Source organism: Mesoplodon bidens (assembly GCF_964165515.1).
Source record: "Mesoplodon bidens genome assembly, chromosome: 19".
NCBI lineage: Eukaryota > Metazoa > Chordata > Mammalia > Artiodactyla > Ziphiidae > Mesoplodon > Mesoplodon bidens.
The window spans coordinates 2,591,371-2,663,459 of record NC_138179.1 but is presented as its reverse complement, the minus strand read 5'-3'; the positions used below and the strand labels follow the sequence as shown (position 1 = coordinate 2,663,459).

At 40.6% G+C, this 72,089-nt stretch overlaps 1 protein-coding gene and 1 pseudogene across 2 annotated transcripts; both read left to right on the top strand.

Annotated features, from left to right (window-relative positions):
- Positions 1 to 44,015: 44,015 nt before the first annotated feature.
- On the top strand, positions 44,016 to 49,988 carry LOC308607676 (growth hormone-inducible transmembrane protein-like; annotated as a pseudogene). The gene is made up of 3 exons: positions 44,016 to 44,098; positions 48,930 to 49,543; positions 49,733 to 49,988. The product of its transcript is annotated as a growth hormone-inducible transmembrane protein-like (transcript).
- Positions 49,989 to 62,387: 12,399 nt separating this feature from the next.
- SMIM36 (small integral membrane protein 36) lies at positions 62,388 to 62,669 on the top strand (the record flags this gene model as incomplete). Its single annotated transcript, XM_081219319.1, has 1 exon — positions 62,388 to 62,669. One exon carries the CDS (start codon positions 62,388 to 62,390, stop codon positions 62,667 to 62,669), a length of 282 nt encoding a protein of 93 aa, XP_081075445.1.
- Between the last annotated feature and the right edge of the window lie 9,420 nt (positions 62,670 to 72,089).

Here is a 72,089-nt window from a genome sequence, read left to right as displayed (position 1 = left end):
TTGTGTCCCCAGGGTCATGACCTAAAGCTGAGATAGGGACTTGGGGACCAGAGAGAAAAAGCCCATTTTCCCAGGGATCAAGGTGGTTGAAAATAGAACTGAAACAGTACAAATACGTTTTCAAGAAAGAATAATAATCTTAAAATTATTTAGTTGAACAACCTTCCTGGTTCTCCCAAACAAGAGAAGACCAATAATAAACCAAAGAATGGTTTAATCTTAAACCAATATATTGATCACTGTGAGACTCCAAACAACACTCCCTTAGGCCACTTCATAGAAGACGTGGGATGACCTTCTGTTAGCTACCTGTGCTCTCAGACTTATTTCCGTAAAGGACTATCCACCCTATCCCAGCTAGACTATCTATTAAGACATGTGGATCTGTAATGGGAAACATTAATTAGCTACATTCTAAGCTCCTCCTGGGGTTTACAATCTTGGGGTAGGCAATCTTGGGGAGCACACTGTTGCCAAATGTCTACCAAAAGCCTGCCTGAGTGAAGCAATATTTGAGAATGCTTTTTAGAAAGGAAAATGAATCTTTAAATTAATCTGATTATAAAAATAATATATGTTTAGTGGAGAAGATGCAAATATAGAAAGTATAAAGAAGGAAGTAAAAGCTGCTTGAGAGTCAATCACCCAGAAAGGACAATTGTTAACATTTTAGTGCACTTTCATCACCTACATGTGAAAACACATACATACACACAATCCAGGTGCCAACTGGGCTTTTCCGTACTTTAAGACTGAAAGATGGTTATGAACCCCTTGTCTTTGCCTGGAGGGAGAATCCATTACCTCCCGCATTTCTATGAAATACTCCAGTGCTAACAAGCCCATGATTGCCTCTGTCTCTGATGTCAGCCCATGTTCCCTGAATTTTGGTTCTCTGCTGTGTCTTACAGCTATTCCTCTAACTCCAGACGGGTGTTGACCCAAACGAAGAAATCAGTCACATTCGTCTCACACAATTCCTTTGCTTGTGAAACAAACTATAACAAATGGGACTTATATGGCAAAAAGGCAAACAACAAAATCTACCATTACTCAGTTACTCTGGTTTCTCCTTTTTCTTGCTCCCTCTCTTCTCTTCTCTACTCTCCTTCCATCCCCCAAGTCTCTGTGCATTTCTAAGGCACAGTGATTCAGTCGTCTCCCTTGTGACTTTGTATCTTGCTAATCCAAGTCCTTGGGACCTCACCTTCTCCAAGTAGCTTAGAAAGGTATTTTACTAAACAAATATAATACTTTTTTAATAAAGGGAATCAAATGTCTACTGGTAGGATATTTTTAACCTCACTTTATCACCATTCTAATAAATATACATGTGCCCTGTTAACTTCTAAGAAAGGAATCACATGCAGCTATTTGCAAATATATTTGACATTTTGTTCCCCAGAGTGTCTTTCAGGCCCAGTGTGCCACAGAACACACTTTAGAAAATATTGGGTAAAATTCTGTTAGAAAGAATAAAAATAAAAAAGAATTGTTAAAAGCAAACAGCTGGGCTTCCCTGGTGGCGCAGTGGTTCGGAGTCTGCCTGCCAATGCAGGGGACACGGGTTCGAGCCCTGGTCTGGGAAGATCCCACATGCCGCGGAGCAACTAAGCCCGTGTGCCACAACTACTGAGCCTGCGCGTCTGGAGCCTGTGCTCCGCAACAGGAGAGGCCGTGACAGTGAGAGGCCCGCGCACCGCGATGAAGAGTGGCCCCCGCTCGCCGCAACTGGAGAAAGCCCTCGCACAGAAACGAAGACTCAACACAGCCAAAAATAAATAAATAAATTTATAAAAAAAAAAAAGCAAACAGCTTTGTGACAATGGCACACTATACCTGATAACCAATCCCTTAGACAATAGGAGGTTTGCTCACACTCAGTAGTGTGACACTGAGAAAAATCCAAGGTACTGTAGCCCTCAAAAGTGGGATACTTAGAAAGGAAATACAGTCATTTAAAGCACTTAAAAGTGAAATTCTTGAAGCCACACTACTATGAGGATGATCTAGGTAAAATAGCCTCTTATTACTGGTCTTATTAACACTTATTCTTAAAATTCCAGAAAAGTAACTTCCTTTTATGAAGCCATGATAGAATTCTCCACTTTAGAAATGTTAGATGTCCCCATTCCTCACTGCCACATGCTCATGTACCTTATTGTTTATGAAACTGGCATGGTGCTAAACTCTTTGCAGTGTCACTATCTGTGATGGTTAATTTTATGTTTCAAAATGGCTGGGCCATGGTGCCCAGATGTTTGGTCAAACATTATTCTGGATGTTTCTGTGAAGATTTTTTTGATTGAGATCAACATTTAAATCAGTGAGTAAAGCAGATTACCCTCCATAATGGATGGATTATGATTGGATAGGAGGGCCACATCCAGTTAGCTAAAGGCCTTAATAGAACAAAAACTGGCTTCCCCAGAGCCAGAAGGGTTTCTATCAGCAGTCTGCCTTAGGACTTGGACTGCAATTATTCCCTGGGTCTCCAGCCTGACTGCCCACCCAGCAGACTTTTGATTGCCAAGCTTTCACAATTACATGAGGCAATTTCTCAAACTCAATCTCTCTCTATGTCTCTTTCTCCCTTCCTCTCTCTCTCTCTCTCTCTCTGTCTCTCTCTCTCTCACCATATATATATATATATATATATATATATACACACACACACACAGACACACACATATGTATGCAGATGTGTATACACACAAACATATATAGATATTATACATATATATTTATGTATATATTTTATATATACACATCCTGTTGGTTCTGTTTCTCTCGAGAGCCTTGAAGAATTCACTATCTGTTCCTTGTCTGCTTCCCTAGCTAAATGGAAACTTCCTTGAAGGGAAGGAGCATGGCTATGTACCTCTCTTACTCAGGGTCTAACTCTCCACTTGGCATAAAGTAAGTACTTTTAAAATGACATAAATGAAATTGAAATTATTAATGTTATAAATTTTTTAGTTTAATGGAAGTATAAAAATTACTTTTACAATAAGAAAAATAAAAACTTTTAGTGACCTAGAAATCTCTACATCTTTTTAGTTTTCCCTAAAAGTCCAATAAGCTTTTTTAAAGAATTTAAAAATTCAGCAACTAATTTTTTTAACCTGCAAAGTATAGGATAAAGAAAACATTCCAAGTGGACCTAAAAAGATGAACTTTCAAACATTCCACTATTAGCTAAAGGAACTAAGTTTAGCAATAGATCAAGTGAAAAACAAGAACAAGAAAGAGAAATTGGAAATGCTAAATTGTACAACTTTTAATTATTTCAAGGACTAATTATGTTAAGTGCATATAAATGCCACAAGGTATAAGTTTAGTAGACTAATAAAAGTTGCACAGACATATTGAAGAAAAGATTAATAATTAACATATAACAAACACAACCAATAGTATATATTTTGGTTGTTTAGGGAAGGTAAACTTTTTGCATATTTCCAGAAAATATTTAGATTACACAAACTGAAATATTTAAGACTAAAAAAAAAAAATGATGAGGGCTTCCCTGGTGGCGCAGTGGTTGAGAGTCTGCCTGCCGATGCAGGGGACACGGATTCGCGCCCCGGTCCTGGAGGATCCCGCATGCCGTGGAGCGGCTGGGCCCCTGAGCCATGGCCGCTGAGCCTGCTTGTCCGGAGCCTGTGCTCCGCAATGGGGGAGGCCACGATGGTGAGAGACCCGTGTACCGCAAAAAAAAAAAAAAAAAAAAAAAGATGAGACAATGGTTCAAAGAATAAATGAATAGAGGGATAAGATTATGAAAAGAATTTTGCATAAAAATTAATAATAGTCACATTATCAAGAATCAAACAATTCCCAAATTATTAAAATGCCTACATTAAAAATGGAAAGAGGGAAAAACCCATAACATTCACAATTAAAGAAAAGAAGATCACTTACTTAAAATATATGGGAAAATCTCAACTCTCCATACTTGTTGGAGATGCAAATCACTAATTTGTAGCCAGAACTTTCAAAATTGATGGGTGGAGCAATGAAATAGCAATAAGTAGTTTAATGTAGCTGTTTTACAGGGACAGAGTGGCAGGAAATGGGACTAATACTTTCTGTTTTTCCTCTCTTCCTAAGCTTCCTGGCTGACGTCTTATCTGTGCATGATTTTCTACATCATCATGTAGATGGAACCAGATTGCAGATGTCCTTAAATGCCATAAAAAGGGGTTTAGATTTCATTCTAAGAAGGCAATGCGAGTCCATTCAGAGACTGTGAAGTGGAAGAATAGCATGATCAAATCTGTCTGGTTGGTGGACTGAAGCAAAACAAATATGATATCTGAGGGTATATTAATGAAATTCAATAAATGGCCATTCTATCCTTATTTATTGAGCAAGGCTCCATGTTAAGAAATAAATCTAAAGAAAACAGATAAAATCCAACCCTTGTGGATGTTGTTGTCCAGTGGGGACATTTCCATAGTCCATGGAAAAGCTTAATTAAATCAGATGAGAAACTCAGTCTAAGAATATTTGACCTAATCAGAGCATCAGCAATTACTTGGTGCAGTCCTCTCATATTTACAGAAAATAAAGGTGAGGCTAAAAAAGAACCAGAGTTCTGATTTGAGTTTGGCAGTCATATATTCTATATGGACCACAATGCTAGATTTTGGAATCTGTGTTTCTGAACTCTAAGCATGAACTTTAAGGAATGTATCCATTATGGATCATAGTTGCTCAGTTTGTATTTATCTTAACAGAATTTCTTATCTTAAACATAGATATAAGGATGGATGTTGATTTAAAGGGTAGCATGATGATGTAGAAGCCCATGCACAGGAAGTTTAGAAAGAGAGGGAAAAGAGAAAGTGAGAGCATAGGGACATCAATAATACATAGCATTGCAACATATCAATAGATTGACAAAAGCTGACACTGAGTGCCAGAAAAAATGTACTCTGAGGTCTTTAAGTTCCAAGTGAATTTTAAAATTGTACCTAAATTTAACAATTTTAACCCGTATAAATGACCCATCATTGAAAATTAATCCAAGTGTAATTTGCATGTTCTAGACAACCACTTATGAGTAAGTTCTCCCATAAAATTTCAGGACCACTTTTGCAGTGATAATTGCATTGGTACTAAGTGAAGTCCAAATGACCCCACAGAGCACTGTTTAAATGAAGGTTTATAGATGTGCAAATAGAAAAGGTGATGAGGGAATTCAGACATCTTTTGGAAGTCAGGGGAGAAGGTAACATAGGCATCCCAAATGCAAAACTCCCTAAGTTGTGTCTGCCAATACTAAATTCAGGTTGTGAGTGAATGGATACTGTGACATCCATGACAACTCAGTTCAAGTGAGAGTAGTAAACACACATGAAGAAATGTCACTCATTTTTTTAGACTGCAATGCCCAATAAAATAATGATAATTAAAAAATTATTACATCTGAGGCTTCCCTGGTGGCGCAGTGGTTGGGAGTCCGCCTGCCGATGCAGGGGACACGGGTTCGTGCCCCGGTCCGGGAGGATCCCACATGCTGCTGGGAGCGGCTGGGCCCGTGAGCCATGGCCACTGAGCCTGCGCGTCTGGAGCCTGTGCTCCGCAACGGGAGAAGCCACAATGGTGAGAGGTCCGCATACTGCAAAAAAAATAATAATAAATTATTACATCATTGAAACAGAAAAGCAGTGATTCAATTGAAGCAAAGTGACTCTCTAAATGTCTTCTTAACCATTCAGTGTTGATACGTTTGTCCTTTATAATCGTTTGTTCATAGAATGATTTTTTTCATTGGACATAAACTCCTATAAAGCAAGAATAGTGCCTTTAACAGCTTTACTGAGATCTAGTTCACATACCATGCAATTCACCCATTTAAAGTGTATGATTCATATATACACTACCAAACGTAAAATAGATAGCTAGTGGGAAGCAGCCGCATAGCACAGGGAGATCAGCCCAGTGCTTTGTGACCACCTAAAGGGGTGGGATAGGGAGGGTAGGAGGGAGGGAGATGCAAGAGGGAACAGATATGGGGACATATGTATATGTATAACTGATTCAGTTTGTTATAAAGCAGAAACTGACACACCATTGTAAAGCAATTATACTCTAATAAAGATGTTAAAATAAATAAATAAAATAAAGTGTATGATTCAATGGTTAGGGTATAATACATTATTAATTTTTTAAATTGTGGTTAAATGTATATAAGTAAAATTCGCCATTTTATCCATTTTTCCCCATATATATATTTATTTATTTACTTACTTTTGGCTGCGTTAGGTCTTCGCTGCTGCACGTGGGCTTTCTCTAGTTGCTGCAAGCGGGGGCCACTCCTCATTGCAGTGCGCAGGCTTCTCATTGCAGTGGCTTCTCTTGTTGCGGAGCATGGGCTCTAAGCACACAGGCATCTGACTAATATTTATCATTTTGTTGAGTTCTCCCAACAGCCAAGAGATATTTTTATTCCTATTTTAAAGATGAGGACACTGAACCCCACAGGGGTTAATCAACTTGTCAGTTATACATACAAAGTGAAGAGGTGAAACCAAACCCAGATCTTTAAGGCCCGCACTTTCTCCCACTAGAGTGGACATTTCAGTCACAGTTTCAAAGCAGCAAATCAGAACTCAGGAAGTTATAGATAGATGCCCAAAGAACAAAAATAGAATATTAAAACCACAATTTACCCATGCAGGAGAATAAAGGAAAACAATACAAATACAACAGTAGAATTCAAAATAGTCGGAGACCATTTAACAGAGGGGCAAACAGCAACAAACAGGCACATGTACCTGATGAAATCTACCCTCTTCTTATAATGGTGTAATTAGGTTGGAATCAGCCCTGAGTCACCAAGCAAAATTTAAGTTTTGTCTCTTATTTTTAGGGTACCAATAAAAATTATAAGGAATTAAGGGAAGATTTCTAATAGGTACTTAATATAAAAGGTTTGGTCCTGGAGTAGATGTATTCATTCAACAGAATTTCATTGAATATCTAATATGTGCAGTATACTTAGGCAGTATTCCAGGCATTGGTGATGCAACAGGAAATAAAACAGAGAAAAATCCCTGACCTAGAGAGATTACATTTTAATGGATATTGAATTGTGTATAAAATTTCTTAAGTGTCAGATAAACAGATTACTTTGTACCGTTCTTTCACTATTAATTTGCAGTCATCTCTATCATCTTGTAAGTCTGAGCTAAACTCTTTGTAAACCAGGCAACGTGTCCTTCCTCTCCTGTTAGGCCACAAGTCATGTCTTTAGTTCCTACAACAGCCATCACAGCACTCAGCTCCTCTTAGGGCCACACACACAATCTGAATTCAATCATTGTTGTTCTGCTGGGCTTTACAACAATTACAAGAAAAGGAGAGACTGTGTTCCACCAAGTTGCATCCAGGACTCGGAAACCCAGAGCCCATTTGGATCAAGAGAGGGAAGCTCATGGAGGGACCAGTGCCCAGATTCATCTTCAGCTAACACGTGGGAAAGTTACATAACTGCCCTTTCTTATTCATCACCCCAACTAGGCTTTTGTTGAAATGTCAGATGTTCATCCTTGTCGTTGCATAGTTATCTCTGCTTTGGAATTGCCCCTGTGCTACTTCCAGTAGTAAATGAAGACCCTGGGATAACACTGGGCCTATTCCTCCAGGTCCACTGAGCTGTCAGCTTGGAATCAAGGTCCCGCTTTCTTCTTAGAGACCTGCCCCCTCCCTTGTCCAGCTGCCAAAGAAACAGACTGCTCCTGCCAAGGTTTCAGAAACTGCAGTCTTTGAATGGTGCAAGAAAGGCTGTGTTTTGGTACAAGTTCAAGAAAGCTCTCGGGATCCTGCTTAGGAGGAAATCAGCCAAAACAAAGGGTTAGGAGGGAGTGATGGGGGAAGCTGTTTGATCCAATATCAAATCTCACCACTGACTCCTTTGAACAAAGGCTATCGGATGAAGTCCTCTCCCTGTGAGCTGTGTGAACTGGATTCCACTTACCTTCTGCCTCTTGGAATTAGACAGGCCCTCCACTCAGCAAAGGAGTGAATGACAAGGGTGTGGGCAGTCCTTTCTGAGCTGGATGATTTAGTGAAGCATCTGGGGGATAGAGATGAGGTGAGGGGGATTTGGAAGGAGGAGGGGACTGAGCAAGAGGACTTTCCATCCCTCTGTTTGTAGAGCTGATAGGACCACATTGGTTCGGAGGTGGAGGAAGGAGGGCTCACTGTTCCCAAGGTTTGTACTCTGCCATAGAGTTGGTTGGGAGCCTTTGAAGAAAGATTGCCCCAACCCATTCCCCACCCAAGGCCCAGGGAAGGACTTGAGTTGAATCAATGATCTGGAAACAGTCAAAATCCAGTTACTGTTTGGCTCTCCACTTCCAGGGAAATGTGAGCCGTCTGTTTTTAATTACTTTGCTCTTATCACATCAGGCTGTTCTTTATTAGAGGCAGTTTCATTTCCAAGAAACCTGTTTTGCTTCTCCTCCCTTGCAGTCTTCTGGGGCCCTGCCTCCTCCCTGTCCCCACCCCCTGCCTCACCATTTCACCCCTCACCCCATCTACTACTGCATCAACTCCTTGCTTGTCCAGGAAATAAGCTGCTACATGACCCTAGCTAATACCAGACCTAGAAAAAAAAAAAGATTAAATTTCAGTCAGTGGCTGCAGCCGATGGCAAGATATCACTCCCCTGCCTTTGCCTTTTCTAGGTTACTACCTTCTGCCTATGTTGTTAATGGGACAACGGACCTCAGTCCATTTTGTGGTCAAAAGTCAGCAACTTGGTGGAAGTAGCCACTGTGTTTGCAAGTAGGACTCCTTGTGAGAGTCCTGGTGGCCCATAGTTTGAAAGGCAGGATAAAGCAAGACATCTGGATGTGGACTTCCCTGGTGGCACAGTGGTTAAGAATCCACCTGCAAATGCAGGGGACACGAGTTCGAGCCCTGGTCCGGGAATATCCCACATGCCGCAGAGCAACTAAGCCTGTGTGCCACAACTACTGAGCCTGGGCTCTAGAGCCCACAAGCCACAACTACTGAAACCCATGTGTCACAACTACGGAAGCCTGCATGCCTAGAGCGCATGCTCCACAACAAGAGAAGCCACAGCAAAGAGTAGCCCGTGCTTGCCACAACTAAAGAAAAGCCCATGCACAGCAATGAAGACTCAACGCAGGCAAAAATTAATTAATTAAGTTTTTAAAAAGACATCTGAATGAGCCGAGCAGACTCGCCCCAGTGTCTTTTCCCTCTGAACTCACCAATGTTCACAAACGCTGAGCATCTTCTACTGATCCACGTGCTCCACCAGGACCCGAGGCTGTTCTCAGCCACTGAGAATTGACTGAGTGGCCTGTTTCTTGCCCAGGTATCACTCAGTGAGACCCTGGGAACTCCTTGTGCCTCCCTGCAAGTTCCTCTTACATTCATTTTCTTCTATTTGTATTCCTTCTTTCCGTCTCCCTCACATTTCCTCTCCCTCCACACTGTTCCAATTTCCCCCATCTTTTCTTAGAGTCTCACTCATGGTGACTATGGTTGAAGGGCTTACTAATTTCTCCCTCACTAGTGTGAGAACTATCACCTAGAGTCCTCTGAGGTCTTCCTGCCCTTAAGATTTAGAGAAGACCGCCACAACTCCATTCCCTCTTATGCCTTCCCTGTAGAATTCCAAAGTCCACCTCCAATTTTCTGTGCATTCTCAAGAGGTAGATTCTTCAAAAATCAACCTGGTTCTCAAATCCTGCTTTCACCAAGCAACAACCATGTGGACATTAATCCTGCTCTTGCCATGTTATTTATTTCTATACCAAAGTCACCCAGATAAGAACCTGGAACCTTCCTTGGTTTAAAAAAACAACAGGTCTCACCAGTTGCATGTGTGTAAGTAGACAGAGATGTTTATATTAGGACAACACACACAACTTCATATTACATATGGAGATCACTTCACATGAAATAGTCAAACCATACTTGAAGATTTTTCATAGACTTGCTGGCCCCAGCCTCATCCCCTCTCACTGTCCCCTCTTCCTCCATCTCTCCTCTCATCACCACCTTGCTGTTCAGTCTTTGTTATTGCAAAAGGGCCATCCATTTTTAAAGACCCACCTTCCTTAGGCAAAAGACCTGTACACTGAAAACAGTAAGATGATGATGAAAGAAATGGAAGATGACACAAACAGATGGAAAGACATACCATGTTCTTGGATTGGAAGAACCAATATTGTCAAAATGACTGTACTACCCAAGGTGATCTACAGATTCAAGGCAATCCCTATCAAATTACCAATGACTTTTTTTACAGAACTAAAACAAAAAATCTTAAAATTTGTATGGAGACAATAAAGACCCGAAATAGCTAAAGCAATCCTGAGAAAGATAAATGGAGCTGGAGGAATCAGGTTCCCTGGCTTCAGACTATACTACAAAGCTGCAGTCATCAAAACAGTATGGTACTGGCACAAAACAGAAATATAGATCAATGGAACAGGATAGAAAGCCCAGAAATAAACCCATATACCTATCATCAATTAATCTATGAAAAAGGAGACAAGACTATACAATGGAGAAAAGAAATTCTCTTCTATAGACAGCTACGTGTAAAAGAATGAAATTAGAACATTCTTTAACACCATACACAAAAATAAACTCAAAATAGATTAAAGACCTAAATGTAAGATCGGATAGTATAAAACTCTTAGAGGAAAATATAGGCAGAACACGCTTTGACATAAATCACAGCAAAATCTTTTTTGAACCATCTAGAGTAATGGAAATAAAAACAAAAATAAACAAATGGGACCTAATGAAACTTAAAAGCTTTTGCACAACAAAGGAAACCATAAATAAGATGAAAAGACAACCCTCAGAATGGGAAAAAATATTTACAAATGAAGCAACTGACAGAGGATTAATCTCCAAAATTTACAAGAAGCTCATGCAGTTCAATATCATAAAAAACAAACAACCCAATCCAAAAATAGGCAGAAGACCTAAATAGACATTTCTCCAAAGAAGATATACAGAAGGCCAACAAACACATGAAAGGATGCTCAACATCACTAATCATTAGAGAAATGCAAGTCAAAACTACAACGACATATCACCTCACACCAGTCAGAATGGCCATCATCAAAAAATCTAGAAACAATAAATGCTGGAGAGGGTGTGGAGAAAAGGGAACACTCTTGCACTGTTGGTGGGAATGTAAATTGATACAGCCACTATGGAGAACAGTATGGAGGTTCCTTAAAAAACTAAAAATAGAACTACCATACAACCCAGCAATCCCACTACTGGGCATCTACCCTGAGAAAACCATAATTCAAAAAGAGTCATGTACCACAATGTTCATTGCAGCTCTATTTACAATAGCCAGGACATGGAAACAACCTAAGTGTCCATCAACAGATGAGTGGATAAAGAAGATGTGGCACATATACACAATGGAATATTACTCAGCCATAAAAAGAAACAAAATTGAGTTATTTGTAGTGAGGTGGATGGACATAGAGACTGTCATACAGAGTGAAGTAAGTCAGAAGGAGAACAACAAATACAATATGCTAACACAGATATATATGGAATCTAAAAAAAAAATAGTTCTAAAGAACCTAGGGGCAAAACAGGAATAAAGATGCAGACACAGAGAATGGACTTGAGGGCACGAGGAAGGGGAAGGGTAAGCTGGGACAAAGTGAGAGAGTGGCATGGACTTATATATACTACCAAATGTAAAATAGATGGCTAGTGGGAAGCAGCCACATAGCACAGGGAGATCAGCTCGGTGCTTTGTGACTACCTAGAGGGGTGGGATAAGGAGGGTGGGAGGGAGACGCAAGAGGGAGGAGATATGGGGATTATATGTATATGTATAGCTGATTCACTTTGCTATAAAGCAGAAACTAACACACCACTGTTGGTGGGAATGTAAATTGGTACAGCCACTATGGAGAACAGTATGGTGGTTCCTTAAAAAACTAAGAATAGAGTTACCATATGATCTAGCAATTCCACTCCTAGGTAAAACTGAGGTTCAAGAGGATACATGCACCCCGATGTTCATTGCAGTGCTGTTTACAGTAGCCAGGACATGGAAGCAACCTAAATGTCCAGTGACAGATGAATGGATAAAGACGATGTAGTACATATATACAATGGCATATTACTCGGCCTTTGAAAAGAATGAAATAATGCCATTTGCAGCAACATGGATGGACCTAGAGATTATCATACTAAGTGAAGTAAGTCAGAGAAAGACAAGTATCATATGCTATCACTTATATGTGGAATCTAAAAGAAAATGATACAAATTAACTTATTTACAAAACAGAAACACTCACAGACTTAGAGAACAAAGTTATGGCTGCCTGGAGGAAGGGGTGGGGGACAGGGATAGACTGGGAGTTTGGCATTGACAATGTACACATGGCTATATTTAAAATAGATAAACAACAAGGACCTACTGTATAGCACAGGCGGAGAAAGAGTTTAAAATTTAATCATTAAATTTTTCTTCTGGATTGTTTTAAAAGAAGAGAGAAAGAAAGAAGGAAATCTTCTGTTCAGAAGGGGAGAACAAGGAAAAAACAAAGACCCATCTTCCTTAAACAGCAGTCATAGGATTATTTTTTAATGTTTAATTATAAAACATTTGGAACATTTAGAAAGTACAGAAAATAATACCACTGATAAGATTTTTAGATTTAGATGTTGAAATGTTGCCATTTTTGTTTCAGCCTGCTCCCTCTCTCGCTCTCTCTCTGAAATAAAATGCTTCCCAATGCAGCTAAAAGCCCAGGCCCATCCCTTTCCTTCCCTCCCACCCTCCCTAAAGTTAACCGATATTCAAGAGTTGTTGCATCATTCTCCTGCATATTTTTGTATTTTTATTGTATACAAATGTTTCTACAAACAATATAGAGTATTGTCTGTGTGTGTAAAAATATTTGCTTAAGTGGTGTATTGTACTGGATGGTGAGAATGAGCTTTGTGAGAAAGAACAACACTACAACGTTATCTTACTCTGGTTTCTATTTTCCCCAATCTCAGCCCTGAGCCCAGTGGCCCAACGTCTTGTACTCAACAAATGTGAATGAATAATGAGAAAATAATCTCCTCAAAATCATCAATAACTAAAATATGCCAAGTTAAGTGGTAAACCAAGATAGATGATATTTATACACTTTTTAATTTTTAGTAGAAAACTTCAAGAAGTACAAATAACTCTTGCAACATAGGTATGTAGAGGAAGGGGGTTTCATGATGCCTCATTAAGGAGCCTCCTGACCTCAGAGCATAATTTGTGTCTCCCTGCTCATGACTCACAATGACAGATTTCAGTGGGATCTCCTGAGACTGAAGTTCTCAGCCCATATCCTCCCATTCCCAAAACTGGTGACCTCATGGATGAGTATATCCTCTCCTCTTACCTCACCCTGAGTTCATCCCCTCAAATGCCAGGAAGAGCACCTGACATCATTGTCTGTGGAGCAGCCAAGGACACCATCAGTCATTTGGCTTCATGGCTAGGGTCTGCATCCCTAAGGCATTATTCATTCTGCCAGATTGTGAAGGAGCAGAATTGGAGGTTCCTGGTCTACACTCCCACTTGCAACTCTATGTAAGACTGAAACCTCACCCAAAGTGACAGTGTGGGGAGCTGTTCCAACCTCCTTAGTTACCCTGAACTTCAGTAGAGTGGCCATATAAGTTATATATATGGATGTCTAGTTACCCTAAGTCAGTAACCCTGAATAAAGCCAACATGGAAGGCATCTCAAGTGATATATTATCCAGAGCCTCAGAGAATGATGCCCTTGATCCCCCTTCCAGTGTAAGTGTAAGGATGAATGAGTCCATTCTCTTACACCTGAATGTGAAGACCTAACTTCTTACAGTTTAGTTTGGGTAACAGAGACAACTTTTCAGCAGAGAGTAAGCCCATCCACTCTTCATTTCTTTAGTCTTTCTACACTGGGATGAAAGTAGGGCCAACTCCTCCCTCACAGTCTTCTGAAAGTTTGCAGCAAATGACAACTTATATCAGACCAACATAAATCAGGGGAGAAGAAAAATGATCCCAGTGGCTTAAAACTGTGGCTCTGAAGTAGAGCCCATCTGATGTCAATAGTGGCATTTGCCAGGTGACCATAAAGTTCCATGAATAACAACATGGGGATTTTAATATTAGATAAATTTGGGTTTGAGTCTCAGCTTCATCACTACTCTCCATGTGACCTTAGACAAATGACTTGTCTAAACCTCACTTCATCCATCTGTAATGGCAGGTAAGGATAACATCAATCTCAAAGTTTAGTTAGAAGCTTTCAGCGAGGTAATGAATTTAAAGCCCCAAGGACAGGACTTGGCACATTTTAAGTGCCTGACAAATATTAGTTGTAATTATTACTCATACCATTTAAATCTTCACTGTATTTTGTCAGCATCCTCTCTCTCTACTTCCACACATATACTCTCTGTCCAATCAAACTGGCTACTTAACTTTTTTTTTTTTTTCTTTTTGCCGTACGCGGGCCTCTCACTGCTGTGGCCTCTCCCGTTGCGGAGCACAGGCTCCAGACGCGCAGGCTCAGCAGCCATGGCTCACAGGCCCAGTCACTCCACGTCATGTGGGATCTTCCCGGACCAGGGCACGAACCTGTGTCCCCTGCATCGGCAGGCAGACTCTCAACCACTGCGCCACAAGGGAAGCCCTTCCTCTATATTTTTGCTCCTGTTCTGCCTGCCAGCTTGTCTCTTTCCTCTCTATCCATACACTCTTGGCTCAAGTATGGCCACAACTTACCCATTTTCCAAGGCCCACTTCCACTGTTACACCCATCCGAGAGTCTTCTAACAGGTGAGTTCTCATCCCTAAGTCCATCATCTACCATGCATTATAGGGGATTAGTATTTTCCTGGTAAACTATAAAGTCTTCAGGGGCGTATGCTATGTCTGATTAAGACTTCTCTTACCCACAGTGTTTAGCATATTACCTTGCAATATGCTCAATAAATATGTCTTGACTATAGTAAATCTTAGAACACAGTGCTTAACAGCTGCAGCCAGACATGGGGCTCAATCATAACTTATTAACTGTGTGAGCTAAAGCAAATTATTTAACTTATTCAAATCTTGATGCTCTCCTATGAAAAACAGGCATGGCACTGCACAGGCAGGGTTGAGGATTCTTGCTCTAGACTTGAGCCACTGGTGAACCTTCAGGAAATTAGTCTTCTGTTGGATTTAATAGTGCTGCAATTAAGTTTAGTTATCTTTAGTAATACACTTTCGGAATGAGGTATATCTGGTCTCACTGTGTTTTTAAGTCTTCTATTTTATGTTATTTAAATCACTTTTTTTTTTTTTTGCACCACACAGCATGCAGGATCTTAGTTCTCAAACCAGCGATCGACCAGTGGCCCCTGTGGTGGAAGCGTGGAGTCTTAACCACTGGATCTCCAGGGAAGTCCCTCAAATCACTTTTAGGAAACACCAGAGATCTATGTAAAAAGACCTACTCTATATCCTCCACTCAGGATGAAGTCTAACTTCCCACAAGCTGTCCATACCACCTCACAAGCTCTCACCTTGGTACACCAGGACTGCATAAGACTTCAGCCCTTCTTGCTCCTTCAAGATCCCTTGCCAGAAATTGAAGCAGAGAAGAGAGTTGCTTTCACCCACTGAGGAGGGAAGTGACTCCAGGGTAGGCTTTTGGAGGGACTCTCTGTACACACCTTTGGCTACTTCACTTTGGAATTCTAAGCAAGCCCATCCCTTGCTATTGCATCCACACAATCAGGAAGACTGACTTTGCTCTAGACACCAGACCTCAAATCTCAAATAGACCACTTTCGGCACTGTACTCTCTCGATCTGCCCTCAAATATTATCCCTGAACCATTCCCTGCCAGCCACACAAAGGCTGCAGCAGCTCAATGACCCCGTCATTCTCAGCCCAGGAGCCTATAGCCAATCTCATTGAAAGTTCCCGTCCTATGGGAATTCCCTCATATTCCCATCAGCAAATCTACAGACATAACTGCATCCTCATCTCCTGCCAGTTACCACCCGGATATCCCACCTCATTTCAAAGGCCAATTTCTCAACAAGTGCACTGGGTCTCATCCTCTCAAAGACTTTGATCATATGGTCTTTTCCTCTCTCTCTGGGATCATAAGTCACTCTCTTTATATTGGATTTTTCCTTCGATTCATACAAAACAAGATCTAGCATTTCCCATTAAAAAAAAAAATCACTGCCTTGCTACTGAGTCTGCACTCTAGAGCCCACTAGCCACAACTACTGAAGTCCGTGCACCTAGAACCCATGCTTCACAACAAAGAGAAGCCACCACAATGAGAAGCCTGCGCACCACAACAAAGAGTAGCCCCAGCTCTTGCAACTAGAGAAAGCCTGTACTCAGCAACAAAGACCCAACACAGCCAAAAATAAATAAATAAATAAATTTATTTTTAAAAAATAATCACTCCCTGAAACTCTCATAACCTTCCAGCTGCTGCTCCCTTTTCCTGTACCTTTGCATTTGCTTAAGGGTTGTCTACAAATATTGTGCTCATTTATGTATTTTTGACTTACTGTTTACAATCTGAGTTTCTTCTACAGCACTAGACAGCAAAATGTTCTCGTCTAGGTCACCAGTCATCTCCATGTTGTCAAATCCAATGAACCCATTTTGTTCGCATCTCAGTTGACTTCAGAGTATCATTTTAATAGTCATCCATCCTTACCTTATTGGAATGTCCTTCTATATGGGCTTGTGTGACACTCTGCAGTCCTGATTTTTATTATATCCCATTGATTATTCCTTGCCTGTGTCATTTGCTCACTTCGCTCCTCTCTACCCAAACCCTAAACACTGGTACTCCTCAAACTCCAGCTGCCTCACTCTCATCTTCTTTCTTTATCCTCTCTCCATATTTAAGCCGGGGGTTCTTAGTAAGGATTGATTTTGCCCACTACGGTATAATTGTCAATTATGAAAGATATTCTTTTTTTTAAAAATTTTTTTGTGGTACGCGGGCCTCTCACTGTTGTGGCCTCTCCTGTTGCAGAGCACAGGCTCTGGACACGCAGGCTCAGCGGCCATGGCTCACAGGCCCAGTCACTCCGTGGCATGTGGGATCTTCCCAGTCCAGGGCACAAACCCATGTCCCCTGCATCGGCAGGCGGACTCTCAACCACTGCGCCACCAGGGAAGCCCTGAAAGACATTTTTGATTGTTACATCTGGGAGGATGTCACTGGCTTCTAGAGGGTAGAGGATGGTGATGCTGCTAAACACTGATGGTTAATACATAATCCTACAATACATAGCCTCCCACAACAAAGGATTATTGGTCCAAACTGTCAATAGTACCAGCATTGAGAAACCCTGTATAGCCAGTCCCTTGACCTCATATACTATCTGTGTGGTAGAAAAAAATGTGTCATCTTCTGGTATCTATTTTTCTTTTCTTTTTAGTAGTGGAATTGACACCTCATCATGTGGCCAGTTTAGAGAATGTATGTTACAGCCTCTCTTGCAACTAAGCAATATATAAAAGTTCTGTGTCACTTCCTTAAAAAGAAGATGCTGTCTTTTCTCGTTTTTCTGAATGATGGAATGTGGTCCTGGTGTTAGTGAGCCAATGTCAATCATTCAAAGAAAAATAATATTCAAGGGGATGACGAATCAATAAGATAAAGGTAAACTGGATCCTTGAATGACCTTGTGGAGTGGAGCTGTCTACCTAACCCAGACCACCCACCTCCTCTGAACCATTACGGGAGTGAGAAATAAACTTGATCCACAGTATTTAGGGCCCTGATTTTTTTTTTAATTTTATTGAAGCATAGTTGATTTAGAATGTTGTGTTAATTTCCACTGTACAGCAAAGTGACTCAGTTATACATATACATATATTATTTTTCATATTCTTTTCCATTATAGTTTACCACAGGGTATTGAATATAATTACTTGTGCTATACAGTAGGACCTTGTTGTTTATCCATCTTATGTATACTAGAACAAACACTCATATTTTAAAACCGCCACATTTCCTAGGAATTTCTATGAATATTTTTAAACATCTTTATTGGAATATAATTGCTTTAAAATGTTGTGTTAGTTTCTGCTGTATAACAAAGTGAATCACCTATACATATATATGTATCCCCATATCCCCTCCCTCTTTCATCTCTCTCCCACCCTCCCTATCCCACCCCTCTAGGTGGTCACCAAACACTGAACTGATCTCCCTGCTCTATGCGGCTGCTACCCACTAGCTATCTATTTTACATTTCGTAGTGTATATATGTCAGTGCCACTCTCTCACTTTGTCGTCCCAGCTTACCCTTCCCCCTCCCCGCGTCCTCAACATCTGCGTCTTTATTCCTGTCCTGCTAGGGTCCTGATTTTTTAAGTCTTTGTTGACGTCACAACTGACATACCATCTACATACTGATGAAGCTGTAGTTTGTAATCATAGCCTTGAGCTTTCCTCTAAACTCCAAAATTATAGAATTAAGTACTTATTTGATTTGTACTCTTGGATTTCTCCTTGACATCTCAAACTTAACATTTTCAAACTGAGCTCTTCATTTAACCACCAAACCACTTCTCTCCCAGCCTTTCCTTTTCTCAATAGGTGACTAGAAATTGTAAGCCATCCTTGATTACTTCCTCTCGACCCCAGATTCATTCTTTCAATTCTTCTTCCAAAATAAGCATGATGTACACCCACTTTTTTGCTTGCTCTAGCTACCATCCTGGTTCAAGCCACAGGCATCTCTCCCTTGATCACAGTGACAGCCTCCATACTGGGCTTCCTGATTTCTCCCCTGATCCTCCAATCTACATTCCACAGATAAACCAGAGTAAATCTTTCTAAAATAAAAATCAGATAATTTCATGTCTTTTCACAAATACTCTCAGTGTCTTCCCAGTGCACGCAAAATAGAACTCATACTTCTTACGCAGAGCCCACAGATCTAGTCCCTGGTCCTCACTACCTGACTACTTCATCTTGGATCACTCTTTCCCTTTATGCTTGATGCCAAGCCACACTGATCTCCTTCCAATTCCTCACACAAATAAAGCTCTCTCCTGTCTCAGGACCCTCATTCATGCTATTCCCTGTTTCTGAATGCATGTCCCTATGCTCTTTCCATGGCTGACCTATCTTATCCTGCAAATTCATATCTTCAGAGATGCTTCCAGGCTCATGCTAAATAAGCTTCTTCTTTCTCTCCTTGTTTTTCTCTATTAATGTGTCCTGTTTATTTCCTTTATGGGACTTATTACCATTTGTTGTTATTATACATGTACTTGTATGTGTGTTTTTATCTCCCCCATGACTGCAGGGATTCTGATTGTTTTATTCACTGATGTGTACTTACTATCAATATTGCCAGGCACATAGTAGTCACTCAAGATTATGTGAGTATGAATGCTCACATAATGAGCATTATGTGAGTATATGTGTTCTTTATTTAAACTTAATTGAGTGAAAGAATGTCTCAACAAAACAAAGTTTACCCTGTGTATCTCCCCATTAATTCTTACCAGCTGAAAGTAGGTTACAGTGAACATTAAGGACAGCCTCAAAAGGGAAAGAGGTTACACTCAGGCAATGTGAAACATAACAAGAGACTTAATGAGAGATGATTGGACACAGTGAAGGGTGTGTGTTGTAGGGAGGAACATGATGCTGGCTTGGGAACATGGATCTCTGCTCAAACCATCACTCAGTTCTAGTAATAGGAAAATATAAAACAGGTGCAACTCTTAGAGTCTAATTGTTTAAGATGTAAGTTAAGAAGAAAGGAAACAGGGAAGAAGAAAGGAAGGAAGGAAGGGAGGAAAACAAGGTACAAAATGTTCCTGACATTTTTATTCCTATGCAGTCAAGAGCAAAACTCACCAGGGAAGAGAGAAATCTAATGAAATACTTGGAAAACTTTATTACTGGAACCAAAGTGATTGGTGCTGGTCTTTGAAAAAGATCTTGTTGAATAGTTGGCCTCCAATCCCAGTCCCTGATGACAGGCTATCTGTGCATAAATTATTCATGTCTTTTCCAGCAAGAACTGGTCACACCACTTTCTCCTCCTTCTCCTGATGCTGCCTCTAGGAGTCTGTACCTACCCACGGTCTCCCCAACACTGTGCAGGATGTCTCATATCTGAGACTGATTTCACAGCTTGTCAACATTGGCCCTGGGGATGCCAGTGCTTGATGTGTTTCCCTGATTTTCTTCCAAAGAGCAAAAGCACCTTGAGGATGAAGATCACAAGAAACCAACATTATTCCCAGGTCTGTTATGTACCAGGTATTTTACATGAGTTAAAAGTCAATTCTTCAGAAAACCCAGTGTGAAAAGTGTTATTATCCCAATTTTACACATGAGGAAAATAAGGCTAAGAGATTTATGTACTTTTTCTCTGTCACACAGCTAATAAGAGGCTGTGTCTGGTTCAGTTAACTGCAAAGCATGTGATCTCTGTATATATGGGACCTCAGCTATAAGTCAGGAGAACTTGTGAGATAAACAAAACTACCTCGCTAGAGCCTGAGTGATATTTTTAAAAACATAGACCTAATCATGTCACTCTCCTGCTAAAAACACTTCTTGAAATAGTTCCTTCCCACCTGGAGGTTGCACACACACACACACACACACACACACACACACTATTCAGAGTTTCATTTACATGATTACTTCTCTTCAACCTTTTCTATACCCCAAACCAGTAGTTCTCCAAGTTCAGGGTGTGTATAAATTATATGGGAAAATTGTTAAAATTTTTAATTGCCCAGCCTCACCATCAGAAATTCAACATCAGTGGATCTGGGGAGGGGATCAAAATGTGCATGTTAAATAATCACCTGAAATGTTTCTTTTCTTTTCTTCTTCTTTTTTTTTTTTTTTTGTTGGCCGTGCCATGCAGCATGCAGGATCTTTTTTCCCTGACCAGGAATCGAACCTGTGCCCCCTGCAGTGGAAGCACAGTGTCCTAACCACTGGACCACCAGGGATTTCTGTCACCTGAAATGTTTCTGATGCAGGTGTTTCCAAGGACTACATCCTGAGAGGAATTCCAGGTTGTAAAATTTCATTATATTTTTGCCTTCCTCTCTGTAGCTCTTTCATTAAACACTCATTTATTAACAAACATTTGTTAAGCATTCACTATACTCCAGACATTTTTCTGGGCTTTGGGAACACAGCAGTTACAAAGAAATCCACAGGGATTCTTGCTCTCATGGAGCTTGCAGTCTTACTAGAGTAAAACCAAAAAATTTAAAAATACACATATGGTATATCAGGTGACAAAGAGTATTATGAAGAAAAATAAGAAGATGGCAGAGTAGAAGGACATGCTCTTCCTCCCAGAATCAAAACTAACTGCTGAACAATCATTGATGGGAAACACTGGAACTCACCAAAAAAGATACCCCACATCCAAAGACAAAGGAGAAGCCACAATGAGATGGTAGGAGGGGTGCAATCACAGTAAAATTAAATCCCATAACTGCTGGGTGGGTGACTCACAAATTGGAGAACACGTATACCACAGAAGTCCACCCCCTGGAATGAAGGTTCTGAGCTCCATGTCAGGCTTACAAACCTGGGGGTCCAGCAATAGGAGGAGGAATTCCTAGAGAATCAGACTTTGAAGGTTAGCGGGATTTGATTGCAGGATGTCGACAAGACTGGGGGAAACAGACACTCCACTCTTGGAGTGCACACAAAAAGTGGTATGTGAATCAGGGCCCAGGGGAAGGAGCAGTGACCACATAGGAGACTGAACCAGACCTACCTGCTAGTGTTGGAGGGTCTCCTGCAGAGGCATAGGGTAGCTGTGTCTCACCGTGAGGACAAGGACACTGGCAGCAGAAGTTCTGGGAAGTACTCCTTGTCATGAGCTCTCCCATAGTCCACCATTAGACCCACAAAAGAGCTGGGTATGCTCCAGTGTTGGGTCACCTCAGGCCAAACAACCAACAGGGAGGAAACCCAGGACCACCCATCAGCAGACAAGCAGATTAAACTTTTACTGGGCTCTGCCCACCAGAGCAACACCAAGCTCTAGCCACCACCAGTCCCTCCCATCAGGAAACTTGCACAAGCCGCATAAATAGCCTCATTCACCAGACAGCAGAAGCAAGAACTACAATGCTGCAACCTGTGGAACAAAAACCACATTTGCAGAAAGATAGACAAGATGAAAAGGCAGAGGGCTTATGTATGAAATGAAGGAACAAGATAAAACCACAGAAAAAAAACTAAATGAAGTGGAGATAAGAAACCTTCCAGAAAAACAATTCAGAATAATGCTAGTGAAGATGATCCAGGACCTCGGAAAAAGAATAGAGGCAAAGATTGAGAAGACACAAGAATTGTTTAACAGAGACCTAGAAGAATTAAAGAACAAACAAACAGAGATGAACAGCACAATAACTGAGATGAAAAATACACTAGAAGGAATCAGTAGCAGAATAACTGAAGCAGAAGAACAGATAAGTGACCTGAAAGACAGAATGGTGGAATTCACTGCTGTGGAACAGAATAAAGAAAAAAGAATGAAAAGAAATGAAGACAGCATAAGAGACCTCTGGGACAACATTAAACACAAAAACATTCACATTATAGGGGTCCCAGAAGGAGAAGAACGAGAGAAAGGACCTGAGAAAATATTTGAAGACATTATAGTCAAAAATTTCCCTAAAATGGGAAAGGAAATAGCCACCCAAGTCCAGGAAGTGCAGAGAGTCGCAGGCAGGAAAAACCCAAGGAGAAACATGCTGAGACACATAGTAATCAAACTGACAAAAATTAAAGACAAAGAAAAATTATTGAAAGCAACAAGGGAAGAATGACAAATAACATACAAGGGAACTCCCATAAGGTTAACAGCTGATTTCTCAGCAGAAACTCTGCAAGCCAGAAGGGAGTGGCATGATATATTTAAAGTGATGAAAGGGAAGAACCTACAACCAAGATTACTCTACCTGGCAAGGATCTCATTCAGATTCGATGGAGAAATCAAAAGCTTTACAGACAAGCAAAAGCTAAGAGAATTCAGCACCACCAAACCAGCTCTACAACAAATGCTAAAGGAACTTCTCTAAGTGGGAAACAAAGAGAAGAAAAGGAACTACAAAAACAAGCCCCAAAACAATTAAGAAAATGGTAATAGGAACATAAATATCGATAATTACCTTAAACGTGAATGGATTAAATGCTCCAACCAAAAGACGCAGGCTCGCTGAATGGATACAAAAACAAGACCCATATATATGCTGTCTACAAGAGACCCACTTCAGACCTGGGGACACATACAGACTGAAAGTGAGGGGATGGAAAAAGATATTCCATGCAAATGGAAATCAAAAGAAAACTGGAGTAGCAATAGTCATATCAGATAAAATAGACTTTAAAATAAAGAATGTTACAAGAGACAAGGAAGGACACTACATAATGATCAAGGGATCAATCCAAGAAGAAGATATAACAATTATAAATATATATGCACCCAACATTGAAGCACCTCAATATATAAGGCAACTGCTAACAGCTATAAAAGAGGAAATCGACAGTAACACAGTAATAGTGGGGGACTTTAACACCTCACTTACACCAACGGACAGATCATCCAAACAGAAAATTAATAAGGAAACATAAGCTTTAAATGACACAATAGACCAGATAGATTTAATTGATATTTATAGAACATTCCATCCAAAAACAGCAGATTACACTTTCTTCTCAACGGCACATGGAACATTCTCCAGGACAGATCACATCTTGGGTCATAAATCAAGTGTCAGTAAATTTAAGAAAATTGAAATCATATCAAGCATCTTTTCTGACCACAACGTTATGAGATAAGAAATCAATTACAGGGAAAAAAACGTAAAAAGCACAAACACATGGAGGCTAAACAGTACGTTACTAAATAACCAAGATATCACTGAGGAAATCAAAGAGGAGATCAAAAAATACCTAGAGACAAATTACAACGAAAAATGATGATCCAAAACCTATGGGATGCAGAAAAAGCAGTTCTAAGAGGGAAGCTTATACCAATACAAGCCTACCTCAAGAAACAAGAAAAATCTCAAATAAAAAATTTAACCTTACACCTCGGAACTAGAGGAAGAAGAACAAACAAAACTCAAAGTTAGTAGAAGGAAGAAATCATGAAGATCAGATCAGAAATAAATGAAATAGAAACAAAGAAAACAGTAGCAAACATCAACAAAACTAAAAGCTGGTTCTTTGAGAAGATAAACAACATTAATAAACCATAAGCCAGATTCATCAAGAAAAAGAGGGAGAGGACTCAAATCAATAAAATTAGAAATGAAAAAGAAGAAGTTACAACAGCCACTGCAGAAATATAAAGCATCCTAAGAGACTACTACAAGCAACTCTATGCCAATAAAATGGACAACCTGGAAGAAATGGACAACCTAGAAGAAATGGACAAATTCTTAGAAAGGTATAACCTTCCAAGACTGAACCAGGAAGAAATAGAAAATATGAACAGACCAATCACAAGTACTGAAATTGAAACTGTGATTGAAAATCTTCCAACAAACAAAAGTTCAGGACCAGATGCCTTTACAAGAGAATTCTATCAAATATTTAGGGAAGAACTAACACCTAGCTTACTCAAATTCTTCCAAAATATATCAGAGAGAGGAACACTACCAAACTCATTCTATGAGGCCACCATCACCCTGATACCAAAATCAGACAAAGATACTACAAAAGAAAAAAGAAAATTACAGACCAATATTGAATATAAATGCAAAAATCCTCAACAAAATATAACAAACACAATCCAACAACACATTCAAAGGATCATACAACATGATCAAGTGGAATTTATCCCAGGGATGCAAGAACTCTTTAATATATGCAAATTAATCAATGTGATACACCATATTAACAAACTGAAGAATAAAAACCATATGATCATCTCAATAGATGCAGAAAAATCTTCTGACAAAATTCAACATCGATTTATGATAAAAAACTCTCCAGAAAGTGGGCATAGAGGGAATCTACCTCAACATAATAAAGGCCATATATGACAAACCCACAGCAAACATCATTCTCAATGGTGAAAAACTTAAAGCATGTCTTCTAAGATCAGGAACAAGACAAGGATGTCCACTCTCACCACTCTTTGATTCAACACAGTTTTGGAAGTCCTAGCAATGGCAATCAGAGAAGAAAAAGAAATAAAAGAAATACAAATCGGAAAAGAAGAAGTAAAACTGTCACTGTTTGCAGATGACATGATACTATACAAAGAGAATCCTAAAGATGCCACCAGAAAACTACTAGAGCTAATCAATGAATTTGGTAAAGTTTGCAGGACACAAACTTAATGCAGAGAAAGCACTTGCATTCCTATACACTAATGATGAAAAATCTGAAAGAGAAATTAAGGAAACACTCTCATTTACCATTGCAACAAAAAGAATAAAATACCTAAGAATAAACCTACCTAGGGAGACAAAAGACCGGTATGCAGAAAACTATAGGATACTGATGAAAGAAATCAAAGATGCTACAAACAGATGGAGAGATGTACAATTTTCTTGGATTGGAAGAATAAATACTGTGAAAATGACTATACTACCCAAAGCAACCTACAGATTCAGTGCAATCCCTATCAAATTACCAATGGCATTTTTTACAGAACTAGAACAAAAAATCTTAAAATTTGTCTAGAGACACAAAGAACCCCGAATAGCCAAAGCAGTCTTGAGGGGAAAAAACGGTGCTGGAAGAATCAGACACACTGACTTCAGACTATACTACAAAGCTACAGTAATCAAGACAATATGGTACTGGCACAAAAACAGAACAATAGATCAATGGAACAGGATAGAAAGCCCAGAGATAAACCCATGCACCTGTGGTCAACTAATCTATGACAAAGGAGGCAATGATATACAATGGAGAAAAGACAGTCTCTTCAATAAGTGGTGCTGGGAAAACTGGACAGCTACATGTAAAAGAATGAAATTAGAACACGCCCTAACACCATACACAAAAATAAACTCAAAATGGATTAGAGACCTAAATGTAAGACTGGACACTATAAAACCCTTAGCGGAAAACATAGGAAGAACACTTTCACATAAATCATAGCAAGATCTTTTTTGATCCACCTCCTAGAGTAATGGAAATAAACACAAAAATAATCTAATGGGACCTAATGAAACTTAAAAGCTTTTGCAAAGCAAAGGAAACTAAAAACAAGATGAAAAGACAGCCCTCAGAATGGGAGAAAATATTTGCAAAAAACCAATGGACAAAGGATTAATCTCCAAAATATATAAACAGCTCATGCAGCTCAATATTATAAAAACAAACAACCCAATCCAACAATGGGCAGAAGACCTAAATAGACATTTCTCCAAAGAACACATACAGATGGCCAAGAAGCACAAGAAAAGCTGCTCAATATCACTAATTATTAGAGAAATGCAAATCAAAACTACCGTGAGGTATCACCTCACACCCTTTAGAATGGGCATCATCAGAAAATCTACAAACAACAAATGCTGGAGAGGGTATGGAGAAAAGGGAACCCTCTTGCACTGTTGGTGGGAATGTAAATTGATACAGCCACTGTGGAGAACAGTATGGAGGTTCCTTAAAAAACTAAAAATAGAACTACCATATGACCCAGCAATCCCACTACTGGGCATATACCCTGAGAAAACCATAATTCAAAAGGAGTCACGTACCACAATGTTCATTGCAGCATTATTTACAATAGCCAGGTCATGGAAGCAACCTAAATGCCCATCAACCAACGAATGGATAAAGAAGATATGGTACATATATACAATGGAATATTACTCAGCCATAAAAAAAGAATGAAATTGGGTCATTTGTAGAGATGTGGATGGATCTAGAGACTGTCATACAGAGTGAAGTAAGTCAGAAAGAGAAAACAAATATCGTATATTAACGCATATATGTGGAACCTAGAAAAATGGTATAGATGAACCAGTTTGCAGGGCAGAAATAGAGACACAGATGTAGAGAACAAACGTATGGACACCACGGGGGGAAAGTGGTGGGGGGTGCTGGTGGTGGGATGAATTGGGAGATTGGGATTGACATATATACACTAATATGTATTAAATGGGTAACTAATAAGAATTTGATTTATAAAAAAATAAATAAAATTCAAAAAAAAGAAAACTAAGGTAGGGTAAAGAGTTAGTGATAGGATGCTATTGTATTATGTTTATTTATTTAATGTTTTCTCCTTAAAGGAAAAGGCCTCACATGCCTTCTTCACTTCTACATCCTAAGTGTTAGGGACCTAACCCCCAATAAATATCTCTTTAGGTAGGAATAGAACTACCTTATAGATGCTAGAAATAAAGACCCTTATAGTGGCTTTTATAAAGCTAAGAATGATGACATGATGCCTAATGCTGCCACCTGGAGTGGCCTGTGTAAACATTCTAAAGCAAAACTAAGTGATTTAGAACCAAGGAGCTTAAGTTTTATCACAAAAATAGAATAACACGATTTCCACTTCCAATAAAGATGGAGTAACATGAGAATGGATTTACCCTTCCACTAAACAACTTTTTAAATGGGAAAAATATATATATATTTATATATAGGTATATATTTATTTTATATATATGAAATGATGGTTTTTAGGCACTGGACATTAAGCAATGCAGGACAGAGATTCCTTTAAAAATAGCAAACAATAAAAGTAAGCACAGTTGTCACAGTTTACTATCTATAGATATCTTCCAGGTAACAGTGCAGGGAGGTGGAAACCAGGTTGAACCCAGGCATCTTCCTGAACTGAGGAGAGAGAGCTGGGTGTCCAAGGAGATAAAGGTGCCTAGAATTTGTAAGGCAAATCCCTTGAGAGACAATATCTATACAGACCAGAAATGTTCAAAAGATCCCTCCCAAATTTTCAGCTGAGTACTGACCAGTACATGCATGTGAGGAAACCACATGAGGCTGTGGAAAGAACAACCTAAAGGAGAAGAGGTAACAATCAGTGGATTCACACATCCAAGAATAGTTTGTGTTCTCACTAGCCAGAGTGGAAAACCTTGTAAGTCGTGGTCAACTAGGTAGAACATTCAGAAAGATGTTATCTGTGTCACGGAGAAAAATTAGCCCTGGATAAAAGGCTGCTCCAATCCTACCCCAGAAAGCTTAAAAGCAAGCCTCAAAAGTATCAAACTACTTTAAGTAAGTAATGTAACTGCTTCCCAGAACAAAGCTAAAGAATACTTATTAGAATATAAAAACATCCAGTACCCAACAATTTGACAATGTCTGATACAATCAAAAATTACCAGGCATGCAAAGAAGAAAGAAAACACTACCCATACTAAGGAGAAAAATTAATCAATAGAAACAGACCCAGAAAAGGCAAAGATGACATAGTCAGTAGACAATGACATTAAAACAGTTATTATTACTATATTCCATATATTCAAGATGGTAGAAGTAAGATGAACCATGTGGAGATATGGAAGACATTTCTCAAAAACCCGATTGAACTTCTGGTGTTGGAAATTATGATGTCTGAGATTAAAAGCATACTGTATGGGCTTAATAACAGATTATACACTGCAAAAGAAAATATTAGTGAACTTGAAGATATAACAATAGAAACTATCCAAAATAAAATACAAAGAAAGACAAAAAAACCCCAGAGCTTTAGTAAGTTGTGGGACAACTCCAAGAGGGCTAATAATTAGTTGAAGGGAAGAGAGAGAGGGATAAATAGAAAAAATATTTGAAGAAAAAAAATGGGAAGAAATTTTTCCAAATGTGATGATCACTATAAAACCCACAGATTCAAGAAACTTAATGAACCCAAAGCACACGAAATACAAAGAAAAATAAGTCAAGTTATGTCATAATCAAAATATTAAACAGAGTAATAAAGAGAAAATCATAAAAGCAGCTGGAGGGCGGGGGGGAAGCACATGACATACAAAGGAATATAGATAAGAATAGTAACAGACTTCTCTTCAGGAACAATGTAAGCCAGAATACAGTGGAACAACATCTTTAAAACATGGAAAGAAAAACAAAAATAAAAAACTGCCAACTTAGAATTCCAAACCCAGTGAAAGTACCCTTCAGAAACAAATGTAAAATAAAGATTTTTTTAAGACTCACCAAAGATAAAAGGTTAATCACCAGAAGACTGATTAAAATAAAAGTAATAAGAATGTAATATGAGATGTATAATTTAGACAGAAGTAAAATATAAATATATAGCAAAAAGAGCACAAACACCAAGAGAAGGGGAATAGAATTATGCTGTTGTAAGATTTTTATACTATTTGTGAAGTGGTCTAATGTTACTCAAAAGTAGTCTATGAGAAGTTAAAGATGTATGCTATAAACTCTAAAGTATCACACAGAAGAAGGACATAGCTAATGAACCAATAAAATGGAATTTTTAAAATACTGAATTAATCTGAGAGAAGGCAGCAGACTGGGAAAAGGGAACAAAATATAGATGGTACAAATACAAAGCTAATAGCAAGATGGTATATTTAAAGCAAACCATAACAATTGTGAATCATATTAATGTTAGTCTTCTTTACAGAAACACTTGAAGCTAGAAAACAAAGAAGCAATGTCTTCAAAATTCAAATGAATGACCTTCCACATAGAATTCTACACACACACTACTAATCACACAAGAGGGTAGAGTAAAAATGTTTTCGGTCATGAAATAATCTCAAGAAACTTAACTGTCTGGTTGGCAGCCATACACTTCCTCAGCCAGCTTCACCACGAAAGCACTGCCCACCTCCACCCCACCTTGCTTGGCAGTTCAGGCACCCTATCTCAACTTAATGCAACCATATTCACTGGGTATACCAAACCTACCAGGTGCAGTCCTGAGCACCAGGAATCATAGATAGCTAAGTCACTGTCCACATCCTTAAGGCGGAGAGCAGATGTATACATAAACATTTCTAGACACAGCAGATGACAGTCAGAGATAAAACAGAGCAATGGGAATCTCCTGTGGGGAGATGTGCAATGGAGCAACTAACTGCATCTGGAGCATTTGGGAAAGCTTCTTGAAAAGCGTAGGACTGTATCACATCTAAGATCATCCTTCTGGCATCCCCAAAGACCTCTACACGATCTGTCTACGCTCTACCTCCCAACAACCAACTGATACGCTACTCCACCGGGCACAGGGCCTCCATCCGACCTGACTCCCTTTCCTCCTCCAAGACTCCCTCTGCTTATATCTGCCAGCTCCCATAACACCCTGACATGTATGTCAGACTCACTGGACCCTAGAGTCTTTGTCGTTGGTCTTCTCCATCACTGAAAGCCCTTCTTTCTATTGATCTAAATCCTGCTCCACCCTTTCAGGGAATACTGGGGCGTTTCATTTCCTCCAAGCACTCCTCCGCCCCCTCTTTTGTAAGCATGATGCACTTATCTGGGAAGGCAAATGACCACCATGTGCCTACTGCCTCTGTTCCCCAAGCACCCTGTAGCAGACAACCCTCCCTCGCTGGTCTCCAGCCAGCACACCTCCCACTGCACCCTAATGCAGCTTCCCATGGTGCCCAATCAGGCACGGCCCCCAGACTGGAGTAGGCACGTGAGTCAAAACTGTTCTCCACACCAGAGTTAAAAGCTGTACCATTTGCATTTAATCATGAAAGTAAGTCATAACAACAAATGCTTGAGCACCAACTATGTACGAGGCCATGAAAGACAGCAGAGAGGGACAAGGTGCTGCCCTGCTTTCCAGAGCTCTTGGTCTAAGCTGGGCAGGTGAACCTATGAGGTGTCGTCTTGTATCATTGGTAGATTGTCAGTGTTTTGAGAGCAAGATCCATTGCATCTATCTCTGTATTCTCTTTCACCGTACGAGCAGAGAACTTAGCACTTAGTCTCAATAAATACCAAGATGGCATCATCCGCAAAAAGAAAATAATCAGAGCCCAATGCTACATTTCTGAGCACCTGGGCCGAGGCCTTGTCTCACTATCAGGGAGCCCCACCGGCAGTTCTGACACCCAGGCCCAGATCCATTCGCCTCTCCTCGATGAGTTACAGAGCTAGGCTTTCTTTCCTACCTGTATCAGGCCTTTATATCTCGTTCTGACAGCCCAGGTCAAGGTAAATGACACTGAGATTATGTGTCCTACGTGGGGCTGATCAAAGTAGCTCGCTACCTCCTGGGGATCTAGAGGTCCCAGGTCATGGGAAAACTGCCAAACCCCATCATTTTAGAAAAGAAGTCTTTCCTTAGCATTGCTTTGTTTGCCTGACCTGAGCCGAATGCTCCATGTCCACCTACTTGGCGGAAAAGAAATGAGCCAACAGTTCAAAATGGCAGGAACTGAGTAAGTTTAAAACCAAACACCTTCATTTTGACAAAAAAGCAGTCATTCCTTTCCTCCATTAACAGAGCTAAAGAAAAGCCTTTTACATTTGTCTATGGTTAAATTTCCTGACATCTGAATTATAAGTGTAATCTTATCTCATGCCCGATGCTTACTTGTATCCCTGTAAACACACCAATTGCACACCTGGATATAGCACTTGGGAAAAGAAACATGTTCCAATCTCTTATCTCAGCTGATTCTCCAACCTACAGAGTAAGACAGGCAAAGAAGGGATTATTATTTACAATCATGTATGAAGGTCAAAGTCAACAGGAACAACAAAGAACAGTGCACTCTGGTTTGATGGGACCTGACTACACCCACCTGGTGAGGGAGCATACCTCCTCACTGTCCCGTGCCTGCCAAATCTCACCTGGGCTTTTACAGAGCTCCACCAGGACCTCGGCCTAGGGCCGTGAAGGCAACTTGGACTGAGCAACCTGAGGACACACCTTGGAGGCAAAGCTGCTGACTGTACGTGTTGGTAACTGGTGGGCGGCACTGCCTGCATTTAAGAACGTTTGCAGTCAAGTGTTCAGAGGCACTTAGACCTTGTCCAGAGGCGGCAAAAAGCCTGGGGTCAGGTTGCAGATCTGCCACTTACTGGCTTTGTGGACTCAAGCAAGCGACTTTACCCTCCTTACTAATACTTCATCATAAAATGAGAATAAGAGGGGCAGAAATGACCCAGGTTTGTTGTTGAGTGTGAATGAGGCAACACGTGTAAAACACGTGAGCCAGGGTCTGCGTGGAGCTCACACACATGGATGCTGGCTCAGATGCTGGCTCAGTTTACACTTGTGTCTGTGTTACACGTTTCCCTGGCCTGGCTGAGCCCCAAGAACATCACAGAGCCTGGCACGGAGCAGTTGCTAACAACTCACTATAAGAGCCCTGGGCCAGCGGCCCAGCTCCCCACCCACCCTGCAGGTCTGCATACCCACAGTACAGGCATCTCTCGTAGGCGGTGGGGGGTGGCGGGGGCTGGCCCGAAGTCAGCAGCAGCTCCACGCCGAGGAGACAGCTGCCCCATCCACAGCGGCTCCTACACCTCCTGGACTGCCCAGCAATGTCTGTCTACTGCCCATAATAGAACAGAACACTCAGGAGATAAAACAGGGGCCATGTCCCAGGCCCCATGTCACCCCCTCCCTCCACTGTGCCTGCAAAGGAGCCGATGTCTGTGGGTCAGGGGCAGGAAGAGGCGGCATTTAGCTCACCAGACGTTTCTCCCCACCATGAAAACCACTCTTTGGGATGGACAACCCTAATTCGCAGTCACCTTTTGTCCAGTGAATGTAATGAGACCATAGGAACATAAATCATTTCGTTCTGAATAAATTCATGAATCAAAGTTTAAAAATAAACGAAAAGAAATTTAACTCTCAAGCGCCCTTTCTCAACAAACGACTGGAAAATATACCCTACAAAATGAGAAAGTAGCCCAAGAAGAAGGACCCAGGAAACAGAAGAGCCAACACAAGAGGGGGACGAAGTTTCCAGAATGAAGGTAAAGAGACGTCCCAGGATGTTAGTTGGTCATCAAGCCCAGAAACCTACCAAGGCTGGCACGAGAAGTTAGAAAGTTCCAACATGGGTGACTCCAAGAAAACAATAGAATTGATAGACTATCAACTGAGAAGTGGCATGCAGCAACTCCAGTAGAGCATATTAGAATGAATTAATGACCAATAACGTGCAAAACAGGCAAATCAAAAAATAAGGCAATGATTAATGCTGGGGAAAACAAACCCTTATTCAAAAGAGTAACATGTAATTGTGTATTTCTTTGATAAAAAATATACATTTTAATTTTTAAAATATATTTACCAAGGAGCAGAGTCTGCCCAGAAGCCCGATTTCTTTTCTTGTTTTAAAACACTTGATTTTTTTTAAAAATTGTATATCATATTGCACTAGCTGACAATGGAAGAAAATGTTTAGATTTGTGCATACTAACCTCCTTCACTTATACATATACACACACTTCTTCTACCCCCACCTTCCCAATAGTACAATTTTGGGAAATCCAGAATTCAGTGGTAATAATATTATGACCATGCAAATGTTGCCACAGCTGTAGCTCAAGAGAAGAGGAGTTGGAAAAGCTGTGCACAGAAAGTCAGTTGGTAAAATAATACCTAAAACTGAAAAAAATCAATATTTTTTCAGCATATTTAGAAATATGGAGATAAAATTCAGATGAGTCAACTAAGAGTTGAAGGTCTCTGCTCCGGGGGAGCATAACTCAATGTTAGGAAGCAGGACTCCTGCAATCCTATTTTATTTTTTTATAATATGAGTCTGCTTTTCTTTAACAATCATTTTAATTAAAATTAAAAAAAAAATTATGGGCTTCCCTGGTGGCGCAGTGGTTGAGAGTCCGCCTGCCGATGCAGGGGACACGGGTTCGTGCCCCTATCCCGGAAGATCCCACATGCCGCGGAGCGGCTGGGCCCGCGAGCCATGGCCGCGGAGCCTGTGTGTCCGGAGCCTGTGCTCCGCAACGGGAGAGGCCACAGCAGTGAGAGGCCCGCGTACAGCAAAAAAAAAAAAAAAAAAAAAAAAAAATTATAATCACCAATGTGCTTAGGCTTTCCAGCTAACATTTTTTTTTAGAAAAAATATCTTGAAATTAAAATAAAGATTGATTTGCAAATCAAATAAGGTATTCTGTCAAATTGAAAAAACAAATAATGCAATATATATTTAAAACTTGGACAAATTATAATCCAGGAGTTCAAAACTCTAACCCCACACCATTTGGTCGAGGGAGATTGGCACATGACATTTAACTTTTTTTTTCAGTTTCCTGTTTATCAAAAATTAGACTTGAATAAGTAAAATCCAGATGTTGGGGAAATTAATTTAAAAACTAGTGAAAGTATAACACGCTAGCAGTGCCGTCATATGTTTTGTGAGTCGTACTATTAATAGTAGGATGTAATAAAAAGAAGACTGGAATCTAGGATTTTAATCCTAGATCTGCCACTCAAACATCATTTAATAATGAACTAGTCAATTCCCTTCTCTGTGCTTCACTTTCCGCCTGTAAAATGAGGGGCTCTTAACTGGGTCATCTCTCAAGTTTCTTTCAGGTCTTACGAGAATACAAAAGATACATTAGGAACATGACAAGTCTTTCCTCTTTCTCTACTCATGCACCTCTTAGATTGATTTATATAATTATATGCAGGCATTTGAAAACTCTAGTCTTCAAGGATCTGACCATCGATCACAGCAAGAAATGCAGTAGTCTTATTTAAGCTAAATCTTAAACATCATCAACCCCCACGAATTAAGGGTGTGGTGTCAAGAATAATCCAATAAAATTACCATACGACCCAGCAATCCCACTACTGGGCATACACCCTGAGAAAACCATAATTCAAAAAGAGTCATGTACCACAATGTTCATTGCAGCTCTATTTACAATAGCCAGGACATGGAAGCAACCTAAGGGTCCATCAACAGATGAATGGATAAAGAAAATGTGGCACATATATACAATGGAATATTACTCAGCCATTAAAAGAAACGAAATTGAGTTATTTGTAGTGAGGTGGATGGACCTAGAGACTGTCATACAGAGTGAAGTAAGTCAGAAAGAGAAAAACAAATACCATATGCTAACACATATATATGGAATCTAATAAATAAATAAATAAATAAATAAATGGTACTGAAGAACCTACGGGCAGGACAGGAATAAAGATGCAGACATAGAGAATGGACTTGAGGACATGAGGAGGGGGAAGGGTAAGCTGGGACAAAGTGAGAGAGAGGCATGGACATATATACACTACCAAACGTAAAATAGCTAGCTAGTGGGAAGCAGCCATATAGCACAGGGAGATCAGCTCGGTGCTTTGTGACCACCTAGAGGGGTGGGATAGGGAGGGTGGGAGGGAGGGAGATGCAAGAGGGAGGAGATATGGGGATATATGCATATGTATAGCTGATGCACTTTGTTATAAAGCAGAAACTAATACACCATTGTAAAGCAATTATACTCCAATAAGGATGTTTAAAAAACAAAAAAGAATAATCCAAAGCACTTCCACTTAGCTTTAAGATCCATTATATATTTTTGGTTTACAGCAAACTCAAATTAACATTTTGGTTTATTCGGGCTGATTTTAAGTTTGTTGACCTAATTACATACTCAACAATCTAGTCTAAAATACGCCTGGCTTGATAGAAGAGACACTGTCTTTGAATTCGACATAGTCCTTTAATTTCTAAAGGCTGGTTCACACAGAGACCTAGTTGACATGGAAATAAAAGAGACTTTTGTAGTGTGTGTCCTGCTCACAAGTTCCTCTTCCCTGAAAACAGTTCTCCACTCTGATTCTCCAAGCCACATTTTAGTTACATAACCACTGTTCAGGACTCGATTGGCAGTGGCCGAGCACCAGAGCCAAAATGAGCCAGTCAGAGCTCTGTAACTTGAGAGAGTGAAATCTCAATGTGCGTTTGGGTTCAGTTATATGAAAACTACATAAACTTGAGAACTGAGGCACAGCCATTGTCGTATGAGTAGAAGTAGCTGAGATAGTTGATTTGCAAAGGCAGACCAAAAAAAAGAAAAAGAAAAGAATTTGCAGAAAGAAATGAAAGCAAAATATAGATAAAGCCTGTTTTCTGGGCTTCCCTTGGCCTTCTTAATCCCTTTTGAGTCACAGCTGCATTCCTGTCACTGGATCCCAGGTCATTATATTAAATTCTTCCTTCTTGCTTAGACTAACTAGAACCAATTTCTATCATTAGCAGCAAAAAAAATTTGCTACTGTCAAATTGACTTTTTCAACCGAATTGAAAATTGTAATGAGGAAACCTTTTGGATTACTTTTTTTTTTCTTTTTTCTGAATTAACCTGTCATTTGCTCAGACACAAAGTGGCTTGGTATCACAGAGCCCCAGATTATTAAAAGACGATTGTGCATTTAGAAATTTTGTCTTATTTTCCATGCTGGTCTCTATTCTATAACGTTTAAGCTTTAGTGTATAACTAAGATGATATACTGCACTTATCAGGTTAATAGAGGGTCATAGCAGTGGAACTTTTTATTGGAATGTCCAACTGCATTCCTGAATCAGTCACTGGTGAATCCATAATAATTACTTATTTTCTGAAAGCAATGGCAAAATGTTCCTACTAACAGATGAATAAAATAGCCACTGGAGCCCCTTGGCTGCTATTTGTTGACTACTTCCAGATAGCTGCAAAGCACATGCCCCCTTCTGCAAAAATTGAAACTCCAAAACCCTTCAGATAAAGGGGAACAGATGCTATAATGCAAAGTGCACCAAAATGAGTGTCAGCTGATGTGCGTCCAAGGCTTTACAACTGTTTTCGCCTCTGTGGATCTTAGACTCTTCATCTCATTTGGAATAGAAAAAATCCAACATGAAACCCATAGGCCAAATGAAGCCGAATAGACCACCTGCTAATGCCTCCCTTTCTTGGAGGGAAACTTTGTTTTTTTCTTCCAAGAAATGTTAAACTTTTTGTGCCTCTGTTTCCTCATCTGCATGATGGGTGTGCTAATTGTACCTACCTCATAGAGTTGTTGTGAGGCAGCTATTACACACAAAGTGCTTAGAAGAGTGCCTGACAAATAGGAATGCTCAATTAATTATAGCCATTGTTGCTATTATTTTTATTATCCTGAGGATATTTTTAACAGACTAGCTAGTTATGGGTGTCCCACTGTTAGTATGTTTGACTGCTACCAATGATAAATTTCACAAGATTTGTTGGACAAGTTTGTAACGGTAATCAAAGCTGAATATATTTAATGATAGTATTTTGAGACATTCAAGTTCAATTCCACTAAAAGAATAATTAAATTGGATCAACTTAAAGGATTATTGAATAAGGAAGAATAGGGCTGACTAAAGCTTGCAGGTAGCACCTGACTCATTTTGGGGTCATGGCCAATATTGATGCTACAAGAAAACTTACCATTATAGCCTTTTCATATCATGAGGAAAAACTGTTGAAAACATGTGGACAAAGGAAAGGAAACGACATAGATATATCCTATTTGTCTGAGTTCTAATATTGCTTCCAAATCAGACATTGTGGGCTTCCATGTTTTCAGCTCTAGAAAATTCTGAGCCTAGAAAGCAACTATTTCTATGGTTACCCAGAAGCAGAAAACTACTGCTTAGAACAGATTGTGGTCTCTTCTGCACACCTGCCAAATAGCATCAGATCAGAGGAGATGCTGTTCATTTAGAAAAATACATGCCTTGTCTTGAACCTCACTGTGAATGTCCACCCCCACCCCACCTCAGGCCATAATCTGGAAGGATATGAAAAAATAGAAGTGAATTGCTCGACACAGTTAAGTGAGAAGAACTTTGAATCTCAGCAGGCAACCCAGGCAGGACGATAGGAAGGGATAAGCAGAAGACATGAGCCACAAGAAGGAAGGCCAGCCCACCACATCACCTCCATATAACAGCCAGTAGCAGGGAATTTTAGGACAATAAATTTTTTAATTCCTGTCTTCATGATGCTATGCTGTAATCCCTTCAGTCCCCACAAAGCTTCAATAAAAAAGAAAAAGAAAGTAGAAACGAAGAATAGTATTTAGAAAGCACATTGCAGCATTTTTTTTCGGCAAAAATCCACAGGTGGGATTTTCCATAGGAATATCTTATTTGGATTTTAAAATAAACATTGACTCCAGAAGGTGAGGGGACTCGGGGGTACACACAACTGACAATTGGGTTACATATGAATGACCTACCCTTACACAATGGAGAAATACTTCTTCCACATGACAGCAAATATCTCAGTGTCTTTAACTTTATCTTACCATTGTCTGATTTGTTTAGCTCTTGCTTGGGTCCCATTCAGGACTATTGTGTTCTCTTAGCTTATTATTATGGTTACCTTCCACTTCTTAAACAATCATGTCTCCTATGGGTCCATGTTTACGTAAAACAGGGATTGAGTACTGATATGCAGCCAGAATAAAAGCAGTCCATACAAAATAGGGTTGGATTTCAAAGGAAAAAATCATTTAAGTTTTTTTCCTTCTGCATTCATTTCTCTCTGTATGTAACCAAAGTGAAATAACATTCCCACTTTATCAAGACCAAAAGTTAGGTACCAAGAAATTCATTTATTCCACAAATATTTATTGTCCTCAGTTGTATGACTGATACCGCTAGGAGGCAGGGCCATAAAGATAAATACAAAATGGGCACAATTTAATTAGGGAAAGAGAAATAAAAACAGAAGTGGAGGCCTGCGTGTATAGTACACTAAGAAAATGTAAGGAGGTTTAAAGGACTGTGGCTTGGGGAGATGCAAAAAGTCCAAAAGAAGATGATAACTGTAACAAGTTTTGAAGAATTCATGGGAGTTCACCAAGCCAACAGGAGGGAAAGGGCATTGCCCGAAGGCAGGGGCAGGAACCTATGAGCTACCACCACTCCAGCAGGAAACAACAGGAAGCTTGATGTGTAGGGAAATCAATTGGCAGGAGAAAAGGGAAAGGCAGGCAGTGTTGAGATTCTGAAGGTCCTTACATGACTGAGATGTTCTGCCTTGAATCCATGAATGATGAAGATCCAGCTTAATAAAGACCAGAGTGATGAAGAGGATTGTTGCTTTAAAAGGGTGGGTTGGAAGGAAATAGAAATGGAATCTGGAACTCCAGAAGACCTGAACTATGATGATGACTGTAGGGGAGAAGGAACATTATATTCTTATTAGTGCCCAGGCCCGAATGGGATACCTCTGCTTTATTCCCTGAGCCTGGCTGCCTACGTGGACTGTTAAACTTGCCCAAGGGAGGAGGGGGAAAAAAATCACTTTTTCTTTTTTCCTGGACAATTCCCAAATGAGGAGCTCTATATCCAAGCAATTTTTTCTGCTTTCCTGCATTTTTTTAGCATCTTTATTGGAGTATAATTGCTTTACAATGGTGTGTTAGTTTCTGCTTTATAACAAAGTGAATCAGTCATACATATATGTATATCCCCATATCTCCTCCCTGTTGCGTCTCCCTCCCTCCCACCCTCCCTATCCCACCCCTTTAGGTGGTCACAAAGCACCGAGCTGATCTCCCTGTGCCATGCGGCTGCTTCCCACTAGCTAGCTATTTTGTTTGGTAGTGTATATATGTCCATGCCACTCTCTCACTTTGTCCCAGCTTACCCTTCCCCCTCTCCATATCCTCAAGTCCATTCTCTAGTAGGTCTGTATCTTTATTCCCGTCTTCTTATCCCTAGGTTCTTCATGACCTTTTTTTTTTTCCTTAGATTCCATATAGTTCTACAGCCTCTTAGATTTCCATCCCAATTGCTAAGCAGAAAACTTTCTGTCCCCACTAAGATTTAGACGACTAAAGGGAGGACCCCAGGGCTTGGCCTGTAAGTGGCAGTGAAGGTATGAAATCAACTCCAGTGTGAGGTTCTGAGCTCAGAAAGCAACACTAAGTTCACATCCCTGAGCTGAAGTGATCTGCAATCCTCACCACCCTCCTCAAACCACCACCACTGACGTCTATTGCCCCTGACAATCTTGGGATAGCCAAGTTGTATTCCTACCATCTTTACATGCAATCCATCCAAATGAGCTTTTGCCAAATCCCAGTGGAGTGTAGAGATTCTTGTGAAGAATTTGTGAAATTTTGTTGTTTTTCTATCAAACATTCTCATTTTGTTTCTCTTCCTTCATTCGGACTTTGGGGGAGAGCTCAGCTTTCAGTTTGGTGGTGAGTTATCAGTTAAACACCTCGTCCCCAAAGGGCTGTCTTGGAGTCTTTTACGAATGACATTGGAAACAGTCTCAGTTGATTCAACAAGGTGGACAATGATGTCGTCAATGATGACTCATGTGCTATAGCTGGGCTGTATCTACACATGTTAACTTATTTAGGAGGAAAAGTTAGGTTTAAGTATTGGATAAAATACTTTTAATATGAAATTAGTTATGACTTGTTGGATGAAATTCAACTGATTATTTTCAAAGCCAACTCGCCTTTAAAATAAAATAACCATATTCTCTTTTTTAACATCTGTGTATGGATATCTCTTGTGTACTGCAGTTAGAGGAAACCTGAAAAGGATAGTTCTGACCAATTCTTCCTCTATTTCTTTGGAATAAATATTAATATCTGTGAGTCGTCCTCATGCAATTTTAAAGAGTGCCAGAAAGACCAGGACAAACATCTGAAAGAATTCCCTAAAGGTGCAAATGAGGCCACTAAAAACCACAGAGGTTAAGGGACACCCAATGTCACACAGGAAGTATGTGGCAGAGCTTGAATTCTAGCCAGATGTCCTGGCTTCTTTGTCCAAATCTTTTTAGCTACATTTCTTCTTTTTTAAAGAAAGTTATTTATTTATTTATTTATTTATTTATTTATTTATATGTCTTAGGTTTACAACAAAATTCAGAGGAAAGTACAGAGATGTCCTGTATACCCCCAGCTCTCACATGTGCAGAGCCTGTCCCATTATCAGCATCACTCACCAGAGTGGTACATTTTTTACTAAGGATAAACCTACACTAACACATCATAGTCACCCAGAGTCGATTATTTACCTTAGGGTTCACTCTTGGTGTTATACATTCTATAGGTTTAGATGAATACATAATGCCATGTAGCCATCATTATAACATCATAAAGAGTATTTTCACAACCCTAAAACTCCTCTGTGTTCTGCCTATTCATTCCTCCCCCAACCCCCACCCCTGATAATGACTGACCTTTAATTCTCTCCATAGTTTTGCCTTTTCCAGAATGTCATATAGTCGAAATCGTATCATATGTAGACTTTTCAGATCGGCTTCTTTCACTTAGTAACATGCACTTAAGGTTCTTCCCTGTCTTTTCATGGCTTGATAGCTCATTTCTCTTTAGCACTGAATAACATTCTGGAACTACACTCAGCAGTGGGCCAGACTATGCTTCCCTGATCAGACTGTGCTGCCGATTTGGTTCTGCAGACGGGCAGAGTTGCTGACTGGGGCTAGACTTGGTCTCTGCAGGTAGGGACTGGGTCTGCCAAGACCCCAGTGCTGGTTTTTGCAAGTCCCTCCCCCTTCTCTGTCGCAGATTCCCTGTGGTCAAGCCCCACAGTGTCCCTGCAATCCCCATGGGGTCTCCCAAGAAGTGACCCACAACACCCGGGGTGTGGAGTCTGGATGTCCCCTCGGGCTCTCTTTTCCCACTAGAGGAACCACAGGCTCAGGGACGACCTCTCAGTGTGGTGCTGAGGCGGCCTGGGGGAGGACAATGCCGTCAGCCTATAGCTACAATTCAATAACAAAACAACAAACAACCCAATTGAAAAATGAGCAGAAGACCTAAATAGACATTTTCTACAGAAGATATATACAGATGGCCAATAGGCCAATAGGCACATGAAAAGGTGCTCAACATCACTAATTATTAGAGAAATATAAATCAAAACTGCAGATATAAATATAAATCACGCCTGTCAGAATGGCCATCATTAAAAAGTCTACAGAGGGCTTCCCTGGTGGCGTGGTGGTTGAGAGTCCGCCTGCTGATGCAGGGGAAGCGGGTTCGTGCCCCGGTCTGGGAGGATCCCACATGCCGCGGAGCGGCTGGGCCCGTGAGCCATGGCCGCTGGGCCTGTGCATCCGGAGCCTGTGCTCCGTAGCGGGAGAGGCCACAACAGTGAGAGGCCCACATACCGCAAAAAAAAAAAAAAAAAAAAAAGTCTACAGATAACTAATGCTGGAGAGAGTGTGGAGAAAAGGGAATCCTTCTACACTGTTGGTAGGACTGTAAGTTGTTGCAGTCACTATGGAAAACACTATGGAGGTTCCTCAGAAAACTAAAAATAGAATTACCATATGATCCAGCAATCCCACTCCTGGGCATATATCCAGGCAAAACTATAATTCAAAAAGATACATGCACCCCTATGTTCACAGCAGCGCTATTCACAATAGCCAAAACATGGAAACAACCTAAATGTCCATCGACAGATGAATAGATAAAGGTGTGGTATATATATATACAATGGAATACTACTCAGCCATTAAAAAGAATGAAATTATGTCATTTGTAGCAACATGGATACAACTAGAGATTATCATACTAAGTGAAGTAAGTCAGAAAGACAAATACCATATGATATCACTTATACATGGAATCTAAAATATGGCGCCAATGAACCTATCTGCAAAACAGAAACAGACCCACAGACATAGAGAACAGACTGGTGGTTGCCAAGGGGGAGAGGGTTGGGGAGGGATGGAGTGGGAGGTTGAAGTTAGCAGATGTAAGCTATTATATATAGCATGGATAAACAAGGTCTTACTGTATAGCTCAGAGAACTATATTCAATATCCTATGATAAACCGTAATGGAAAAGAATATTTTTTAAAAGTATATATATATGTATAACTGAATCACTTTACTGTACAGCAGAAATTAACACAACTTTGTAAATCAACTATATTTCAATAAAAATAATAAATAAATAAAAATAATAAATAAATAAATAAGAATTGCCTGCCTTCATCCTCAGGCAAATCTAAGAAAATACAATTTCCCTGACAGGTTACCTTAGTTGACAATAAGACAAGATGTGGGACAAAGAACCACAGACTGAGGAGAATTGAGACCCAACAGGCTGAGTGCCCTTAGGCCTCTGAGCTGTTTATAAAGTTAGTGAACTGCACTAAGTGACCTTCAACTCTCCTTTCTCTGACATTCCCTGTCTTCTGAAAAAATATGGCTCATTTCATCCCGGCCAAGTACAAAATGTCTGTACTTGGACCACATTCGCAGGAGTTCATGGCTCTGAATAAACTAGAGAATCCCTACCAGCAGAAAAATGTCATTTCTGGCTGTGGCAGCTTTGGTCTCTGAATTTTCCACAGCACCAGAGATAATGGCCCAGACAATTTTCCTTTTCTCTGCCTCTCATGTTTTTTTGGCAATAAAAAGCCTACTGGAGACGGTAAATAATGTAAAAGCAGCAGAATCCCAATCCATCCCTGCAACACACTCCCACCACCATTTTAATCTACGAATCTGCCAAATCACACATCAACCAAAAGACACTTTGAGTTTATTACGAGATCCAGAGGATAGCTTCTTCACAAATGATTTCATTTTTCAGGCTTTCAATACAATGAGCTGAAGTGAGCCAGCCAACTCAGGTGAGTAGAGAAGGGATCCTTGAAATTTGTGGTGTCTGGGACATGCCCCACAGATAATCTAGCAAGTGCATCATGAAGCAAAAACAGTTTCTGTAAATTGAGAAGACAGAGTATGAAGAGGGGAAAGAAGGGAGATTGATGCAAACTATGAGAGGTCATGTGGGAAAAATTAGTCTATTTTCTCAGCTGCTGCCAAAAAATGTCACTTGTGTTATAAAGAAATGGAAAATGAGAGAACTCCATTATCATCCAAAAACCACTTGTCCGTTTCCTGCTCCATGTGAGAAGGAAAATTGGACCATAAACCCGATTTACACGGGGTTGTGGTCTTCTGGCGTCCTCTACTGTCAGAGAGGGAGACTGCAGTCGCCTGCACTGAGGAAGAAAATGACGCCAAGCCAGAATCTGGCCCTGGGCCTGAGAATCAATAAACTGTTAGATAATGAGAAAAGAGAAAAGAAGAAAGGAGTGTGAGAGGGAGAGAGTGGACAGGAAATTCTCAAGTTCCTTCCAAGGCTGGAATCAAGCTTGAGTCCATACCCAGAAGAGAGCACTGCTCTCCTGAGTCCCACAGAGCTGGGTGATTAAATGGGTAAAATGCCTAGAAATGCTTAACAGAGGGCAGCTCTTGACATCAGATAGGTGCTTGATGATGAAAAAGGGGGAAAATGATAGGGGGGGGAGAGAGAGAGAGAGAGAGAAAGATTGTAACTGACCAAAACTGCCTCCCTCCAGCTCATCATTGTAACAGAAATGTCTGACTCTGTCACTCATCTAAACATTTTTCGTAAATTATATCAATCCTCCAGATATTTTCAAAAGTCTTTATGTTTGAACTACTGACTAAGGTAACAAGAAGTACTATAATTTGAATTTTATGGAGCCTTATAAATTCTCAGTTGTTCTATAAATTACTTGTTGTATTTGGGTCATTTAAATTCAGAAACCTTAGAACCTGGTGTGCCTGGATCAGGGAATTTCTAATTTAGGGGTGGATCGGAAATGTCTACTCCTCATAACTATAAGAGGTATTATTTGCCAGTTTGTTTCATTTTACCTAAAACTGTTTGTGTCACAATAGATCATAGGCCACCATTGATTGGACAAGCACTACTGGTATCACCCCACTACCTGTGAAATAGAGGCTGCTAACTGATAAGTGAGAGGTGTTATAAGACGGCTTTCACACTCCTCAGCAAATACTTGGTTCAGTGCCAGGAGGGTTGAGAGCTCTCTGACTGCCTTGACAATTACTAGAATGTAGCAGTTAGGTAAATGAGGCTGCCGTAACAAGTAAGCCCCTCCAATAAGCTCTTCTCTTGCTCATGTCACAGTCTCAAGGTGATGTCCCCACTCAGCAGCCAGTGTTCCACATGGTGATTCAGGGGCCCAGGTTTCTTCCATTTTGTGGCTCTGCCATTCTGCAGGGTCAAAGCAGCAGCATCCTTGTCCAGTCCTGGAAGAGACAAGACCAGAGATGGCCTCCAACCTTTGTGCTCAAGTCCCACTGGCTAGAGCTCAGGCATAAATCCACATCTAACTGCAGTGGTCCAGCCGCGTGTCCAAGAAGAACACAGACTTTGGTGAACAACCAAGTTCTAGGCTGTGGCTACCAGAAATTTGGAGGTCAATTTGTGTTCTCCCTTCTGGTAACTCATGCTATTTAAATCCCTCATTATTATAAATCCCTCATGTTAATCCATCACAACACTTCTAAATGCTAGCACTAACATTTACAAGTTGTGTCACTTTGGACAAACTACATAGTACCTCTAAGATACATATTTCCCTCATCTATAAAATAGTGATAATGAGATTACTTACTTATAGATAGTACTTATATATTGTAGGGAATAAATGAGCTAGTGTATATAATGCATTCAGCATGGTGCTAGCTGTTAACGAGAATGACCACATTTATTATTTCCTTCTTCTGTTTTGACTACTTTTCCAAATCAAAGAACATCAATAAATCTCTATTTTCGTTATGTTCAAAGTATCATATGGAGTAGCTATTTTATCCCTGCCCTCAATGAATTAAATCTGTTTTGCAGATGAGACATAAAACTGGTGAAAAGTAAAGCCTTAAGAATATTTATACAGAATATTGAGCCAAAGATAGAAAAATTTCAATTAAAAAGTACGTGATTGATTCGCAAATTAGTTGTGTGTACAATGAAATTTTCAGAAGGGAGCGTTAATGTAAGATCTTATGGGGGAGGTAAGATTTGAATTTGGTCTTCAAGAGTAGATTCTAGATCAGGATAATAGGTAAGACTGAGGACAGAAGGCACTACAGGAAACTAGAATGACCTAAAAAAAAAAAAAAAAAAAAAAAAGGCAAAGACCAAGAAAGCAGGGACGTGGGGGAGGGGGAGGGGCGCAAGGAGAAGTTGATAGACAAGATGATACAACTTTTCTAAATGTATGAGAATAATAAAAATAAAGCTGGAAAGGTAGGCTTGTGCTAATAGAAGGCTAAGCTAAGAACTTGTCCTTGTAGGCCAGTGACTAGCAAATCTAAATGTGCAGGAAAAAGCCTTTTGCAGGCAGGGGAAGATATATAAAAGGAGGTGGCGTGCAGGAGTTAAAAGCACGGGCTCCAGAGACGCTGACTAATTCAAACCTTGGCTCTGCCACTTAAAACATATGACCTTGGGCAACTTTGTCAACCTCTCAGTTTTCTCATCTGTAAAATGAGGTGGTAAACTTTCACAGAGCTATTGTGAGGATTGGATGACTCAATGCACGCATGGGAATCATTGGAAGAGGACCTGGCATATGGTAGGGCAGCATTGGTATCAATGGTGATGACAATGATAGTCGTGGTCTGCCCCTAAGGGGAGGCTTCATTATTCCAGGATTGAAGTCAACTTAGCTCTGTACAATTGCTACTAGTAGGACACCTTTCTTTCTTAGTAATCATGAACTCTCTAGGACCACTGGACCTTTAGAAACCTTTAATGAGCTTATGTTACCATTTGGCTTCACATATACAAGTAGACCCAGGCATTTGTAAGTCCAACTCAAAATATCAGTTTTCCCTGAAGTTAGGTATAATCATTTGCCAGGGTTGCCATAACAAAATACCACAGACTGGGTGATTTAAACCACAGAGTTTTTCTTCTCACAATTGGAGGCCAGAAGTTCAAGAACAAGGGCTTGGCAGGTTTGGTTTCTCCTGAGGCCTCTCTCCTTGGCTTACAGATGGCTGCCTTCTTACTGAGTCCTCACATGGCCTTTCCCCTGTGTGCACATCCCTGGTGTCTCCCTGTGTGTCCAGATTTCGTCTTATAAACACAACAGCCATATTGAATGAGGGCCCACCCTTATGACCTCATTTTGGTTTAATCACCTCTCTAAGGGCCCTTTCTCCAAACACAGTCACATTCTGAAGTACTGGGGGTTGGGCTTTCATCATATGAATTTGGGGGGACACAGTCAATTCAACCCACAACACCAAGCTAGGATCTTTCTCCTCATTATAGTATTTTCTCCAGTCCCCTGCCGTGGAGGTCTCTTTTCATGACCATCATCTCATAATAAAGAGTCTGAGACCTTACCAAGAAAGCCAAGAGGTGTACTTGTGGTGACCATCCCCAGATACATACTCAGTGCTTCCTGTGCCGTATTCTGGGCAGTGTACCTGGCTCCAGCCGTACACGGAACAACCTGCCTGCCCTGGTGAAGCTTGCACTCTCATAGGCGTACCATAATCTAACAAAATACCTGACAGCACTTGGAGCGGCTCAGGCGTGAACAAGTGCCATGGAGAATACGAAAGGAGAATAAGGGAGAAGGGGAACCCCCTGGGCAGGGGGATGACCACCTCATAAGGAGTGGTCATGGGAAGCCCCCCTCCTGGGGTCACACTTCAGCAGTGACTTGAGGAAGTCAGGGAACAAGCCATGCGGATAACTGGAGGAAGAACATTTCAGGCCGACAAGTGCTAAGTGCTAAGATCCTGAGCTGGGAGTGACTAGGAACATCAGTGTGGCTGGAGCAGAACAGGTGAGGGAGAAAGTGCTTGGAAATGAGGAGAGGTAGGTCAGGTCCCCTGTGTGGTGCCTGGCTGTCATTGTAGGGATGCTGGCTTTTGCTGGAGTGAAATCAGAAGTCACTAGAAGGTTTTTTTAATTAATTTTTATTGGAGTATAGTTGCTTTACAATGTTGTGTTAGTTTCTACTGTACAGCAAAATGAATCACTTATACACATACATATATCCCCTCTTTGTTGGATTTCCTTCCCATTTTGGTCACCACAGTGCATTAAGTAGAGCTCCCTGTGCTATACAGTAGGTTCTCATTCGTTATCTATTTTATACGTAGTATCAAGAGCGCATATATCCCACTAGAAGGTTTTGAGCACGGTCTGATTTGTTTTTAAAGGCTCCACTCAGATTATTGTGTTGAGAATAGACTGGGTGAGGGAGTGGGGAAGGGTGAGTGGGTAAGTCAACTAGTTACAATTGTCAGGTTAGACGTAACAGTAAAGTAGGAGCAGTGAAGTGAGTAAGAAAGGTTTAGATTCTTGATGTTGCCAATGTAGAACCACCAGGAATTTCTGTTATTCCATCTGGTGCTTATAACTCCCTCTAGGTTGCCTTTGGCATCCTGCCCATCAGCACTATCAAGGTTTCAGTTGCATTGAGCATTCTCTATATCCTGGAGCCAAGTGTACAGCTTAAATCCATGCATAGCCTCCCGAGTTCAATCTCCATATCAAAATAAATGAGCACTAACGTTACATAAATCCTACATAGGAAACTGGATAAAGTGGGCATCTTTAACCATATATATTCTGATCACAGCTTATAAAAAGTCCAAAGCCAAAAGGAATGCAGAATGCCTCCAGATGGTATCACATTCGGATAAAGAAATATAAAATGTCATCATGCATGTGAAACACTTCTAACCAGAAAAGGAAAAGAGAGCAGAAGAGAGGAAGACAGACCAGGAAAGTGATAAAAATTTGCTAACCCTAAAAGTGGGTGACTGGCATGGTGCAACAGTTCTTGTCAATACTTTTGAAAGCAAGCTACAAAATTGTTTTCCAATTGCTGACGTTAAGAAGTTGTATCTTGAGTTTTTCTTATTTAAGATGAAGACTTTAGCATAGTTCTACTCATCTTTTCCTTCCCTGATTTCTGTTCATATAGTCTGAGAGTTTAGCTCAACACAGCTTTTATTAAGTAAAAATTATCAAGTAAGAGGCGGGCGGAGGGCACGGGAAGTGAGCCTGGTTGCCTTTCGCTGCCCCGAACGCGAACTGCGCATTTCAGATCTGCTTGGTAAACCAGGTGCACCACTATACTGGCCACAAGACTTGTGTGGCTCTGGACACTGCCTTCCAGAGGTTTCCTCCCAGCTTTCACCAAGGCCTCCCTTGTTGTGAAGAATTCCATCACGAAGAATCGATGGCTCTTCACACCCAGCAGGGAATATGCCACCAAGACAAGAATTGGGATCTGGCTTGGGAAAACTGGCCAAGGACTCAAAAGAGGCAGCTTTGGAACCATCATTGGAAAAAATATTTAAAATTGATCAGATGAGATGTTTTATTGCTAGAGGGGCTGCTGTTTTGGTGTTCTGTGTTACTGTGACTTGGAAATGTCTAATGAGATCGGCGCTATTGAAAAGGCTATAATTTGGCCTCAGTATGTGAAGGGTAGAATTCATTCCACTTATATGTACTTAGAAGGAAGTACTGGCTTAACAGCTTTGTCTTCCCTGGCAGTGAGCAGAACTCCTGCTCTCGTGAATTTGATGATGAGAGGCTCTTGGGTGGCAATTGGTGCAACCTTTGATTGCACCAGTTGTTATGCAGCCATGATTGGAGCTGGAATGCTGGTATACTCGATATCATATGACAGGAGCCCAGGCCCAAAGCATCTTGCTTGGTTATTACATTCTGGTATGATGGGTGCAGTGGTGGCTCCTCTGCTGATATTAGGGGGGCCTCTTCTCATCAGAGCTGCATGGTACACGGCTTGCACTGTGGGAGGCCTCTCCACCATGGCTATGTGTGTGCCCAGCGAGAAGTTTCTGAACATGGGAACACTGCTGAGCGTGGGCCTGGGTCTCGTCTTTTTGTCCTCAATGGGATCTATGTTTCTTCCACCTACCACTGTGGCTGGTGCCACTCTGTACTCAATGGCAATTTATGGTGGATTAGTTCTTTTCAGCCTGTTTCTTCTGTATGACACACAGAAAGTAATCAAGTCTGCAGAAGAGTACCAGTGTACGGAGTTCAAAAATGTGATCCCATCAATTCAATGCTGGGAGTCTACATGGATACATTATACATATTTATGTGAGTTGCCAGTATTCTAGCAACTGGAGGCAACAGAAAGAAGTGAAGTGACCAGCTTCTGACTCCCTTAATACATCAGATATCTGGCTTGTTTAATAGGGGCAGATATTTGTTGAATAGTTTGTGCAAGCAGCTTTTGTTGAAGTTTAGAAGATAAGAACTTGTCAGCATGTTTCAGGTGTTCCAGTAATGTGATGCTTCAGGTCTTCTTTTTCTTCTGGAGAATAAATTCAGTAGTTCTATTCCAAATAGCACACACATTTTCAATTCTCATGTTTGAGTAATTCTAAAATGTTCTAATGAGTGTGAAAACCAAGGTTTGTGTTGCAGGAATTTAAGTATTTTATCCATTTTTAAATTTAGTTGGTTAAGTGAAACTTAGCAAACTTGTGTACCTCCTTTTTTTTTTTTTTTTGGAATGTGGACTATTAACAAGTAATGTCACAAGTGACATAGGGGTTTGGTAAAGGGATCAGAGAGAAGTAAAGTGTCACCTGCAGTCTTTCTTTGAATGCTGAGAACTTTGCACTTATGTAATTGCGGTGAGTCAGAGAGGGGGTTGGGACATTTGGAAACAAGTCATGGCTGTACATCTGCTGAAATTAGCAGAAGCACTGAGCAGAAAACAAAGACATAGGTGATTGTCAAGGCTGTTCTTACAGTACATATGTGATCATGTCTTGCTTCCCATTGTTTGACACTGTTAGAAGAGTCCACAATGCCAATCATATGGAGAATTCCTGTCATATAGCATGTGTGCATGTGAGTCTTACCTTTGAATCTTCTAGAACAAAATATCCTTAAAGCACTCAAGAAAAAATACTCAAAGCATGAAAATTGTTGCAATTTTAAGTATACAAACAGTATGTTCATAATTGCTGAATATTTTTGTAAATTTATTGAAATGTTTAAAGGAAAACATGATTGTCTTTCTCATCTCATCAAGATTTAAAGCCTGTTTGTGGTTTACACTTGAGATTATGAAAGCAGTTTTTCCCCTCAGATTTGGTTTCTTGCATTCCCTTTCAGAGGAATCACTAAAAAACGGAAGGCAAAGTGAGGTTTTTTCATGAACTATATCAATCCAAAATATAATGGAGAAAATGCTTCATTAGAGTTCCCCCTAGCAGAATTTTCCTCCTCTCCTCCATAGACCATTATTTAACTCTCTTGTGCCATTTGTAACTTTTTTGATACAGAAGAGTTATTTTTGGAAGTTCTTATGAATGAAGTAAGTATATGAGTATTGAGATAGTTGGTGTTTTGACAAAGATTTATTACAGTAATCCAGAAATAATTACTTACCACCTCAAGTCACATAGAATGCTTATTTCTGATATAATAAAGGTCCCAGCCAGATAAAAAGTAAAAAATTATCACTATTAACAACTAGTACTATTTTAATTGAAAAATGACCATTCTGAAGACTCTGGTTCCCCACCAGCTCTCTCAGATAAAAGCTGATTTTTTTTTCCATACTCTATGTAGTAGGTTGAAAAATGACCTTCCAAGAAGAGATCCACATTCCAATTCCTGGAATGTTACCTTATATGGTAGTTTTTGCAGATGCCATTAAATTCAAGATCTTGAGATGGGGAGATTATCCTGGATTATCTGGGTCGGTTCAAAATGCAATCAAATGTACACTTCTAAGAATGAGGCAAAAAGAGATTTAACACACACACAGAGGAGAAGGCAATGTGAAGATAGAGCAGAGAGAGATTTGAAGATGCTGGCTTTGAAGATTGAAGAGACGTAAAACACAAGCCAAGGAGTGCCAAGAACCTCCAAAAAAAATGAAAGAGACAAGGAACAATGGATTCTCCCTAGAATCTCTAGAGGGAGCACAGCATTGCCAATACCTTGATTTTGGCTCAGTAATACTGACTTTGGACTTCTAACCTCTAGAACTGTGAGAGAATAAATTTCTGTTGTTTCAAGCCACAGAGTTTGTATTAATTTTTACAGCAGCTACAAGAAACTAATACACCCACATACTTGAGAGCTGCAGTTTAAGTAGGCATTGCTGACTCTTCTAACAGTGTCAAACAATGGGAAGCCAGACATGATCACATATGTACTGTAAGGACAGCCTTGACAATCACCTATGTCTTTGTTTTCTGCTCAGTGCTTCTGCTAAGTTCAGCAGATGTACTGCCATGACTTGTTACCCTGAATGCTACTTCTAAACATATCTTTCCCCTTTATCTATCAGACTTGACCATCAGACACCTCTTCCTTTTACTGTGATCTGGCTATCTCCTGACCTCTCCCCGCTCATCAAGGGCTTTAGTGCTCAGCTGGCTTCATTCTCTTCACTCTTACTCTTTCAACCTACTTGGAAATTTCAACAATCCTCTGTTTCTGCAGATTTTTTACTATTCAGTTGAGAGGACGTGCCCTTCACTTCACTCCAGCCATCCACACTTTTATGGTTCTCCCAAAATCTTATAATCACCAGTAACCATACACCTTCTGAAATCTCAGTTCCAGTCATGCCCCTACCATCCACCACCTCCAGCCCTCCCGGCTCATGGACTCAATTCTCTTCCCCAAGCGTCTCTTGACCACACAGGGGCCGCCATTGCACTGACCCTACCACTTATCCCTACTCCACACTGCCCCCCACCCCTGTATGTCCTCATTTACCTCCAGCTTAGAAGCTTTGATCTAGTTTGAGAATCATTTCCTTCCTAGCATCCTTATTGGCCCTACCCTTTGTTTCTTCATCTGATTAAGCCTCCAATCTGCTTAACCAAACTATCTACCTACTCTGAGCTAAACATATTACTTTAAATTCATGATGACTAATCTCAACTCAACACTGCCCAGCACTCCTACCCTACTTCCCTAGGATATTTGTTTTCTCTTTCTCCAACACAAATATTTAAGAACTTCTCATTTTCAACAGACCACACATTTCCTCACTCAATCTCTGCTGATGACTTTGACTCATTCCTGAGTGAAAAACAAAACAAAACTCAGGAATCAGATGAAACTAACCTCATCTTCCTACCACTAAAGCCACTCAAAACCCACTTTTCCTTCTCTATTGATATGACGGAATAATTGTCCCAGGTCCTAGCTGTGACCCATTCTTCCATGTGTACATGGGATCTCATCCCTGCTCAAGGAACTTGACCCTATAGTTTTCCCTTTTCTCTTGTGTTATCAACTGCCCTTTCACAACTGGACTGTTCCCATTGGCTCACATACATGCTTTAATATCACTCATCTAAAAAATAATTTTAAAGCAAACACCTGTCTTTCACTCCCACACTGGCCTCCAGCTACTTCATTTCTCTGCAGTCTTTCACACCCAAACCCCTCAAAATTATCTATACTCATTCTCTATTTTCTTACCTTCTTTTCTCAACCTACTTTTTTGGGTTTCATCCCTCACCCCACCCACCTTCATGAAAAACTCCTTCAGTTTTTATCAGGATCTCAAAACCAATGGTCAATTCCCTATTCTCATATTACCCAATCACTTAGCAGCTTTTAACGCAGTTAGCTACTTCCCTTTTTACACCTACTTTTCCCTGGGTTTCCCTGATACCATGCTCCCCTGGCTTACCTTTTACCTCACTGGCCACTCCTCTGTTTCATTTGTTGGCTCCTTCTTGTCTGCTGAGTCTCTAAATGTTGGAATACTCTGGACCCCATCCTTAGCCTTTCTTCTCTTCCCTAGCGGCACTTTCTCCCAATCTCATCTTGTCCAGTTCTGTCACTATGAATGCTACCTATATATTGCTAACTCCAAAATCTATACCTGCAACACTGATCTTCCCACTAAGATCAAGACCCAGATATCCAGCTACCTCCTCAGTATATCAAATTTAACTAATCCTAAGGAGAACTCTTGATCCACCCCCCAAATCAGCCATGTGCATGTCACTAAGTGATAACCCCATATATGGTACCCCCCTATACCCAGTTGCTCAGGCCAAAATCCTCTTTCTCTCATCACTTACATCCAATCCTCAGCAAGTGCAACATATATTTCTCAAATCCAAGCCACTTCTTAGCATCTCCATCAACACTCCAGTCCATGCCATCATCACATCTCACCTACACCATTGCAGCAGTCTCCCTTACCCATCTCTCTTCTCCAACTCTTGTCTCTCTGTAACTCATTCTCTGAAGATCAGACATAGTTTCTCCAAGATTAAGTGTGATCACTGTCACTCTATTTAAATATCTCTGATAGCTTCCTGTGGCAATTAGAATAAAATCCAAATTCTCTAGTATAGCTTACCAAGCCCTCTGTGATGTGACCCTGCATTAATCCACTACAGCTTTGTTACAGAGGTGGAATCTTCTGCTGCCCATTGTGCCTTTCTCAGGGTTCCTCCTATTTTTTTGCTCTCTTTATTTTTATTTTTTTTAATTTTCTTTTTTCCAGCTTTACTGAGATACAATTGACCTATAACATATTTCAGACCATCACATTGTACACCTTTAACTTGTGAGGAATAGCTGCCCATGATGTAAGTCACCACCATCTCCACCATCCCCTCCTATACTCACTTCCCTTGGATTGAAGATAGGAGGACAGCAATAAGGCTCTATGTATCCTGGGTCTATGACACAGGGGCAGATGGTGGGTTTGGTTGGTCAAATGTCCAACTATCCTTAAACATTCTGTATTTAATTAATGCAAGGCCTGATTATGCCCTGCGGTCAAAGCTGTTTAAATACTGCTAAATCTAACTCCATCTATCTGATGTCATGAGTTTCTCAAATTCTTATATTGGGTTGTCTTTCAGTCTTATTTTAATGCATGTATAATTTATAGGCATGACTCAAGCATACGAAACCTATTTTCCTTCATTTCTCTGTTAGAAAGATAAATTAATTCAGAAGCCTCCACATCTGCCAATGCTGAAAATCCAATCTTGCCAATAAAAAGTAGTTCAACGACTTCTTGTTTAAAGCTTCATCTTTGGGGAAGTAAATACTTATTCAAGTTCTGGATTCTCCCTTGTCACCTTCTTCCCACATTCTTTCTTGGAATCATCTAAGTTCCAGGGGTCTTAGGTCCCAGCTTTGGAGAAGGAACATGTGGTCTACATATTTTCATTTGCCTTCAATGTCCCCCACTGACGTGTGGCTTGTCCCATCTGTTCTTGGGCATCAGACTCTGCACCAGCTACTTCACTGATCCTGTCCAAGCCTCCAGTCACACAGCTGGCAGTCTGCTCACTCTGTGCTCTTTGGTAGAACTCTGAGCCCTTCAACTGAACATCTGTCAACCCTTCCACCTTAATCGTATTTGTGGGTCTTGAAAACTCTTGGCTATTTTCCTTGCACCATCCTGATATGCCTTCAATTATAAGGTAGCCCTGGCTTGTCCAGTTAGCCACCTTTCTTGGAAACTGTTCTCTACCATTCCAGCATGCTGCTACTCAGTGTCATATAGGGCATGTGGCCTCTCCAAGAATCTGACAATCTCCCATAGACATACTATGCAATCAGATCCCAAGACTTTCAGCTTTGGAGTTCTATCTGTGTGAGTCTACAGTCTCTCCACCGATAGATGGTATGGGGGAAGGGAAGGGCCTTCACAGGGGCACACTAACATCTACTGTCTTGTTACCTCCCCTTGGAATCCCCCTTTCAACTCTTTATTGCCTTAAAAGTAGAAAAGTTGCTCACATTCTTTACTTTCTCTTTCCTATATTTTGGCCTGAGGTGTAAATTCTAGGTTCTTAGTCTCTTGATACACAAAGCCAATATTTTGTAATTTTTAAAATGGTCTTTGCTCTCCCCACAATGCCTGGCTCTAAGCCTATAGACTTTGGTATAAATTTACAGAAGTCTACAAAAGAGCTCAAGAATGATGAATCTGACTCTTTCAGGATGCATATCTCCTGTGAGTCACTACCTTTAGAAACCCTGAATGCTGAAGGGGAAGAGAAATGGGTTCAAATAATTATTGGGAAGGGGAGAGGGAAGAAACAATCTTTAAACATCTCTAAAATACTACCCCCTGCTACACTGCTTTTTTATTTCTTTTGTAGGTCTTTATATTTTTCTGTATCTTCCAAGGAATTTTATTGGGAAGATATAAAAGGCTATATCATGGGCTGCCAACCAGTTGCTATTTTTAAACTTGTGCTTATTTTTTATGGAAGCAAACTTCACATACAGGAATTTTCTTTCATCTCAGGCATTTTCTTCATGGAGTCATACTTAGCAAAGGAGCCAGGAACCAAAACCAGAGCTAGAAGGGCAAATACCTAAAGGAAGTAGAGGTAGGTATATCCAAAGTAGAGCTTTGTTTATCTCCCACTTTGCTCCAAGCCATGCCTAGTTTTATCTAAGCGTTAGAGAGAGGGTATATTCATTTTCTAGTACTGCTGTAACAAAAATACCACAAACTGGGCCACTTAAAGCAATAGAAATGTATCCTCTCACAGTTGTGGAGACTGGAAGTCTGAAATCAGAGTGTTAGTGGGGTCAGTTCCTTCTAGAGTCTCTGAGGGAGAATCTGTCCCATACCTTTCTCCTAGCTTCTGGTGGTTGCCAGCAATCCTTGGCATCCCTTGGCTTGTAGCTGTCTCACCCCAATCTCTGTCTCCATCTTCACGTGGCCTTCTCCTCTCTGTGTATCTCTGTGTCTTCATATATCCTCCTTATAAGGACACCAGTCACTGGATTTAAGACCCACCATTATCTACCATGACCTCATCTTAACTAATTACATTTGCAAAGACCTTATTTCCAAAGAAGGTCACATTCTGAGTTTCTAAGAGGATATGAATTTGGAGGGAGACTCTATTCAACCTAGTTCAGGTGGAAAAAATATCTTGAAGTTGTTCTGTGATAATACATGGAAGTATTTTTCCAGAAGGTCCCAGGTGAGCCACATACTAGATTCTGACTGCAAAGTTGAGAGGGGCCATGGGTTGGAGGTAGTTATGTTCTCTGAGTGCAAATTTTTAGGTCAGGTAGACTTTTGAAAATATAGATGGCTAGCATTTGGTTTTTATGATGATTGCCATTCTTGCTTTTCTAACATCTATCACATCTAGACCTCTTTCATCTTCCTCTCTACCTAGTCAATAGCTCCAGAGAAAAAGCACTAGATAAGAATTCAAAACTTCACTTAAAGTCTATTTCTATCATTTACCATCTGCTTGGCTCTAAGCAAATCACTTCCCTGAGCTTCCATGTCCTGAACTGTAAAATAATTAGACTTCCAATGATTCTTTTGTAAGTTTGTGACATTTTTACCTCCAAAGTTATTGAAAATTTAAACTACACTAAGGCTTTTTGGATGCTGTATTTTATTGAAGAAGCAAGGCAATGTGTAATGTCAGAGATAAACTCCTATGCAGCCTAATTAAAATTCAAAAATATTTTGGAGTGTCAAGAAATAAACTCTAGTTGCCTGGAAATGCATTTACATGGAGCACATATTTATCTGGCATTATTAGGTGACGTCCCAGTTCAGCAGACCAAATGGACTAGACTGTGAATAAGTGTGTACACAAATGAGAGCCCAGGGAATATCTATCTGATTAGGTTTCAAATGCCCCAGAGCACATAGCATAGGGTATTCTATGTAGATATTTGATTTATATTTCAGGCAGGAGAAGAGAGGTGGAAGGGTGAGAGGGAGAAAAGGAATAAGAATGAGCTAATTAGAATTCCATTGCCTCTCTGAGCTTAGATTTCCTCATTCCTAAGATGCAGCTGATGCTCCTGCTGTTCATTAGTGCTCTCTACCTATCATCAGGCACTCAGTGTAGCTTCAGCATTTATCACATCGTCAAGCTCCAAAGCACCGATCAGGCTGCCACATGGTAAGTGCACAATACATGTTTGTAAATGAGTGAAGGAAAGACTATGTCCGGACTATGTCAAGGGGTTGTTTTGAACTGTAGCTTCTTATTATTACGTCTGTCACCCTCTGCTGCTGATTACAAAGCTCCCTCCCAGCTTGCTTTTGCCAGTTTTTTCTTTAGTTAGCAGTCTCTGCTTTGGCCACTAGATGGCACAAGAGGAAAGTTCTTTAAAGATCAGGAATGAAGGAAAGGCACTTTGGAGACGTTGAGCTGCAATACCAACAAGGCAGCCACCCCCAGGGTTCATTTAACAAACCAGGTAGCCAGCATTTCACCTAACACATTGGAAGGAAGCAAAGCCTCCACAAGGCTGGATTTGAAATGACCTTTGGGCACTGGTAGATACAAAGACAAAAACACTCTCTGCAGATAGTAATAACCACCTGGTATATACTGCTGCCTTTTAAAGCCTTGCTGTAATCTGGGAGCACTGATGTGACTTACAGAAGCACCCGGCAACTCCACTTGCTGAGATTCGGTGCTCACAAAGAAACTTTGTATTATAAATGGACTTTGTCTTTAGATCTGCCTCCAGGGAGAAAAAGCTGTGGTCATTCCAGCATAAGACCTTCCAACTTTTGTGACAGGTGTATGTTTCACTGTAACAATAAATCGGTAATCTGTTTTAAACATCAGTCTCCTATGAGCTTGGTAAATGTGAATTGCAACCAGGAAAAGGACTTTCTCTTGACAAAATGAACTATCTGAGCCTGTTGGACTGGTGTGATGTCTGTGTTGAATGCCTCCTATGACATCTCTTAGTGGCACCACTGCTGTGGTGACCCATTTTCTACACACCCTTCTTTCACACATCTGTGGCCATGATTCGCCATCCTGGCTGCATATCAAAATTATCCATGAAAATTGTTACTGATGCAGAGTCGCAGACTCCAGCCCCAAAGATTCTAATTCAATAGATCTGGTGTGGATCCAGGAATCTGTATTCCTAAGAAGTCCAGTTGATTCCAACGAGACTGGCTCCACACCTATGGTGTTTGAGAACCATTCATCTTTCTAAGTATAATTCCACAGCTTAGTCCAGAACCACAGATTCATGGAATATTTTATTTGAAAAAGGTCTCCACATCAATAAGAATGCCTTTTACAGCAACCCTGAACCCTCAGGTTCCCAGGGAAGGCATCAAGGACTAGACAGGAAGCTGCTAGGCCATTAAAGCCTAACAGCCACAAGAAGCTAGCAGACCTCTGGGACCTTTGACCTTTAACCAGGAGTATCAAAAGAATCCCATTAGCTCTTGGAGAAATGGCCCTGTCTGGTCAAAAATGTATACGTGAAGGACTACCCCAGTGGTCCAGTGGTTAAGACTCCGTACTTCCACTGCAGGGGGGCACAGGTTCGATCCCTGATCAGGGAACTAAGATCCTGCATGCTGTGTGATGCAGCCCAAAAATAAATAAATAAATAATATTATATATATATATATATACACACACACACACACACACACACACACACACACACACACGAGACCATGAGACCAAGGCCAGATACATAATTTGTGAGCCCAGTACAAAATTTAAAATTATTAAAAAATTGAAGATGGAGACGGCAGGGCATTAAACTAGTGTGTGGCTCTTCTGAGCAAGAGGCCCTATGCAACTGCCCACATGCCATGCCCGTGAGGGTGGCCCTCTACAGGACTATCGGGACAGGCTACCACTGAGGCAGGAAGATGATTATAAATCAAGGGATAGCTGTATTTTTATCTGATCTTCTTTTCAATTTGCTTATTTTCCTGTATCCACACGGCAGCCAAGGTGATCTCTTTAAAGTGCAATCTGTCCCGTCCCTCCCCTGCATTAACTGATCCAGTGGCGCCCATAGATCCAGCATCAACTCTAAAGCCCTGAGCAGGGTTAGCACATCCTTTTGCAATTTGACTCCTGCCCACTGCTCTCATGTTATGCTCCCCATTCTTTCTCTATACTACAGTCCCCTACCCTTGTTTCAATTCCTCTAGTTTTCCAGGCTTCTTTCTGCTCAGACCTCTCATGAATGCCGTTCTCTGTGGCTTGAAAAATCTTCCCTACCTGTCCTAACCTGGCTAAATTTTGACTATCATTCAGGTCATAGGTTAAATGTCTCTTCGTCATGGAAGCCTTCTCTGACCCACCTTGGGGCACACTCTCCTATCACCCTCTCCTTGTCTTTATAAATTTATTCCCACTGTTGTTAAATGGTGACTTGTGCTGTTATTTGTTTAATGTCTGTCTCCCCTGCTAGGCTAAATGCTTTTATCTTATTATTGTTTGGCACAGTACCTAGAACACAGAAGGTGCTCAAGAAGTATTTTTGAATTAATGAATGAAAAAAACCAACAAAGGCAGAAAGGGTGAAAATGTCAGGTGCTGTGCGTGTTCCTCTTATTAAAGAAACACATCCATTCCCAAAGCCCAAATCACTCCAAAGATGGATACTTGGCATTAAAATCTCCCTTAGAGAGCTTCCCCGCTGGCACAGTGGTTAAGAATCTGCCTGCCAATGCAGGGGACATGGGTTCGTGCCCTGATCCAGGAAGATCCCACATGCCACGGAGCAACTAAGCCCGTGCACCACAACTACTGAGCCTGCGCTCTAGAGCCCGTGAACCACAACTACTGAGCCCCGTGCTGCAACTATTGAAGCCCACGTGCCTAGAGCCCGTGCTCCGCAGCAAGAGAAGCCACCACAATGAGAAGCCCGCGTACTGCAACAAAGAGTAGCCCCCACTTGCCACAAGTAGAGAAAGCCCGCGTGCAGCAACAAAGACCCAATACAGTCAAAGATAAATAAATAAATAAAATAGAAAAATAAAACCCCAAAACCTCCCTTAGATAGAAAAGGAAACAAAAGCAAAAATAAACAAATGGGACCTAATTAAAAGTTTTTGCACAGTAAAGGAAACCATCAGCAAAACAAAAATACAACCTACTGAATGGAAGAAAACATTTGCAAAGGATATGTCTGATAAAGAGTTAAGGTCCAGGGCTTCCCTGGTGGCGCAGTGGTTGAGAGTCTGCCTGCTGATGCAGGGGACACGGGTTCGTGCCCCTGTCCGGGAAGATCCCACATGCCGCAGAGCGGCTGGGCCCGTGAGCCATGGCCGCTGAGCCTGCGTGTCCGGAGCCTGTGCTCCACAATGGGAGAGGCCACAACAGTGAGAGGCACGCATACTGCAAAAAAAAAAAAAAAAAAAAAAAAAAAAAAAGAGTTAATGTCAAAAATATATAAACAACTCAATATAAAAAAACAAACCACCTGATTAAAAAATGGGCAGAAGACTTGAATAGACATTTTTTCAAAGAAGACATACAGATGGCCAACAGGCACATGAAAAGATGCTCAACATTGCTAATCAGGGAAACCACAAATCAAAATCACAATGATACAGTATCTCATACCGGTCAGAATGGCTATCATCAAAAAGACCACAAATAACAAACATTAGCAAGGATGCGGAGAAAAGTGAACCCTTGTGCACCATTTGTGGGAATGTAAACTGGTGCAGCCATTGGAAGACTATGGAGATTCTTCAAAAAAACTAAAACTAGAACTACCACATGACCCAGAAATTCCATTCCTGGGTATATATCCAAAGAAAATGAAAACACTAATTTGAAAAGATATATGCACCCCAATGTTTATAGCAGCATTATTTATAATAGCCAACATATGGAAGCAACCTAAGTGTCCATCAACAGAAGAATGGATAAAGAAGATGTGGTGTATATACACATATTTACATATTAACCATAAAAAAGACTGAAATTTTGTCATTGGCAACAACACAGATGGACCTGGAGAGTATTATGCTTAGTGAAATAAGTCAGAGAAAAACAAATACTGTATATTATCACTTATATGTGGAATCCAAAAACAAACAAACAAACAAATAAATATAACAAAACAGGAACAGACTCAGATACAGAGAACAAATTCTACCAGTGGGGGTAGGGCAAGGCAGGGGTTGGGGATTAACAGGTACAAACTACTATGTATAAAAAGAATAAGATACACAGATATATTGTACAGCACAGGGAATATAGCCAATATTTTATAAAACTTTAAATGGAGTATAATCTATAAAAATATTGAATCACTATTGTTGTACACCTGAAACTAATAGTATTTAATTTAAAAAATAAAATGAAATAAATAAACTTCCCTTATATAAAGGGTGACCATACTTCACAACTTTTTCCAGGACAATCCAATTTTTAACAGTGTGCTTATTAACAGCACTTACTTTTGTTCACCAAAACTCCCTGTTTGGGCATTGAATTATATGGACCTCCTGCTTACATACCACACTTTGGTAACATGAACCATCTCTCTTTTTCTCTTTCTCTCTCTGCGTAGGTGAGTTGATGAGACAGTTTCTGTGCTTTGGTGGCTGTAGTATTAACAGAAGAGCTTAAGTTATTAAACCAGGCAGCTTTAATCTGTGAGGTCTCCTGAAGCAGTGAGGATTAATGTATTTTTATTGCAGAGCCAATGTAGCTATTACATCGAGCTGGGGTTTGCTTCCAGCAACCCCCAAACTGGCCCCACTGCCTTTCTCTAGACCCACTTCCCAACCGTGAGGGATGCGATGGAATTTTACCTGGAGATTGACCCTGTCACCTTGAACCTGATCATCCTAGTTGCGAGCTACGTCATCTTGCTCCTGGTTTTCCTCATCTCCTGCGTGCTGTATGACTGCCGAGGCAAGGACCCCAGTAAGGAGTATGCTCCTGAGGCCACCCTGGACGCCCAGTCCTCCATCCACCTGGTGGTGATGCAGCAAAGTGCTCCGCGGGCCCACTGGGCAAGCGGCCCTGGCCTTCATTTTGGGAATCGTGCTCCACTAGGGAAGAAAAGCACAATGGTGTGAGGCTGGCTGAAGGATACTGGGGAGAGAGCACTAGACATTCTGGACAAAACTTGCCCCACGTGGCTACAATTCTCTCGGCACACAGGTCCTGCTTGGCTATGTAAGTGGGAGCTCTGCCTTCCTTTCTGCTTTCTCGTCATCCTCCTTGAGGGTGAAGCAACTGTTTCAGGTAAGAAGCCCACGGCGACCTTTGGTCAAGGTCTCCAGATGCAAAATCTCAGCACTATTATTGCTTAATGAAGCTGGTTACAAGTACATTCCTGATGAAGCTCTCCTTGCAACTTCTAGGAGAGATTGACATTTGAGAAAGGGTTTAAAGAAGCGAGTGCAATGGTATGTGTGCGTGTGTGTGTGTGTGGTGAGGAATGGGACTAGCTCAAATCTATCCTATACTTATCAAATCCTTTCTTTTCAAGGCAACCACTGAACTTTTCCAGACTTAAGATTTTTATTATTTCTATAGGTACCAGCTCTTCACATTCATTCCTCACTCTGAGTCAATATGGTGAACACAGTAACCGTAGAGCATGGTGGTTTACTGACAAAGCTTGGAGCCTGGGTTCAGACCCTGTCTCCTTCACTTACTGGCTGTGTGACCAGAGCCATTTGTTTGTGCCTCAGGACTAGTGGGAGGACCTCCAGGCTGTTTGGAGTATTTAAATGAGTGAATTCACTGAAAACACCTGAGACCGTACTTGGCATGTAGGGTTAGCTGTTATGATGAATATTAATATTATTCCCTTTCATACTTCTCATCAAGCAATTTAATCTCCAGTCCTGAAATCTGACCTGGTCCAATGAAAAGTTACTGAGGTCCCATGGCTTGGTGTTTCACTCCCCCCAGCACTACTTGCTGTCTTCCTGTTCCCTTTCTTTGCTGCTACTAACTATAAATTTGTTTTCTGCTCATTCACTTATTTTCACAATTTTGAATTAGTATCTCCATTGTGTATGTATGTTTTTTATTAATCCTCCTGCTTTGAGCTCAGAGCAACTTACGTGTTCACTTGGTGATTTACTAAACCCCTCCTTCTAATCAGGCCCTGTTGGAAATACAAAGAAACGAGTGTGTCATGACCCTCTCTTCGGTCTTTGCTGCCTAACAGGAAGAGGAGGAGTCAGGAATGACTCAGAGGATGAAGGACAAGAAAACATTGCGGATTCTGTGCTAGAAGTTCTACCTAGAGTGCAGGAGTCTGCAGAGACACGGGTGCCCAGCCCTAAAAAGGGGCTCAAGGGACATTTGCATAATGTTGAATAAACAATTTCATCTTAGACTCAGGCTTCAAAGATGAGGTGATTTGTCTTGAAAGATAAGCAACTATTTTCTAGAAGGACAAAAATGTGTTGGGGGCTTGGAAGTAGGACAGGAGATGGCATTTTAGACAGAAGAGATAATGTAGACAGAGCTTGGAAGCAGAAATTGTAGAGTTCACTGACTGTGACAGTCTGATGGCTTCCAAAACTTGGAAGAAAAAGTGAGAAATTAAGTTTCATTTTAACTTATGGAAAACTTGAAGAGGAGGTATTGGCCCAGCCTGCCCTGCCAGCTTCAGCAATGGGCACTGTTTTGGCATTGGATTGTTGAGTAGTATAACAAAAACAAACAAAATCCCAGTAATTTTGTTTTTGGATTTTTAATAATTACAATTGTTTCTTTATGTTTTATCGGAAAATCATATTTTTTCTTACATATGTGATTTGAAAATTATATTGAGAATCTTTCAGAGAAATTTTTTTTCTTTTATGGTCAAGGAGTCATCCTTACCTTAATAGTGAAAATATAAAATTAATGGGAAAACAGAGTAAATTAACAGGCAGCTTCTAAGAACCTGCACTTTCCCTAGTGTGAACTTCACCTAGACTAACCTTATTTATTTCCCCATCATGGGAATACATATCAATTAGTGGAGAAAAAAATATATCAGTGAAGAAAACAATCCAAGGACCACAAGAAAAGTGTTGACCACAGTAATAATTGTAATCATAGCTTTTTGAGAGAGAGAAATATAAAATGTTTATCTCATCTAATTTTAAAGTTCAGATTATGATATAACCATTCATTGATAATTTTTAGATAAACAAATAGTTTCAATTATATTTCAATTCCATACTGTGGTCAATTGAAGAAGAAAAATTAACAGAAATGGAAGGAAAGAAAAATAAATTCTAAGAGAAAGAAGGAGAACGAGAAGAACCAAAAACCAAATAGTTAAAGTAACAACAACGACAGAAAAGGGAACAGAAATAAAGTCAGAGGAGAGAAAAAAGAAGTAAAGAAGGAAACTAAAAAGACTCTAGGGTGGATGTTGGAATAAAGGGCATTAAGCTTTTCCAAGCCTGTGGTTCCTTTGATTTGTGGTTCATCTGGAGTTGTGTTCTCCAACAGGAACCAGCTTCTCAGCTTTTAAAAGAATCTTTTCTGTATAGCACGTACACTTAGAATCTTATAAGAACTAGAAGTATCTTTAAGAATTTTACCAACAAGGAAACTAACCCAGAAAGAACAGTGATTTTCCCAAGAGCCTTTGGCTTCAGAACTGACACAAAGATCCTGTTATTCCCTTTTTCCTATTTGTCCCCCAGTCCTCTTTCAGGTAAACATTATCTCTTACCTGTTTGCAGTTTAAAACTTTGTGACTTATTTCTTATTTTTTAAATAAAGCTTTAATTCCCAATGGAATTATTAGTTGCACAGCTATGAAATTGTAACTAATGTCTTAAAGCCTGGTGAAATGGGTGCCAGCTAGAACCAAGGAGTTCCTTTTACAGTCAAATGCTACAGCATTATTTTTGTTTCCTTTTGGGATTAGGACTCCCTTATTCCACCTTCTTTTAATTCATTATTCTCCCATCATGCACAATTTTTATCAAAGCAAATGCAATATTTTGACCTAATTTGGATGATAGTTGTGGGAAGGACATAAACAAAACTCTTCCAAGGCCAGGGAAGGGAGGGAGAGAATGTAGGTTTGTGAGGAATCTCTACATGCCAGATACCTTTTTTTCACCCTCCTCCTCCCCTATGAGACGGACACAGTTAAAAGTAGTTTAAAGATAAGAAAATGGAGGCTCAGGAAGGCACTAAAGCTTGTGCAAGTTCACAGCGGGTCCATGCAGGAGGCAGTATCTGAACTCAGTTGCAGGTATGTCACCTCTGCTCTCTATTTTTTTCAGCCATTCAAGGGCAGTAGCAAACCCATGTTTCTTCTTCTTTTTCTCTCTCCCATGCTAGAAGTGCATACCTGGGAGGCTGCTCAAGAAAAAGCTGTTAAATCATATAACAGTTTTTCAGATTTCCAGCAAAGAAAAAATAAATTGTGATAATTTGGCCAGAACATTATCTTCTGATATTCCAAAAGACACCAAGATGGAATGGCCTAAGGCAGGGCTTGGTGCCAGAAATGCCAAGCTCAAAACCCTCTGTCTCTACCTGCTGTGGAGCCTTTTATGCATCACTTAACTGCCTAAGTCTTTTGCCCAACTTAAATACAATGTTGTCGATGAGGTTTAGAATTATATATGTAAAATATCTGGCATATGGTATGATTTCGACACAACGAAAGCCACTATTATTATAATACCAACAGATAAGGTGAAAGTAAAGTAGGGCATCTCGCCACGCAGCGGCCAAGACTGCTCCTGCAGATTCAGGCTCATTTATGGGACCGCTGAGGAGAAGGAGGATGAGGTTGGAGAGCTGCCACACACAGCAGGAATTGGGAAACAGGGGGAAGTGTCTGTGATGGGTTGAAGACATATGTTGAAGTCTTTACCCCCAGTACTCCAGAATGTGATTCTGTTTCAAAATAGGATCCGTACCAGTATAATTAGCTAAGGTGAGGTCGTAGTGGAGCAGGGTGGACCCCTAATCCAATATGATTGGTGTCCTTATGAAAAAGGGGAATCTGGACACAGACATACACACAGGAGAATGTCTGTGAAGACTAGAGTTATTCTACCACTTGCCAAGGAACTACCAGAAGGGAAGAGAGAGGTCTGGAACAGATCCTACCTTAGTGCCTTTGGAGGGAACATGACCCTGCCAACACCTTGATCTCAAACTTTGTGCCTCCAGAACCGTGTGACAATAAATTCCTGTTGTTTAAGCCACTTAGTTTGTGGTAAATTGTTAAGATAGGATTAGCAAACTAATACAGTGCCTAAAGATAATTTTACTACGTAAAATGGGATGCTTAACATTTTAAGGCCCTTTGGAGTCAGTGACATGATTCTTTTGGATGTGACACCATACTGAGCTGGGGCCTTGGGCAGAAGCTAGAAAGCTAAGCTTTATCAGAGTTACCTGGGAAAGAGACATGCGCAAGCAGAGTAACAATTTGTTGTGTTTTTAAGGAGGTTAGACTACAGGAGAAATGTCTTGAGGAAGAAAATGTGCTTGTGATTTTCCTAAATAGAAAATAAAGGATAACTGAGAGGAATAAGTTCTATAAAGAGGAGGAAGGGGCCAGTCAGAAAGAAAAGATGTTATGGAGTCCAAGTGTAAACCTACTGGGTTGAAGCAAAAAAAAAAAAAAAAAAAAAAAAGCCTCAGAACTAGCCTTAAAGAATCCAAGTCCCTTGGTGTCGCAGTGGTTGAGAGTCTGCCTGCCGATGCAGGGGACACGGGTTCGTGCCCCGGCCCGGGAAGATCCCACATGGTGCGGAGCGGCTAGGCCCGTGAGCCATGGCCGCTGCGCCTGCGCGTCCGGAGCCTGTGCTCCGCAACGGGAGAGGCCACAGCAGTGAGAGGCCCGCGTACCGCAAAAAAAAAAAAAAAAAAAAAAAAAAAAAAGAATCCAAGTCCCTCCAGATATTCCATAGATACTTCAGAAGCCACTTAGTGAGTGCCAGACACATCATTTAATCTGCCAGAAAATTTGTAGTGGGAGGAACATTTATTCTTATTTTAGAGACAAGGGAGTTTCAGATTGTCTTGTCTGAACTTTTAGGGGACAGAATAGGATTAGCAGAGCCCTGGGATCCTGACTCAGCCCTGAGTTTGCCTATAATTCCATGACAGCCCAGAATCTATGCAGAGTAGCAGAGCAACTGGGCCTGCTGAGTGCACACTTTTGCAATCTGTCTCTCACTGCCTTTACTTGCAGGGAGCACCGATAACACAAACCTCTTGATGAGGGCAAAAGCCCCTGAGAAAGAGAGGGCACAGTCCAGTGTTGCTCAAGAGTACCAAGAACAGCCCTTTTCTCACTACTTCATCTTCCCTGAGAACAGTAGTGGTTGAAATATACAAAGTAAAAGAACACTTGGGCTGTCAGTGTTCCAGATAAGGGTTTTGTAACACTAAGATTAAGAAAGATCTCAGCTATTTCACATCCTCCCAAGATAGTGGGAAGTTGTCTGCACGTGCTTATTTTTTGTTCAAAGCTTCTCTGCACTTGACTGTTATTTAATTAAACATCAGCCATATGCTGGGATCTGCTGGTTCTCTGTTTGGCATGTCTACAGCCTGGTGGCCTCAGATGCAATCTAAGGTTGAAAGACATGCAAGACTTAGGAGATACTAGAAGAATGAGGACTTGGTTAGGATGAAGGGGACCAAGGGAGAGAAAAGTCTGTTGCACCAAGGGCTGGGGCGGAGTGTGCTTAAAATTGGCCAACAGGGCTTCCCTGGTGGCGCAGTGGTTGAGAGTCTGCCTGCCGATGCAGGGGACACGGGTTTGTGCCCCAGTCCGGGAAGATCCCACATGCTGCGGAGCGGCTGGGCCACTGGACCTGTGCTTCCGGAGCCTGTGCTCCGCAACTGGAGAGGCCACAACAATGAGAGGCCCGCGTACCGCCAAAAAAAAAAAAAAAAAATTTGGCCAATAAGCGTGCAAAAGAAACGTGGCAGTGGAATTTGGAATCTGAACTGTTTGTCAGAACTGATAAGGACATTCTTACCATGGAAATTTATCAGTGAAAAGTTGCTTGCCATTAGGTGAGGGAGAAAAACTTATGATAGAATTTTGGAGAATAATTTCAATGTTAACAGTCATTAGACAGATACTCAGGAGGAAAACCAGAAGGTCCAGATAAGGAAACGATTGGTTTCTTAAATGTCAACAAGAAAGTTTCCCTAAATTTAACCTAAATCTCTTCTGCCTCTTATACTCTACATTCATTTTCTCTCATTTGCCCCTTCTGGGTTTTATTTTTTTAAAAAATCACTGTTTATAGGGTGATTTGTATAATAAACATGTCTCATGAAAGAATCCAATCAGATTAGATCACAGTCATAAGTTTGGTGATCACAGTCACAGCCTATTGACGAGTCACCATCAGTTGTGAGATGTCTGCAAGTCATTTGTTACTAAAAATAAGTTATCTAAGTTTGTGAATGATTTACCTGTTTTCAAATAGGGGGTGAATTAAAGGTAATCTCAATCCTAATGCCATTGTCACTTCTGTGTACTCCAGTGTTGTTGCTGAGGCAGCACAGATACAGGTGTGGTGACAGCTAACATGGAAGCAATTGCACATAGCTATTGATCACTCATCTACTTGACGAATATTTGACCTACTTTGTACAGGCCTCGTGCCAGGTCCAGGAGATGCACTACGCACACAGCAGATGCAAGTTGTGTCCTCACAAAGCTTGCCAAGTAGCAGGAAAAATTCCTGAGCACTTTTCATGTATTGTCTGTCTATCCACAACAGCCCTAAGAGGTACTGTCTTTTTCCCAATCTTATGAATTTTTGGTAGCTAAGACTCTAAAACCCATTCTCCAGACCAGCGGCCTCCAAGCACCTCTGAGCCTGCATTCCTTTCACTAAAGGAAACTTTAGTACTCACCTGTGTGTGTGTATTTATATAAGTATACATTTATGAATATTTAAATAATATATATTTAAATAAGCCTAGATTTGTAGATAGTTACACTTTATATATACACATATGCATATACTTATACATTTTATGTACTTTATGGATCTTCCTGTACACTTCACCTTGGAGACCACTGCTCCACACCATTCCACCACCTTGCCTCCTTATTTTGTCTATGTATAATGGCAATAATCTACCTCCAATCCCCCCCCAGCTTAACCCTAGGTTTTGCTCTGGATGAGTGGGGATGGGAACCTTGTCTAAGAACTTGATCTAGGAAATATTTGTTTTTAATAATGAGCAGTCATTTTCATGTTTGGACTAGATCTTTGTACTGTTAAGGACGTTTTGGCAAAATTCCTTGATGAGTTTTTTAATATGCAAAGATAAGTTCTTCTACTTTGTAAATCCTATTCATTTACTTTGAATTTTCTTTCCTGGCTGGATCTTAAGTACCTCCAACAAAAGAGTTAGTGTCCTGTATGCCTGTTTCAGTCCCCGCAGCACCCAGGAAAGGACGGAACACATCAGGAAATCTTCATCCTGTTAGAGAAAGGAAGACTTTTTTACTTCATCTGTAGAATAGGAATTACTATCCTGTGGAAACAAAATGCCCCAGACACAGGAGGCAGGTGGCCGGGCTGCTCTGACATCCCCAAGCTTGGAAGACTAGGAACGTGCAGCACATAGTCTTGTAATGAATGAAGCAGCCGAGATGATGCCAGGGCTGACCCCCTCCCTCACAGGCACAGTGGAGAGGAGGCTGGGAAACCAGAGCAATAGAAAAGAGTCCTTCCACCTCTCTACTCTGGCCCCAGTGCCACCAAAGTCACCCAACTTCCTTTTTCCCTCTTTTTTCCTCTATGAAGATGCCTCTACTGAACCACCAGGAAAATGGTTGCAAGTCCTCCTGGACCTGGTCCTGCCACGTCCCTCTGTGCCACTAGACTCTGCTGCTGCCCCAGGTTCCAGTTCTAACCCAGTCGCTAACTTCCTGGGAGGTTTTAGGTCCCACTTGCTCATCTAGAGAAAGAAAGCAATGAAGTTAATTAACAACCATCCAAGGTCCTTCCAGCTCTGGCATTTTTGACCCCATATCTCTCCTTTTTCCTGAACTTTCCTCTCTCCTGGCCTTTTAGAATGAAGAAACTATAGACAGGAGGATTTGTCCTGAAAACCTGCCTTTGGTTCTGGCACTGTTATTGATCAGGGAGCTGCAAAGTGAGGCTTAACAGAGGGCTAAGTCCTTTTCTTTCACAGGAGGGATGCACACACGCCATTTTCTAACATGTTTTTCACCTGACATTTCAATTAACTATCCCCACGTTGGTGCTTCTTCAAGTCAAGGTCTCTTTTGCACGCTTTGGAAGGAGCATAAACCGTGACAAATGGTCTCAGTGTAGGCATATGGCGATGCTTTGATTTCCTAGTTGCTGGGATGTATTAACAAACTTATTGTCCCCAAATGTAAAAATAATGAACTTACTGCCAAGCGTGGAACATTGACAATGTGAAACAGATTAGATTTATTGGAGCCTCTGAGACAATCCTTAATTTTTAGTAGAACATTGCCTTTTATTTCCATCCTAAGTGAATTTCAATTGCCTTCCCCCTTAAAACCTTGTTTTCACATGGTCGCAGTGATTAGGAATTAAAAAAAAAGTTTTTAAGTGGATGCATTAGTTAGAAATTGTGCTCAGATATGACTAACAAAGACACAAAACACAGTGGCTGAAACATGATGGGGACTTTGTTATCTCTCCTGCAGCTTGAAGTTGGGAGGGAGATGGTTCAACCTTGTACAGTGGCTCTAAGATACCCCCAAGGACCCAGGTACATTTATTTCTGCTCCACCAGCTTTACTTCATGATTTCTATCTCTGAAGTTGTCTTCTCATTACAAGATGGCCACTGCAGTGCCAAACCTTCCATCTGAGTTCCAGGCAGGGAGAGAGAGGAATAAGAGGGGAAGGGCAAATGGGCTGATACCAGTCAAGTCAGCTGAGAGGCCCACTCAACCACTTCTACTTATATTTCATTGGCTAGAACTTAACAAAATGTCTACCCCCATCTGCAAAGAAGCCTGGAAGATGCAGATTTTTGCAGGGTACATTGACATTCCCCCCAACCAAATTCAGGGTTTCATTACAAAAGAAAAGGGAGAGAATGAATTTGGTATGGGCAACTGTCCTAGTGGGGTTGTTTTTTCTCCTAAAATTAATAACTGTTTGTTAAGGTAAACTTGAAAGCTCTGGAATTGGAAAAGAAAGAGATAATGATGATTTTAACTACCCTAAGCGATCTCCAGTAGCAGTTAGTGTAATTGCATGCTTAGTTTTTTATTAGTATTTGTGTTTTTCTGATTGTATTTTTTTGACTATAAAAGGAATGCCTATCCATTAGGGAAACTTTGAGCAAAGTATGGAGAAGAAAATAGGAATCACCCATAACCCAGAGATAATCACTATACTATTCTGTTGCATTTTCTGCCACTTTTATGTATATTTTTCATATTAGTAATCATAGTGTATGTATAAGCTGGTACCTTTTTAATTACTTTCTACATAAGATAAGTGAATTTACATATGACCC